Source organism: Triticum urartu, chromosome 6 (assembly GCF_003073215.2).
Source record: "Triticum urartu cultivar G1812 chromosome 6, Tu2.1, whole genome shotgun sequence".
In the NCBI taxonomy this organism is placed as follows: domain Eukaryota; kingdom Viridiplantae; phylum Streptophyta; class Magnoliopsida; order Poales; family Poaceae; genus Triticum; species Triticum urartu.
In genome coordinates, this window is record NC_053027.1 from 95085313 (window position 1) to 95156858 (window position 71546).

At 46.7% G+C, this 71546-nt stretch overlaps 3 protein-coding genes across 3 annotated transcripts; all 3 read left to right on the forward strand.

Moving 5' to 3' along the window:
* The first annotated feature begins 3352 nt into the window (after positions 1-3352).
* On the forward strand, positions 3353-15610 carry LOC125515690 (probable helicase MAGATAMA 3). Its single transcript, XM_048681207.1, has 7 exons — positions 3353-3629; positions 7108-7275; positions 12168-12716; positions 12800-14131; positions 14236-14563; positions 14651-14906; positions 15009-15610. The coding sequence occupies exons 1-7, from the start codon at positions 3369-3371 to the stop codon at positions 15214-15216; spliced, it is 3102 nt and encodes a 1033-aa protein (XP_048537164.1). The 5' UTR covers positions 3353-3368; the 3' UTR covers positions 15217-15610.
* A 1080-nt stretch (positions 15611-16690) lies between these two features.
* LOC125515693 lies at positions 16691-21271 on the forward strand. Its single transcript, XM_048681210.1, has 11 exons — positions 16691-17125; positions 17541-17627; positions 17744-17863; positions 17951-18145; positions 18240-18443; positions 18529-19016; positions 19573-19672; positions 19867-19926; positions 20013-20105; positions 20186-20305; positions 20545-21271. The coding sequence occupies exons 1-11, from the start codon at positions 16937-16939 to the stop codon at positions 20893-20895; spliced, it is 2007 nt and encodes a 668-aa protein (XP_048537167.1). The 5' UTR covers positions 16691-16936; the 3' UTR covers positions 20896-21271.
* A 3251-nt stretch (positions 21272-24522) lies between these two features.
* Positions 24523-28718, forward strand: LOC125515263 (DNA (cytosine-5)-methyltransferase DRM2-like). The gene is made up of 3 exons (XM_048680704.1): positions 24523-25526; positions 27465-28484; positions 28545-28718. Exons 1-3 carry the CDS (start codon positions 24999-25001, stop codon positions 28716-28718), a joined length of 1722 nt encoding a protein of 573 aa, XP_048536661.1. The 5' UTR covers positions 24523-24998.
* Positions 28719-71546: the final 42828 nt, after the last annotated feature.

Sequence of the window (71546 nt, forward strand, 5' to 3'; positions counted from 1 at the left end):
GGGATTAGATGCTGCTGTGCGCCTGATCTCGTATTAGTTCTGGTGCAAGTATTTTTTTTGGCTTCTTACATCTCGTTTGATCCGAAGATTCTCCTTCTACATTTGTTCGTTTTTCTGCGACTGTTGCTCCTGCCGTTCATTGTTGTTTTGTAAATACCGTGAAAGATCGGGCTGTGACTCGCACAATTTAGCATCTCGCTAGTTTGTGCTTCATCAAGAGAGAGAAAGGCGATTGAACTCACCAAGCAGTTCATCGCACCAGCTCAAGAACACCTCTCGCGAAGCTGTTCTTCTCTTGTACTGTTCCTCATCAGCCCTTGAGGCAATCCACCACACCACACACTGGAGTAGGGTATTACACCACAACGGTGGCCCGAACCAGTATAAACCTTGTGTCCCTTATGTTGTTCGTTGTTTTCAGCTCAAATCACGCGAGGGGATTGGACGCAGATCGGTAGGGGAGAGATCTCCGCGTGCACCCCAGTGTTCGAACCTCAAGGGTCTGTCGGAACCCAAAATCCGACAGTGATGCATAGCAATGAGAGGGGAGAGTGTTGTCCACGTACCCTCGTAGACCGAAAGCGGAAGCGTTAGCAGAACGCGGTTGATGTAGTCGTACGTCTTCACGACCCGACTGATCAAGTACCGAACGTACGGCACCTCCGAGTTCAGCACACGTTCAGCCCGATGACGTCCCTCGAACTCCGATCCAGCCGAGTGTTGAGGGAGAGTTTCATCAGCACGACGGCGTGGTGACGATGTTGATGTTCTACCGACGTAGGGCTTCGCCTAAGCACCGCTACAGTATTATCGAGGTGGACTATAGTGGAGGGGGCACCGCACACGGCTAAGAGATCAATGATCTAATGTTGTGTCTCTAGGGTGCCCCCTGCCCCTGTATATAAAGGAGCAAGGGGGGTGCGGCCGGCCAGGGCATAGGCGCGTCAGGAGGAGTCCTACTTTCCTAGTTGGATTAGGACTTGGGAGGGGGGAAGAAGGAAAGAGGGGGGCCGGCCCCCTTGCCCTAAACCAATTCGGTTTGGGCCTTGGGGGGGTGCGTCCCACACTTCCTTAGCTTCCCTCCTTTTCCACTAAGGCCCATGTAGGCCCATTAAGTCCCCGGGGGGGGGGGTCTGGTAACCTCTCGGTACTCCGGTAAAATTCCGATTTCATCCGGAACACTTCCGATATTCAAACATAGGCTTCCAATATATCAATATTCATGTCTCGACCATTTCAAGACTCCTCGTCATGTCCGTGATCACATCCGGGACTCCGAACAAACTTCGGTACATCAAAATATATAAACTCATAATGAAACTGTCATCGTAACGTTAAGCGTGCGGACCCTACGGGTTCGAGAACAATGTAGACATGACCGAAACATGTCTCCGGTCAATAACCAATAGCGGAACCTGGATGCTCATATTGGCTCCCACATATTCTATGAAGATCTTTTATCGGTCAGACCGCATAACAACATACTTTGTTCCCTTTGTCATTGGTATATTACTTGCCCGAGATTCGATCGTCGGTATCTCAATACCTAGTTCAATCTCGTTATCGGCAAGTTTCTTTACTCGTTCCGTATTACATTATCCCGCAACTAACTCATTAGTTGCAATGCTTGCAAGGCTTAAGTGATGTGCATTACCGAGAGGGCCCAGAGATACCTCTCCGACAATCGGAGTGACAAATCCTAATCTCGAAATACGCCAACCCAACAAGTACCTTCAGAGACACCTGTAGAGCATCTTTATAATCACCCATTTACGTTATGACGTTTGGTAGCACACAAAGTGTTCCTCCGGTAAACGGGAGTTGCATAATCTCATAGTCATAGAAACATGTATAAGTCATGAAGAAAGCAATAGCAACAAACTAAACGATCAAGTGCTATGCTAACGGAATGGGTCAAGTCAATCACATCATTCTCCTAATGATGTGATCCCGTTAATCAAATGACAACTCATGTCTATGGTTAGGAAACTTAACTATCTTTGATCAACGAGCTAGTCAAGTAGAGGCATACTAGTGACACTCTGTTTGTCTATGTATTCACACATGTATTATATTTTCGGTTAATACAATTCTAACATGAATAATAAACATTTATCATGATATAAGAAAATAAATAATAACTTTATTATTGCCTCTAGGGCATATTTCCTTTACAATGATCATTATTACACGTCTCAAACTAAAAGTATGTGGTTAAAAGTTTACTCTCAATACTTTGCAAGCGAATCTAGACACATATATGTAGATATATACCTACACACACAATGGTATATATAGCATTAAGGACCCATGTCCTCAACTTCACCCTAGGGCCTTCCAAAACATAGAGCCAGTCCGTGGGAGGGCATATCTTTTCCACGACATTAATTAGTCTTATAACAAAATAGAAAGAAGAAAACACCATCTCGGCATCGCAGCAACAATCCCAACATACGGAGTAAACTTCCCGGAAGAGGCGGTAAAGAAACAAGATGGAACCAAAGCGTAGCCTACCAAATAAGAAGAGTGCACTAATGGATGTGTATCCTTAAAGCAGTGCTTTGCTTTTTCTTTCTCTCCATTATGTAAGATTTAGGCAGCACTTATTTACATCCTTAACCTCGGGAAAAACAATGGACGGATTAGTGCTACCAACCAGCACACTTGGCGTGTGACAGACTAAACTCTTTTCCAACCCCTCACTACTACCAGGAAACAGAGAATCAGGACCGACCGTACGCAAGGAGCTGTTATGGTACCCACATGGACGCGGAGTTTCTGCACCCGAGCTCAAATGAGCCCGGGTGAACAGTAAAATCAAAACTAAATCAAAAAAATCCAAAAAAATCCAAATTTTTTTTGGGAGAAACATCGACAAAAGTTTTAAGTGCTTGCAAAAATTCATCATGAAATCACATTTCTAGAAGGCGTGGCAAAAAAAACAAAATCAATACTCTGAAAAAGCTACTTTCAACAGCATTTTGGAGCACTGAATTTGTTTTTTTGCCACGCCTTACAGGAATGTGATTTCATGATGAATTTTTGCAAGCACTTAGAACTTTTGTCAATGTTTCTTTCAAAAAAAAATGGAATTTTTTGAATTTGTTTCGATTTTTTTTTCGATTTTACTGTTCACCAAGCTCAAATGAGCTCGGGAGCAGAAAGGCACTTTCGTACCCACATGCCATATTTTCCCCATTTTTAACAAAGCTTGTGGCCCGCCCCTTTTGACTAAGCTAACCGAAAGCCGACTCCTTTGGACTCATCACTACCACTTGGCGCAACATCTCCCCGTCCATTTAGGCTGCAGTCCCAGTTCAAGCAAGGCACAACACTGAACCATACAGACAGACCAAGGTCCAGCGAAGATGGGCAACTTCCTCGCGCGCTTCAGCGAAGATGAGACCCCCGGCACGCTCCCAAAAGATGAGACACCAGCAGCCGGCCACGGCCAGCCGCCGGGCCGGCCGGGCACCAGCCTGGTCGGTCAGCTCCACGTCTTTGACGGACCGCCGCCCCGCGTCGATGGCGGTCGGCCTACCCTGGCCAACGCCGGCAGCGCTGCCGGTGCCGCCTTTGCGCCCGGTCGCATCACCGCCTCAGGCTCCGGCTTTGCCTCCCCCTCCACGGTACATTACGCCGGCCATAACGTTTGGCATGTGTTTGTTGTTCTGTTAAACGGGCAAAGTATTGCATTTCTATTATTTCTTCCGGTTTTGAAATGTATACTTGACGTGGTAGATGAGATTGTTGTCAAACTTTTCAAACACTTTAGAAGTATTCTGTGAAGCATCCCTGTAAAAAAAATAGAACACTAAACATAAGTGCAGCCCCTTCTTTACAATCCTACAAATCGAAGGAGTTCTTACAGAAAACGAGCATCACCCCCGGCCTTTGCATCATTACAATGCACACAACCATTACAAATCAAAGGAGTTCGTTTTATATGTTTGCCAGCTATTTGTTATTATCCCAATAAAAAAGCTATTTGTTATTATCATTCATGTGTTTTTGGATTTCTTTTTTGTTATTCCTATGTTTTTCAGAATATTTATCTATTACATTATCAAAATAAGATGCAAACAAACCACCATGTTCGGCCATATAGGTTAATATATTTATAACTTTGATAATATAATTTAATGGTTGGAATTTAAAATATAATGCATCTAAAATATGTTCCTTCGACACACAAGGAAACCTCTCAGAAATCAAACTACAACCATACACAACCTAGTGGCTAGGTGCAAGTCGTATACCATCGGTCATGGCCACGGCAACACAGATTTAACACATACTACCATGAAGACTCATTCATTGAAGGATCCAATGAACTTTGTGATCATCACCCTTGCATCATGATTTGTTGTCTTTTTTTAGAATACGCACGAGTGTGCGTAGTATGCATTAAAGAGAGAAGGATGAAAGCACCCAAGGTCCGCGTACAACAATTATGTTACAAACATGCCGATGACATCTCCACCATCCCGCAACACAAGTGGACTACCCACTATTGACCCACCTAAAGATCGCTCCACACACCGTATTGTACTCATCCCAAAGGAGACTACCCCGCTGTCATGAACATCCCAACAGTTCTACCTTGGTTAAGACATTCCTTACCGATGGTGTCGCCCCATCAAAGATGATCGCATTGCGATGTTTTCACAGCTCCCACATGACAAGTTTCAAAAAGGATTTGGCGTCTCTGGCCTCACCATGAATGATCATGTTGCAATGCCACGCCAAGCACACACAATCCATACCATAACATGTGCCAATCTGTCACTACAAATGCACCTTCAACTTCCGAATGACCATTACACGAGAAGTTGCAAGACTTACACACTAGCCAAAAGCCACTCCGCAATTACCATTGGTGCTTCCCAATGGTCATGGTGTGGGTCTAGATTATAACAACATACACGAATTAGACTGTCTATAGAAATCTGAGATATTCTACAATAGTGTTTGTCTTTATTGTGGCAGATAAAGAATAAAAATATTTTTGTTTATCCAAATTAAAATCCACAAAAAGTTTCAATATAATAAGACAACCAGATGATATTTGGAGTTAATATACTATATATTAAAAGTGCATGATGGCATAAAAGCTATTGTATAACTACATACATAAAACTTTGTATGTACTATTACCTTGTCAGGTACAAAATAAACATATGGACATTGTTATGGTGTGTTTGAAAATGACAAAACAATCATTAGTTCACCGATTAATGATCTTTCCCCCATGTTATTTTCTCTCTAGCATAGAGCATAACTTTTATTTTCTATTGCATACTATGAATATTCATGAAAACATAAATTTGTTGTGCAAAGTTGTTTTGACATGTTAAATCTGAGTCCCTCACATTTGTGAGAGACCTAATGTTGGCTTCAATTAAAATCAACAGTTGGATTTATTAATATGTAATATTCAACATAAATTGAAATGCAAGCATATCTTTAAATAGTGATTGGATTTCAGTTAGATAAATATGTTGATGAGGTGAATCATGAAACGACGACAATTAGTTAGAAATCATAATTTTGAGAGGATCTACCATACAATTTGATGAATATTGTAAGATGTAGTAAAGCAAGGCTTGTGGTGACAGACACCTAGAGGCAGTATTTTTATAGTTTGAGCACTTCAATTAGGATGCAATAGAAAACAATTCATTTAGAGTCTCATTTAGGTCTTACGAGGGGTTAGTAACATGCCTGCCCATGTCAAGTTCACATGGCTCCAAGAACAAAATCTTAAGAGACGCTAGCGTAATTCAATTCAGTAGGATGTAGCAATCTGTTTGGTTTAGTAAAGAAGGGAATCACCGGTTATGGGTAAAGAGAAGACCAATGAAGTTTACTTTGTCTCCCTATCTGAAATTTTCATTTTCTAAAATATATCTTGTTCGGATAAGAAATCTCACTTCATACGAATTAGCTATATTAAACATATCATATTACAACAATTTAAGAAGCATATAGTTTTGTTTTGTATGTTACATTCTTGATAATGAAAAATGAATTAAAACTTTATTTTCATACAAAATCCATGTGATATCCACAAATAACTAATTAGAAACAATTCTATTTTAAAATATAGTATTGGGTGAATAAATAATGCCTTTATATCTGAAATGAGAATAACATGTATAAAGAAATTAGTCATTCCATATTTTTGTAGGAACCCCTTGTGAAGTACTTAATAACTAAATTGCCATAAACTATATAGAGAAAATTCTTCAAATTTGTTATGTTTAAAAAAAAGTATTTTCATATATAAAATCATAATAAGGAAAAAAATACACGAACTCCATATACTATCCATAAAATAGCTGAAATTTTGAAATGCATGCTATCTTTTATGAAAGTTATACGATAACTTAATGGTTAAAGTTAAGCCCTAGAGACATGTCAAAATTTTAAAAATATATAGTATATATATACACTAATGTATAGTACATCTGGTAATGCATATGCGTGGGTCACTTAGCTAGTTCTATAAATTCAATATGACTCACAAAGCAAAAACAATACTTGCATGACAACAATTTTGAAGGAAAGTTATGGGGTACTCTCACTTATTTAGCCTATTGCCCATCATGGTTGTTAGTAGCTTACAATTGATACCAAGAGATAATTGGAACCTCCGTCAAACCATAGGATAGAAAACATATGAAACGATATGACATGTACCTCAAATAATCCTATATGAATATAACATATTAATACAGAAGATGTGTTGTTTGGTTTATAGATAGTAAAAAATGCTTTTTGTTTGTTTTGTTTTTGAGTTAGTTTTGAATGAACTAGTCACTAGCTCATATTCACCCATACTTACATGCGTGCATCTCCTTCTTGAATATCAAAGTCAAGGATGATGCCTTGATCATCCATCTGATGGAACAAAAATATATTGAATGTTAACCTTCAAAAAAAATCTTGTCCCCCCCCCCCCAAAAAAACAACAACATTGTATAAAATTTAAATGGTTGTAAACCAAAAAAACTGAGTTGTGTGGGAGGGCCTCACTATGTAATCCTATCCTATATTTAGTTTTTTTACCAAGAATATAGGCTCATCATGTTTTCCTTTCTCCAGGCAGCTCTTACAGTCGACGAGAAGAAAATGCAGGATGTGGCAGATTTCTGGTCTAGGATGAAGAAAGGCAAGCATAAACTGGACAGTTGGGATCTTACCTATCTAGAATGCAAAATCTTCTCTTGGTCTTTGGAGGATGTCCTCAACAAGGACCTTCTCAAGGAAAAGGTTGGGAATTCTCAACCATTACCTCAGACAAGATATTTTATTCTACTTACAAATTCTTTTTGACACTTTCAAAATAGATTGCATTCTAGAGTTGCCCTAAGTCAAACTTTATCATCTTTGACCAAATTCATAGGAAAAAATAACAATAACTATGAAACCAGTAGGTATGCTTTAAAATGTATTTCATGGTGGATATAATGATACTAAATTGTTGCCTTGGATGTTGGTAATTTTCCAATAAGTTTGGTCAAAATTTTAAAAGATTGAGTTAGGACAACTCTAGAATACAACCCTGTTTGGAATGGAGGGGGTATATGATTTTTTTTATGGAGGGAGGGGGTACATGATTTACAATAAGGCAAACACGTATTGACAGCCTTGTCAGGTTTATGATGGAGGTTTTTTTTTGTGGGGATTATGATGGAGTTGCTATGTATAGTAAAACAATATATATTTTCTCGCATAATAAAAATGTGGTTATAAAATTTGTTTTTCATGGAATAAAAGCAACTACAATCCATGATTTCTTTGGGTTATGGCAATTAGCACCAAGATCGTATTCTACATATAGTAGTGAAAATGAAAACCAGGCCTGCCATATATATGTCTGAAAAATTGTTTAAAATGTTTTTTTGCGAAAAAGGACCCAATCTACTATGAAAGTCCATTGGGAGTATAAAGCACCTCCAACATAATAAAAAATACATTGAGTTTTTGGGACCATGATGTCTACTACACAACTTATTCTTGTAGACTTGTGTTGGGCCTCCAAGCACGGAGTTTTGTAGGATAGTAGAAATTTTCCCTCAATTGGATGACCTAAGGTTTACCAATCTGCGGAAGGCGTAGGATGAAGATGGTCTCTCTCAAACAACCCTGCAATCAAATACAAGAAATATCTTGTGTCTCCAACACACCAAATATAATGGTAAATTTTATAGGTGCACTAGTTCGGCGAAGAGATGGTGATACAAATTGTATAGGGTTCATATTTTCACTAGTGCAATCTATCAACAGTGCTAACATAATTGAATCATATAACAATGCCTCAACGTGCGACAAAGAATCACTCCAAAGATCTTATCTAGCGGAGGACAAAAAATGAAATTGTTTGTAGGATACGGAACCAACTCAAAGTTATCTTTTCCGATCAATCTATTGAGTCATCCCTATAAGTGTCACGAACAACCCTATAGTTCGTACTAAAATAACACCATATGATACACATCAACCAATTCTAATGTCACCTATATACTCCAATATCACTACAAGTATCCATGAGTCAATTGTACGATACGCATCAAACAACTTCAGATTCATAATATTCAATCCAACACAAACAACTTCAAAGAGTGCCCCAAGATTTCTACGGGAGAAATTAGGACGAAAACATGCATCAACCCCTATGCATAGATTACCCCAATGTCACCTCGGGAATCCACGAGTTGAGTGCCAAAACATACATCAAGTGAATCAATATAATACCCCATTGTCACCAGGGTATTCATATGCAAGACATACATCAAGTGTTCTCAAATCCATAAAAGTATTCAATATGATAATGGTGAAACCTCAAAGGTGAAAACTCAATTCATCACAACAAGATAGAGAGGGGAAAAACACCATATGATCGAATTATATTAACAAAGCCCATGGTTACATCAAGATCGTTCCAGATCAAGAACATATGAGAGAGATCAAACACATAGCTACTGGTACATACCCTCAGCCCCGAGGGTGAACTACTCCCTCATCATCATGGTGGCCGCCGGGATGATGAAGATGGCCTCCGGTGATGATTTTCCCCTCCGGTAGGGTGCCGAAATAGGGTCCCAATTGAGTTTTCGTCGATACACAGGCTTGCGACGGCGGAATTTCTCATCTAGGGTTCTTTCTAGGGGTTTGGGTATTTATAGGAATTTTTGGCGTCGGTCTCACGTCAAGGGGGTCCACACGGGAGTGACAATCTCGTGGGGCGCGCTCCCCAGGCTTGTCGTGCCCTCGTGTCTCTTCTGGCCCAACTCTAGTGCTCCGTGGGTCTCTTCTGGTCCATAAAAAATAAACGTAAATTTTCAGCCCATTTCGAGAATTTTTATTTCTGCACAAAAAACAACACCATGGTAGTTCTGCTGAAAACAGCGCCAGTCCGAGTTAGTTCTAATCAAATCATACCAAAACCGGGTAAAATTGTTGTAAACATGGCATACATACTTCATAATTTATAGATACGTTAGAGACATATCAGACCACTGAACGACCACTTCTATCGTCAGAAGGAGCCACTCGCGGGCATTGTCGTAAACCCCCCCTACGACTTCACCTTATTGAGGACAGGCAGAAAGTCTTCATGCACGTGCACTTAAGGACCAGTGGCCCTGAAACCTCATTCGTCACTATTGAACCCTTGAATATATCTGAAGCACCTGGCGCCAAATCTCGCTACACGATGAGGAACCCTAACCTCATCATCCCAAGGAGATGGCAGAAATCTATGCTGAAACTTTGTCGACTATTACCATACGGACAAGCTCAAGGGGGGACGGAGGCAGAAAGACATACTCAAAGAAGAAGCGTTGTCATCCCCCCAAGAGCCGCACTTGTGAGGACTGAAAAATCCTAACATAAACCTCTAACCGGAACGCACGCACCAGGATTCCCCTCCTTGCCACCAACCACCAGGGCCGCCTATAGAGGGGAGGCAAATCTACAATCTTCGCTCTATCTGCCAAGTAATAGGGAAGAAAACACTATGTACAACTATAACTATGTTTTACTTGATATGAACAATTTGCCTGATTTTTAAAAGACATCTTATCTGCTAAGTAATTGTTTGGAAACCGTTTTGGACAACAATGAACAATATTTCACTCTTATATGGAAGTTTGATTTTCAACCTAGACGCCGCTCAAACTCACAAAAAACACAAGCTTAAGGTTTAACTCTTTTTTAGGGATCATGTTCTGACCTTTATAAAGTCATGATAAATAAAAATCATAGCATTGACATATTTGGATGGCTATAAGCCACGATAATGTGTTGTGGTGGCAAGGCACTAGGGAGCCCGTTCTTTCAAACAGTAATTACAGTACATACATAAAAAATCTTAAAATAAGTGTACGTGTGCAGATACATGTCTACTATGTGTGTATAAAATTTCTTCAGCATTTATTTACATTTACACACACACAAAAATAGACACACAGTTCAAAATGGACTTATATTTTGGCCGAATTTTTGTCTTTTTTGTTTAGCCTACAAATAATTTTATTATTTACTAAAACTTTACAAATGCCCAGAGATATATCTTGACAGTCTTTTAAAAAAATACATTTTTTTTTACAAAATATCGGGCTGCAAGAAGCCCATGAGCTGAACCTTCGCATGTGACAAAGGCATCACTGATAAGATGTGACAAGCGTATCCATTAGTTTCTCCATCCCCTACCACAGCAGTGAACAGAACCATGGAAAGAGGATCCTTTTGACACAACCTTTTTTTGTCTCAAAATATGGATCAATATCATCATTAAATTTATTTCCAAGCCACATTGGTAACAAAGCTTTATCTAATGGGTAGGTTGTGCCAGCCGCCACGCTCCACGTTCGTAAAGTGATGATTTTTCGCTAATCGTGACACGAATGTGATGGTTTTATGCATTTTACTCCTTTCTCGCTCACATGTCGATTTGGTAAGTGGATTGGTTCACAGGCCATGGGGGAGCTTCACTAGGGCATTTTTTTTTCTTGAGGAATCACTAGGGCAAACCTGGGCCGTCGTCCCCAGCAAAAAGGAAACAAAGTTACCCACAACACGGCAGCCCATAACTAATACGGCCCACTAGGGCAAACCTGGACTGAGAGGGGAGCAGCCAAAAAAAAGAGATGGGAGCAGCCAAAAAAAAAGCAGCGACCGACCAGCTCTGTTCTCGCGCGGACTTGGCGTTGGCGAGCGGCGTGGGTGGGCGGGGGCAGATGCGTTCCGGCGTGGGGGGTGGCGGGCCACCGGCCGCGGGCGCCCGTAATCCAGACCGTCGGACGGCCAGAGGCATCAACGCCTCGTCGCGGCCGCGCTCAGGCATCAGGCGACGCCGGCGCCGCGCGCGGTGAGCCAGTGAGCAGCAAGAGCAGTCTACCACTCTACCCTCCCTCTCCCCGTTTCTAATCTTATCCAATTCAGTTCCAGTTTCCCACTGCATCTTAATTTGTTGGGGAAATTTCTAATTAGGGCAGAGATTTTGCGCTGAATAGGTTTGTGGTTTACAGCCTATAGAGTATAGAACCGAACCCAGCGATGCTTATGGGGAACACTATTGATCCATTTTACAGAAGAAATAGAGGTGATTGTGAGAGAAGCTAATGAACCAGCATTGACTGAATGCCCAGCCTCCTCAAAAGCATGCGTAATAAAGCTATTTGTTGCTCCAGTATGGACATCAAAGTCATGAACATGATAATGCAACAAAACCATGCGTGGACTTATTGAATCAGCAAGGCAATTTGGGACTTGTCGTAGCAGTGGGCAACAAGAGGGATACAGAACGAAACCAGCCGAGGATGAAAGTCCCAGCTGCAGGCTTGCCGCTGTTAAAGTGGCTTGCATCACAATCTTGTTCTTTTAGTGTAGTCGTATGATTTGGTATCCGAAAAAAGTTGCAGCTTCGTGCCTCCTGAGGTTTCTTTCAATCTCCGCCGCTGTTCACAGGCGGTTCTTTCTAGCACGCATTGTGACTTGTTTGTTATCTTTAATTTTTAATAACTGTTAGTACAAGAATAAGAAATGTTGCAGCTTCTTTTTCAATCACATTTTAACAGCATAACGACAGGTATATGAAAAATGAGTCAATATTCATGCAATAATAAATTAATAATGGTTGAACCACTCGGTCGTTCCAGGTGAAGAAAATACCCAAGACATTCTCATCGCTGGAGCATTACTTGGATTCGTTTGCTGAGCCATTGGTCGAGGAAGTCCACGCGGACTTCCTCTCTTCGTTCGAGGGTTACCACCAAGCACCATTCCTTCAGGTAACCAGGGTTCAGAAGCTCGACCATGGCGAGAAGTCCTCGGCCTTCTTCTTCTGTTTTCTAGCTGCCAGGAGAACATCGTACACTCCCGTCAAGGACGACATCGTCGCCATCTCCTCCTCGAGGAAGGGCAAGCACCCGTCATCCTACGTCTTGGGTTCGGTCTGCAAGAGCTGGGAAGACGACGAGGATTTCCCAGCTGACTGCTTCATCGTCAGGCTGTCGACGGCTGTTCCGCCCGTGGAGGTCGACGCCGGAACAAACAGACCCGTGGCGCCGTTGTTTGTCTCATTTCTCATGAACACCAAGACGTACAATCGCATTTGGACGTGCCTTCAGCTGGGGAAGACGAGCGGTCGGAAGAGAGTGAGCGATGCCGGTCTCGTGGATGCCATCTGGAGATACAGCGCCTCGAAGGTAGACTCTTCTTATGCAGCGTGCTATATATCATTCTTTGTCACTGGCTTAATTACTTGTAAATTTCACTTTTCCACATGAAGGCAGTGGAAAATGACTCCGGGTCCCAGTCATCTCATCGGTCAGCTGCCGCCGCCGACCTTGGGCTCGACAGGTTCAGGCTTAACGGGTCGCAGCTGAACGCAGTAGAGGACTCCGTTGCAGCAATGGGGAGCCCTTCTCCTTCCCTGAAGCTGATATGGGGGCCTCCAGGGACCGGCAAAACCAAGACCATCAGCACCATACTCTGGGCGATGCTGCTCAGGGGGCACCGGACGCTTACTTGTGCTCCGACCAACACCGCGGTGCTGGAGGTCGCGTCTCGAGTTGTCCAGCTTGTCCGGGAGTTCTCGAATGGCGGCAGCGGCGGCTGCTTCCTCAGTGACATCGTTCTGCTGGGAAACAATGAGAAGATGAAGGTAGATGCCAGCCACAAGCTCTCTGCGGTGTTCCTTGACTGTCGTGTCGAGCGGCTTTCCCAATGCTTCTCGCCAAATGGAGGCTGGGCCCACTGCTTGCGTTCGCTGATGGGTTTTCTTGTGGAGCCTGTGAGCAAATACCAGCTGTACACCGACAAAATTACCAAGGACCGTGAGGAGGAGGAGGAGAAGAAGAGGAACATCTCATCAAATGTACTAGATAAGAAGAACAAAAATGTTGCAAGATGCAATAAAGGGAATGGCCATGAAAAGGATAGATGCAATAATGAAGGAGACGTGCAAGTGTTTATTACCCTGTCATTCAAGGATTTTGTGAGAGCCACTCACAAGGAACTCGCTCACAACTTGTGCCACTGCATCGAGACATTGCAGAATGATTTCCCAAGGGACCCTACGCCGGCGCCGAATTTCTGGTGCATGTCCGATGTGGTAGAAGCAACAAGAGTTCTCGGTGCGCTGCTAGACGCCGGTGCCGGCGACAGACACGAGGCATGGGTGAGCGATGTCGGCGATGCCTGCAACCCGTGCTCTGTGAGCAGCGATCCTCCATGCGAGGAATGCAGATTCAGGAAAGCGAGGTCACTCTGTCTCGAACAACTGGAGTATCTGCGCAACAATCTGAAGCTCCCCGGCTACTACGACAAGCGACCGATTGAAACCTACCTGCTGAAGAGAGCCAAGAGTATCCTGTGCACTGTTTCCACTTCTTTCAGGCTGTATAACGTACTGCCCACGGATAACCACAAACCTGTTGGCGGGCAAGGACAACAGCAACGCAAAGAACCCGAGATCTTCCCACCTCTGGAGCTGTTGGTCGTCGACGAGGCCGCGCAGCTCAAGGAGTGCGAGGCCATGATCCCGCTGCAGCTGCCTTGTATAAGGCATGCTGTTTTCATCGGGGATGAGCGCCAGCTACCTGCTCTCGTCAAGAGCAAAGTATGATCTCTGAAGCCAGTTCACTCACTAGTTAGTACTGTAGTTACTAGTACTAGAGTAGACTTGACTAATAAGACCCTTTGCTTGCGAAATGGTCGTTGCAGATATCCGAGAATGCGGATTTCGGAAGAAGCATCTTCGAGAGGCTGATCTCGCTAGGCTGCCGCAAGCACCTTCTCGACACCCAGTACAGGATGCATCCGGAGATAAGCAGGTTCCCTGTCTGGAGGTTTTATGACGGCAAGGTAGGTGACGGCCCCAACGTCGTCTCCAAGAGCCACTGGCGCCGCCTCTTGAGAGGCAACATGTTTGGGCCCTACTCGTTCATCAACGTGCGTGGGGGGCGCGAGAGCAGTGAGGAGCATAGCCGGAGCCCCAAAAACACCATCGAGATCGCCGTCGTCTCGCTGATAGTGGAGAGACTGTTCCGAGGTCTGTCATATGTACAAGCGGACATACAATGCTGGCCTTTGTTTGTGGCATAACTTTTTCTCTTTATTTCTTTATGCCTCATCACAGAGTCGTCTTCTTCGGGAACAAGGCTATCCGTTGGCATCCTGTCGCCGTACAACGCTCAGGTGAGAGCGTTCCAGGAGAAGCTGGAGAAACCATACGGTTGCCGCGATGGTTTCTCTCTCAAGATAAAGTCGGTGGACGGGTTCCAGGGCGGGGAGGAAGATGTCATCATCATATCCACGGTGAGGAGCAACGAGGATGGCGCCGTCGGGTTCCTCAGGGACGCAAAGCGTACCAATGTGGCTCTCACCAGGGCCAAGTAAGCCAAACATTTAATTACCTTGTGGTCATGTGTTGTTATGTAGTACCATGAGTCTATGACTGCCTTGGATGAACTGTGTGGTTTTGTTTTGGTCCGCAGGCATTGCTTGTGGGTGATTGGCAACGCGACGACTCTGTCGAAGAACAGGTCTGTCTGGCAGGACATTGTGTATGATTCTCAGAGACGACGGCGCTTTTTCCATGCTAGCAGTGACAAAGGTCTGCTAGACGCAATACAGGCGGCAACTACTGAGCTTGATGCCGCCGATAATCTGCACAAGATGGAGTCCTTGCAGTGCGCGGCATGATCCAGAGGTACATACTGTGGAATAAGTTCTCTGAAGCATGTTGTCGGCCTACGGTCGCAGGAGGCTGAAAGCTTCTGGCTTCCAAAGTTGGGTGGCAAAAAGGAGTAGAAGTAGAAACTAAGCTTGTGGTACTAACTTCTTCTGATTACAAAGACCCAGGAAGGATCGTTGTTCGATCGTGAGATAATTTGAAGTTTGGAAAGCGGACATCATATATCTTCGATGCGGGCGGCTCAAAGTTGAAACCGTGCCTGAGGAAGAACGGTTTAACCGTTGTAAACGATCACTTCTATTCGTTGTGAATGAACGGCCATGCCTGCCTGCAAACTTGTATATATAGCTCTCGTGGAAAAGATACCGTGATTGTTTGCTTTGGCCTTTGGGCAAAGCATCAGCATCGGGCTAAAGCCGGGGATGCCTTTGGGTGAAAGGTGTCAAGGTTGGCCACGCGTGGGTCTTCAAAAGCTTTGTGTTTAGTCTATGTTTGGTGCAGGTTTGGTCGTCGTGGGTTTTGGAAGAGCGTCAAGATGCATGCAAAAGATGGGACCATAGTTGGCAGACTTTGAACGAGCTTTGCCAAGGATGGATCTCTGTCGCTCTCGTGTGGTTCATTTTCTTGGATCTGATGTGCTTTAGTTCATTTTTATTTATCAGTAAAGCCAGATCGTCTTCTGATGAACACTTTGTTGGTCTTGCTCTAATCCACTTTGGTGCCATTCCTTCGGTGTAAAAAGCCTATGCAGCAAGATTTTTTTTTTGTTGCTAATATTGTAGCAAGAATTTTCGAGCCAATCACTGGTTCATGACACTAATGACATGAACAGCATAATGGATTCCTCGAACACATATAAGGTAATCTAAAACCATAAATAAACAACATGAGAGCGGTAAAAATGTAGGAAACGTGCTCCCTCTGTCCCATAATATAAGAGCGTTTTTGACAATGCAGAATGCAGTGTAACGGAGGGAGTAGTTTTTTGGATTGTTTTGAAGACGCGAGTTGTACCATCATTGCTACGGGCCAAGTAATAGTAGGAGGCAAAGGCAACTGTTATTGTCAAATGGTTCCAAACAGCGCAGCAAGCAAACACAGAAGAGACAGCGCAAGAGGCCACCCGTTGCAATCAGACCGCCCAAACACAACAGCAGCACAAGCACAGCAAGCAAGTCCAAAATTCAAAATAACGTGGCAGCACGGTGAAACACCTCATTTTTACAGATCAATTGACCATGCAATTTGTGTTCAGCATCAGTCACGGTGAGTCGGTGACCACGGGCCAGCATGATGACCAAGAAGTTGACCGGCGGCAACCAAGAACCAACCAACGGCACAGCAGGGCACGCGCCCGCCCGCACCGCAGGCCATCATGGTCAGAATCGTCACACCGTCGTCACCTTTCAGCGTACTACTAGTGCCCTCCCACTCGCCCCCCACTCCGCCAAAAGTCCACCCTTTCCCTCCCTCCCTCCCTCGGTCCCTCCCACGCCCGCCGCCCCGCCCCGCGCCCACGCGCGCACGCCCAAACGCCCGCCCGCCCGCCATAAAGCAGGCCTCCCGGGCCTCGCCGCGCGCCCAACGCACCCAACGCCTCCCCCCGTCCCCCACGCCCACGCCGACGCAATGCACCCCGTCGAGCAGGCGCGCCGCGGTGCGACCGCCGTTGCCGCGTAGGGTCTGGTCAGGTGGCGGCAGGACTGGCCGACCGGAGGCCCGCCCCCCATGCCGTGCGCGCGGGCCGAGGACGCGCTCCCCTCCGCCGCCGCCGACATGGTCTCCGCCGCCCTGATCCAGAAGGCGGCCGGCGGCGGCGCCCGGAGGCCCGCCGAGCCAGGCCGCGCGCTGCAGCGCACGCCGCACGTGTCCGCGGGGGACGTCGACGCGCCGGCGCCGGCGGCCAGCTGCTCCGGGGTGAGTTCCTGCTCCGTACTGTCAAGTCACGACCCACAGAAATCATGCTCCTATTATTTCTAAATTTAAATGTCCGGATTATTGAGCCATAGCGTGGTTGGGAAAAGCCTAGATTCTTGGTGGAGAAAGGCGAGATTTTAGCACCTAACGCCGCGAACCAGATCAAATCGCTGTCCCTTTGCGGGTGCCGTCGCGCCGAGGGCGCCGTACAGGGGGACAACGTCCTTGTCCCGGATGGAGTCCCTCCCCTCGTCTGTCCCCACTCCCAACTAAATCACCACCGCAGGCTGTGCGGTCAACCGGCAATCTTGTTGCTTAGTGCTCACTTGACCTCTGTCTCCAAGATTGGATGGATCAATAAAGTAGTTTAATAGCATTATCTTGACTGAATTGCTTTGGTCTGTTCTTGTTGTAGGATGATGGCAAGGGCAACCGCGGCGGGAGGAGAGAGGAGAGCCGCAGGGGCAGGACGCGGAGCTACCGCTCGGAGCTCGAGCAGGAAGTGTGTGATTACTCTTCTTGTCGCTGGTTATATGTCGTTTTTCGACGGTTCGATGTAATGTTATGTCGGTGCCTGGATTCGGTGTTTGTTCTTATCCGGTAAGTCGAACCGTGCAGGTCAAGAAACTGCAGAGGCAGCTCGAGAAAGAGATCGAGTTGCACGTGGCGCTGGCAGAGGCCGTCACGCAGAATGCGCCGCCGCCTGCATTGAATTCTTCTGCCAAGATCCCACCTGAGGTGCAGGAGCTATTTATACTACACTGTCATTTACTAGAAAGTCAATGTGCATTCACTAATCTTGTTTTAACCTTCCATCATGTGTAGACACAGGAGCTACTAGTTAACATTGCCTCCCTGGAGGGTGCCGTTTCGAACCTCGAAAAGGAGTTAAATGATCTGTATTACCAGCTTTGTCATGAAAGGAATGAACGGCTACTTGCCCAAAATAACCCAGGAGGCTTGCCATCTGCGTCCTCAGATGACCGCTCGCTGTCAACTTGCACGTGTACATGGGAAGAAGTAAGTATTATTATCTGACAAAATATCTCCTTGGGGTGCATTATTCCTGATACAGGAGTGTTGTTGACGGTTTCTTGATTATATTTCTCATCAGCACATATCATCATTGAGGGATTTGAAGTTTGGAGGATCCGAGTCAATGAGATCAATGCAACAAGATTTACTCACAGAACTTGATTATGACCAGGATCTTGGAGAAGAATCCGAAGATAGACAAATGGTTTCCCTAAATAGGCTGCTCGAGAAACACCGAGATGTCTCTTTAAATGGACTGTTGGAAAAGCACCGGGACGAAGAGGTCCTTTTCATGTTTATGCATAACAGCCTATTCGTGTATTTGTCATAGATATTAGTATATTGAAGCTTAATTTATGTTTCTGCAGATGCAAGGGTCATGCTCGGTGGAAAATCAAGGCAAAGAAGATGAAAAGATCGATGATTTATCATTTGAACAGTCCATTCAAAAATTAACTAGCATGAAAGCAGGAAATCTTTGGAACTATCCAAATCAGCTATCAGAGGAGATGGTGCGCTGCATGAGAAACATTTTCCTGCGTTTATCTGAATCCTCCAAGATATCTGGGAAGGCATCTTCTGATTGTTCATCTTCCTCAGCGGAGCGTCTATCTGGTTCTACACTGGCATCCTTCTCAGATTCATCCATATTACCCTCAATGCTACGGAGCTCTTCGGTTGACTCCTATCACAATGATGAGATGATGAATAAAGCCAGAAACTTTGACCCGTATAAAGTTAATGGAAAGGGAACCCGAAGAGACATCGGAAACTACTGTTCAGCAGCTGAAGTATCTTGGATGTCGGTTGGAAAGGAGCAACTTGAATATGCATCTGAAGCTCTAAAAAAGTTCAGGTTTGCTGCTGCAACCTCGGCCAAAGCTAACAATAATCCTACTGTAGATATTTTGCGTACTTACATATCACTACTTATTTATGAAACAATGGATTTTAGTTCATATATGTGGAACTGTTAGCATCGGATCAACATTTCTAATTGCGTTGCCCTAATTGAATCTACAAATAACTGAACTGAGGGAAGGATAGGATACTCCATGTAATCTTTAGTTGCTGGAAACAATCAAACTAAGTAATTTTTTCTTTGAATTGGGCTGCTTGCCATCATTTTTAGCACCACAAGATATCCTTGTCAGCATGTGATTTGCTTATATCTGAATGTGTTAGCTAACAAACTTTTGCATCCGCATTTCTTTGATTGATCCTCCATCTATAACACAGTACATACATCTTAAAAAAAGAATCGCGATGCATGAAAACATCTTTTTCGTGTCAAATTTTCCCAATTGGTGTTATTTCTGCCTATAAGCCCATTATTCTGGAGCAACTTTTAGTTCTTACTATTTATTATGAATGTATTTAGTAATTCGTGTATCATTCTCATTGGTTTGCAGATTTCTCGTGGAGCAGCTATCAAAAGTTAACCCTGATTGTTTGAACTCTGACGAGCGGCTAGCCTTTTGGATTAACTTGTATAATGCGCTAATAATGCATGTAAGTACAAGTTGTTACTTACGAGGCTGTTTTTACGGGCATGGATTGTATTTCAAAAGAAAAATAAGTCCACTCAGTTCTGCTGTATTTCCATTCCACATCTTTCTTCATAAATAGCCTTAATTTTCTTTTAACTTTCTATCACTTGCTTATTGAACCTCGTGCACTAACAATTCTGTATTGGCATCTACCAGTCATACCTCGCATATGGAGTTCCCCGGAATGACATCAAGCTTTTCTCTCTGATGCAAAAGGTTTGTCGAGTCTCTGTTCCCAGTCGAACAAATACATGTCATCTTTCTTCAGTGAGGCAGTCGGTTAAAGTGAGTTGGTGATGCAGGCCTGTTACACAGTTGGTGGGCAGTCGTTCAGTGCAGCTGAAATAGAGTTTGTGATACTAAAGATGAAGACTCCGGTGCACCGGCCCCAACTTGTATAACTCTTTTCTTAATCCATTTTGTTTTGCCCCTAGTTTTATTATAACCTCTTATTGTTTTCCCTGCCTGTCTGTAGTCTTTGATGTTGGCTCTTCAGAAGTTCAAAATTTCTGAGGGGCACAAGAAGTATTCGATCGATAAAGCTGAGCCCCTTCTGCTGTTTGGTCTCAGTTGTGGAATGTTCTCTTCACCAGCTGTAAGTACATGAAGAGACTGTCATAATTTCCTGGAAATACACGTCTATACACGTATATTGTTACGCAATGCTTGTTTATTCAAACCTTGCTCACACGCCTTTTTAACGTACTATCTAGGATATTTGAACATGTACACTGTCACAACCAATTATAAGAATCATAAAGTATAATCTATCTTTCCCTCTGTGTGTGTATTATAATATTCATGTTATTGAGGTGATGATCTGCTGTCATACAGGTAAGAATCTTCACGGCAGCAAACGTCAGGAACGAGCTTCTGGAGTCATTGAGAGACTACATCCAAGCTTCCGTCGGCATAAGTGACCGAGGGAAACTACTGATCCCAAAGCTACTGCAGAGCTATGCCAAGGGGGCCGTTGAAGACTCCCTGTTCACGGACTGGATCTGCCATCACCTCTCACCTGAACAAGTAGCAGCCATCCGAGAGTATTCCTCTCAGAGGAGGCAGCGGCTTCTCGGGGCACGCAGTTTCACCGTGGTCGCGTTCGACTCGAAATTCCGGTACCTGTTCTTGCCTGACAGCAGTGGCTCCCAGAAGCCACAACACAGAACAGGCTCCCTAGGCTGATCCTGCCAGCTGGTATGTTTGGGCCACAGAATTCATTCTTTGCAGACCGGAAAATGTGATGGCTAGTTGTATATGGTGTACATTTTTTGGGAGGAAATTATACAACACAGCAGAGCTCAGAAACCACTTCGGTGAAGATATTTCATTTGCGAAGTTGGATTATCTCTACCAAGATCGCGGCGAAAGGAAGATGTTTTGGATCTCATGGTGTTTGGCGCTGCGTTTCATACCGGGGATACCGTTTTGGTCTTTCTTTTCTCAAATATATACTTTTTCTCTTTTGTAAAGTTGTTTTTGTCTGGGTTGATTGGTTTGTAAGTTGTGTACTAATAAACTGGGTGGTGCCATATATTGTGAGAGGGTTATCTTTTTTGCACTGAAATGTGGCCATAGCTGGAATGAGATTATTGTGGATGCGCCGATATTTAGATTCATGCAGAGCGTAAACAACATTACATAAATCATGTTTAGAGATTTACAATGTCAACAACTTGTGAACTGTATGTTGATTTGAAACTTAAATATAGTGGATGTACTTTTTAGAACAAATATATACATGTGGTTTACATATATCCAATACAAATATTTAAGTAAGAATGTGTAAAATTGTTTGAACAATTATCTGAATCTCTCGCTGTCATTCCAGCCTGATGCTGGTGGTAACTCCTATATCCATGGACGCAAAGCTAAAGAACAACCTGAACCATTACATGTGCTGTCAAGGTTAATTTGTATAAATGGATTTCCTCTTGCAAGATGAGCAACGACAAATGGCTCCATACTATAATTATGTAGACTCAGAAGTGCAAGTTCTTTTTTAATGGTGAAAGTGCAAGGTGACTTCTTCATTAGCCTTGCATTCCAGCAGCTCCCTCTCTTCTTATTCTTCCTGAGCAGCTCCCTCCCTTCTTAGTCCGCCTCCAGACGGCTTAATAGCGCCGTGAATGCCCTGAGTTTCACATCTTCATCTGGATCATCGATGGCTCTAAAGAACATAAATACACCAGCAAAGGAATCATCAGTCCACAAGCAACCAGCGACGGCATGTTACTACTGTCACAAGAATATGATTCCATTACACTCTACAGAAATCTCAGCTTCCAGCTGCAAAAGATATATAAATAAGAGTACAATGCATTCTATGTGTACAGAAATATAAACAGTTCTCACTTCCCTGTGTACATAAATATAAAGAGCAAAGCCCACCACAATACAAGTTTGATTTACAAATAGCTAGCAAACAGAGACCAAAAGACAGAACAAGCAGTAATGGATCCTAGAATGAGAGAAGTGCATATTTCAACCCTAAACTTTTGCCCTAGTCTAATTTACAACCCCGAACTCCAATACCGTCTAAATTACAACTCCCAACTCTCAAAACCGGCTAGGATTCAACCCTCCCCATCATCTATTTCTATTCTTCTCACATCATATTCCAACATAGGCATATTTCACTTCTATCCAATACAAATACAATATGCCTACATATCTCAAAAGAAAATCCAAAGCCAACTAGGTTCCCCAAAGTATAAATATAACCCTTGCATGTTTTGTACCCTCCATTTTGGCTTATCTTGGGGTGGTTCTCTATGTGAGGACCTGGAGTTTTTCCATAGCTTCGAAACGAGCCCAAGATCATCAAAATCAGAGTCCGGATGTAAAAGTTATGCATGTTTCAGTTTTGGGGTTCCTGCTGTTTTTTTATTAGCCGGACATCCGGGACTTGGCCGGATGTCCGGGCTTCCGGGTCGCCCCGGTTGTCCGGGATCCTCCCGGAAATCCGGCCGTAGATGTCCAGAACCGTGTTGAAATGCTGGTTGTGTCCTCCGAATGTCCGACAACTTGGGCCAGATGTCCGGGCTTTTGCCAAATGTCCGGCCCCTGTACTCTGGCCTCTGTTTTTCACATGCGTGTGTGTGCATTTCTCAGCCGTCGGATGTCCGGCCCAACACAGCCACTTACTCACAAACGGCTAGTTTTCTATGCTTGCTATATATACCCCTGTACCAATCCGGTAGAGGGTTGAGCAACACATTCATATGAACCCTAGAACACAAAAAGGCTCTGTCTCACTTCTCCTACACCAAATCTTAGATCCCGAAGAGATTCGTGAGAGTTCTTGAGAGATTTTCCAATCAAGTGATAGATCCACTCCCTCTCCCTCTCTTGACCAAAGGAATTCGTGATTTGAGCATGTCTTGAGCATTTCCCCTTTGTTCTTGTTACTCTTGGAGGTTGGAGACTCCTAGGCGGTAGGAGTGCTCCGGTGAAGAATCAACTTGTGATTTGTCCCCCGAAAAGTTTGTGAAGGTTTGGAGGCCACCTCAAGGTCTACCACTAGTGGATGAGAATCGCCTTCGTGGTGATATCTCAAGGAGAATAGGGTGAGCCTGCGTGGCGTTGGTGTGCCTTCGTGGTAACATCCACCTCTCTAACGGTGACTAGCTTCCCTCCAAGGAAGTGAACATCGGGATACATCCTTGTCTTCGTGACTTTGGTTATCCCTAACCCTAACTCCTTACTTGTGGTTTACTTTGGTCACTTGACCGTGCATTCACTATATCTTGTTGTCCTCATTATATTGTGTTGGCCATTCCCTTGAAGAGATTATTTAGGCCTACACTGTATATTCACAATTCATACTTTCTACTATTGTTATATCTTATGCTTAGTGTGAATTGCTAGCTTGTAACATTTATTTCCATATCTTGTGACATAACTTGTGTAAGCTTGTAGTGCTTACTTGAGTTTGCTTGTATCATTCAATTCCATATATTGTGATACAATTTGTGTAAGCTTGTACTGCTTACTTGTGGTTGTGTGTATTATTCATTTCCGTATCTCGTGATATACATTGAGTAAGTTTGTGTGACTTACTTGTGCTTACTCATATCCTCGTTGTTCTCATCTTGTTTATCCTAAGTTGTTGGTGCACTTAGTGAGCCTAGTATATTTAGGATTTGTGCTTGAAAAGTATTTGCTTAGTTTATTCCCGCATTAGGATATAGCCAAATCCGTAAAAGATTTTAAAATGCCTATTCACCCCCCTCTAGGCGACATCGTGGTCCTTTCAGGTGCCCGTGTCTGGCGGTGGCATCGATGGCGCGGTGCGGGGAGGCGGCGGCGCCAACGGTGGCGCCAGGGCTGGCGTCTCTCCTCCAATGCCCATCGCAGGAATACGCCAGTCTGAGGGCCCAATTCTACCCACCAGAGCCTGTCTGTAGGATCGACCTCCATTGTAAGCGTCGGACTGCGACGGACCGCCGCCGCACGAGTCCCGAACACCCCTGGTCCAAGGCAGAACCTGCCAGCATCCTCCACCGGAGAAGTCGCCTGAATCGTCCGGCAATCCACTTTGGCCGCCGCTGTCCGAGCTAGATCCAAGATCCTCGTTGTGCAGATCAGATCAATGGCACCTCCGTTCGAGCGCTCCTGCATGTGGCCGACACACTCAAGAACCAACGTATGTTACATTGCTGCTCGGATTGCATGGGTTCATGCCAAGAGAGAAAGAGAAGAGGAGAGATAGATGAAGATGACACCTAGGCCTAAGTTGTCATAGAGAGAAACGAGCAATCCCGGCCGGGATTATGCTTACAAACAGGTTCAGGATTGGTTTAGGGTGGAAAACGACAGGGATCCTAAAGGATAGGGTACAAACTTAAGGGATTCGGAGATGAGGGTTCATTTGCGACGAGCTCTACAACCTCAAGGTTTAAATCAGACCTCACTCATATATAAAGTTGCAAATTTATATGTAAAGTTCAAAAATCATTGTGGGCACTTTGACCCGCGCTGACCATAGTCACTATTTTTCAAAAAAACCCATGGAAAATCATCTCTTCTAATTTTAGGCCCTTGCTCTGTCTTCCCCGTGCCCCACCGCCGCCCTCTGCCCGCGTCTCTCCAACCTCGCGCCGCCCCGCCGCAACCTCCCACCTCACCGCGACCCCACTCCTTCCACCTCCCCGATCTCGCGCCGCGACTTTGCTCCAGCCGCCGGAGAGCTGCGGAACGGGCCCTAACACAGTTCCTCCAGCCGCTCCCAGTCCCGTGCTCTGCCCCACCTTGCTCCAGCCGCCGGGGCGCCGCAGGACAGGGAGATGAGGCGACCGCTCCGCCGCCTCCCCTCCTTGCTCGTCCGCGGCCTCCGTCGCCATCTTCCTCTCCGCCCGCATCTTCTTCCTCGCCGGCGGCCACAGTGCCCATCTTCCGCCCTTCCCGGAGCTTCTTTCTCGCCGGCGGCTACCTTCCCGTCTCCCCCCTCGGCTGCATCTTCCTCCTCGCCAGCGGCCACCGTCGCCGTCCCCCTCCGCACCCGTATCGCGGCCGTGTTTGCCAAGCATCCCTGCCGCATCCCGTATTCTTTCGTTTCTTGTATTAAATCACAAAACAAGAGATACTCAGGGATACGTGTATTCCCCACGCGTCCTGGCGCATCGCCCTGTCGTGTGCGCGCCGCGCAGGGGCATGGCGACGCTTTCGAGTTTGGTGGGTCACTGCTCTACCTCTGGCTGCGCCCCCGGAGTACTGAAGATGACCGCGACAGCGACGATCTTGATTCCGAGGATTGGGATGGCAACAATGATGCTGGTGGGAGAGGGTCCAACTCTGATCGGTCTGATGATGAGGTAGATGATTCTGTATCCCCAGATTGATAATTTAGTATGATTGTATGTATGATGATATATGTGAAATATTTGCCTTGTTGATCTGTTCAAGTAGTCGTTGGTATGTGTGACAGCCAACATGATATCTGAGACAGAGACGTTCGCTGTCACTCTCAAGAAATAAGTTTTGGATTTTTTTGGTCTGTTATTCAGCCAGTATTGTCCCACTAACTCAAAATCAGCACCAAAAGAGTTGACAAATCTCAGTAATATGGAGTCTGTTTGCTATACAATCAGCTAATTAGTGCAATCATGCAATCGATAGCTTGAGCCACTCTGATGTGCAATCGTGCAATCGAATTAAATTAAGAAAAAATTCCTTATTTAACACTATCTTAAAATCTGCTTCCTTATTTGACATTGGAAATGTTTTTTTCCCTATTTGACACAAGTTCTAAATTTTATTTTTTATATGACATTTTCGTCCATTTGAGCCTAAATGACACCTGAAAAGACTATTTTGTCCCTCATGTGGTATGTGTGTGGGGGGCAATAGCGCTTACGCAGCATCAGTGCGAGGGCAGGAGCACACACGCAGCAACACATACACATGCACCAACACACAACGCACGCGCACACACACACACGCAACAACACGCGCGCGCGTGCACACACACACGCAGCAACACACATGCACGCGCACACACACGCAGCAACACACACTTCACGCAGCACACACACACACACACGCAGCAGCAGCAGCACACACGCAGGCAGCACATAGGCACACAACCGCACACACACACACACACACACGCACGTACACACGCAGTAGCAAACACACGCAGCAGCACACCTGCAACAGCAGCACACACGCAGGCAGCACATAGGCATGCAACAGCGCACACACACACACGCACGCACGTACACACGCAGCAGCAAACACACACGCAACAGCAAACATGCACACACACACATGCAGCAGCACACACATGTGCGCGTGTACCCACACACGCAACAGCACACGCGCGCACGCACACACATACCACATGAAGGGCAAAATCGTCTTTTCAGGTGTCATTTAGGCTCAAAATGGACGGAAGTGTCGTATAGGGAATAAAATTTAGGACTAGTGTCAAATAGGGAAGAAAAAATTTTCCAGTGTCAAATAAGGAACCAGATTTTAAGACAGTGTCAAATAAAGAATTTTCTCTTAAATTAACCTGAAGATAAAGCAAATATGGCTATCACCAGATGCAGTAATGCCTCTCTCTTGAAATTGTTCATTAGACGAGCATGATTTGATTGAGAAGGCACCTTATGTTAATTTTTTTTACTCTTAGGTATGGATGCCCCTCTCTCTGTATTAGTTGACTCTGACCTATGCATCACAGTCAGCAGGAGATTGTCATCTTAGAAATTCATCTGCCCACAAGGTGCCATGTGGTTTTACTCTAAATGTGAATAAAGAACTGTTTTCTCTTTTAATCTACAAACCTTATGCTGCTCAGAATTCTCCCCTTTTTGGCCCCATCTGTCAGTCAACACCCATCTTCTTCACCACAGATATTTTCGGCTGGAAGTTAGCACCCAGCAAACAAAGGAAGGTCCATTAGAGAACCATTTACGCTTGCATGCTACACAATACCGGAAAAAAACAAGGATTGTTACCACAAGAAATCTTTAGACAAATAAATGACCTTTAACTCGTAGCCCTGGGAACACATTTGTGCGACGAAGATGCGCATCTCCTTCTAGTTCGATGCAAGCAGTGGCCGAGGCAGGGGGTGGCCAGCCAGGGCCCGGGCCCTCCCCAACATCCTAATTTCCTTTGTATTATGCATATGAAGAGTGACATTTTTTTACTGTTGCCAGCAACCGGCTCTCCCCAACATCAGATTATACGCATTCCTGCCTCCGCCACTGGATGCAAGGACACTGATTTGTGTAATTTTGCAGGCTACGGACAGCTTCATTGATTCCTTTGGACAGAGAAAGAAAGCGAGACTCGTGGAAGAGAGCAATAAGAAGAGGAAACTATATGGAGGTGAAGCACAAGGAAATCGACCTCCTTTTGATGGTAGCCAGGACGACCCAATGCCCCTTCCAAATCCAATGGTCGGGTTTAATCTGCCTAGTGACAGGCTACGGTCAGTTAAGAGAAGGCTTTCAGAGCAAGCTGTTGGACCCCCCTTCTTTTATTATGAGAATGTGGCCTTAGCCCCAAGAGGAGTATGGAGAACTATTTCAAGAACCTTGTATGACATCGAACCAGAATTTGTGGATTCCAAGTACCTTTGTGCAGCTGCCAGGAAACGAGGTTATATACACAATCTACCAATTGATAACAGGTCACCTCTCCTTCCCCTCCCCCCAAAGAATATATTTAAGGAGTTCCCTGATTATGAGAAGTGGTGGCCTTCCTGGGACCCAAGAAGGCAGCTAAACTGCCTGTTGACGAGCGTGGCAAGTGCAAAGCTGACAGAACGGATCGAGTATGCTCTTGCAAGCTCAGGCAGTCTGCCATCTCTAAGTGTTCAGAAGTATGTCGCCGACGAATGCAGGAAATGGAATCTTGTGTGGATTGGAAAGAACAAGGTTGCGCCTTTGGAGCCTCATGAGATGGAGTATCTACTTGGTTTCCCAAGAGACCACACGAGGGGAGTCTCCAAGATGGAGAGGTACAAAGCTCTTGGCAACTCATTTCAAGTGGATGCAGTTGCTTATCACTTGTCAGTGTTGAGGGACATGTTTCGTGATGGTATAAATGTGTTGTCCTTATTCACCGGTATTGGAGGAGGAGAAGTAGCTCTGCACAAGCTTGGGGTCCACATGAAGACAGTGGTTTCTGTTGAGATTTCTGAAGTGAACAGGAGGATTTTCAGAGGTTGGTGGAATCGGAGTCAAACGGGTGGCAGTCTGATTGAGATTCCAAACGTGGAGACTCTCACTAATGATACCATCAAGTCATTACTAGACGTGGAGACTCTCACTAATGATACCATCAAGTCATTAACTAACTAAAACCTCTCAAAAAAGTCATTAACTAAAAGATTGGGGGGATTTGACTTGATAATTGGAGGCAGCCCATGCAACAATCTTACCGGCAGCAACCGTCACCACCGCGATGGTTTACAGGGCGAGCAATCTGCTCTGTTCTACGAGTACTCAAGAATACTGAATGCTGTCAAGTTCGTTATGGCGAGGATGTAGCCTATCCGTTGTAGTGGCTGTTTGTTCATTTAGTGTTTATCCCTAGAAACTGAATGTTCAAGTTTATACAGAGCTGATGTGGAGGAGGTTTATCTGGGAGTCACATCTAGAATATGATTTATTGTTGCTAACTAATTTAGAACATGTTCTTTTTTATTGAAAGAAAGTCTACAGTAGTCCCCCTTAAACTGTTACCGGAGTCTAATTTCAATTGCCAACTGTTTACTTGACATCGCCAACTGAAAAAAGGTACTACTGAATCAACAATGCGTGTGAGTTTGGGATGATGAATGCCTACATAAAGATGTGATTTGATTGTTTAAGTGATGACAGATTGCCGTATTTTAAGTGATGAGTACTTTATAGTGATGATACACCTGCATTGTTACTCTTGTTATGTAAATCTGCAGTTCTGTACATAAGTTACCTATATGACAACATTTTGAGGTTCTTAGTGTGTTGCCTGTGAGCTCTATCATTACCTTGGCTTCTTTGAAGTATCTTTAAATGGATTTCGTTTCGGTAATGTTCCCTGGCGAACATTCACTAGGAACAGGTGGCATCTCGAATGTTTTAATGGCATTTTTAGTTGTGTGTGGGATGGCAGTTTCTTCAGACCGACATGGCATTTTCTGTAAAGATGGTATCATTAGTGAGAGTCTCCACGTCTGGAATCTCAATCAGACTGCCACCCGTTTGACTCTGATTCCACCAACCTCTGAAAATCCTCCTGTTCACTTCAGAAATCTCAACAGAAACCACTGTCTTCATGTGGACCCCAAGCTTGTGCAGAGCTACTTCTCCTCCTCCAATACCGGTGAATAAGGACAACACATTTATACCATCAAGAAACATGTCCCTCAACACTGACAAGTGATAAGCAACTGCATCCACTTGAAATGAGTTGCCAAGAGCTTTGTACCTCTCCATCTTGGAGACTCCCCTCGTGTGGTCTCTTGGGAAACCAAGTAGATACTCCATATCATGAGGCTCCAAAGGCGCAACCTTGTTCTTTCCAATCCACACAAGTGTAACACCCCGGATGTAATTTATCCAATATGTACTCCAACTCTTGCCGTTTCCGGCGTTAAGTTATTTTATTTTCTCGGGTTCGGGTTTTTGTCTCCGTGTGTTGTTGTCGTTGTCATGCATCTCATATCATGTCATCATGTGCATTACATTTGCATACGTGTTCATCTCATGCATTCGAGCATTTTCCCCGTTGTCCGTTTTGCATTCCGGCGCTTCGTTCTCCTCCGGTGGTCATTTCTACCTTTCTTTCATATGTGGGGATTAAACATTTCTGGATTGGACCGAGACTTGCCAAGCGGCCTTGGTTTACTACCGGTAGACCGCCTGTCAAGTTTCGTACCATTTGGACTTCCTTTGATACTCCAACGGTTAACCGAGGTACCGAAAAGGCCTCGTGTGTGTTGCAGCCCAACACCCCTTCATTTTGGCCCAAAACCCACCAAAACCCTCTCATCATCTAGAGCGTTCAATCACGATCGCGTGGCCGAAAACCGCAACTCATTTGGACACTCCTAGCTCCCTCTACCTCTATATAAAGACACCACCAAAAATCTCCTTCTCCTTCCCCCGAAAACCTAGATCCAAATCATCATCGCCGTCCGCCGGACAACCCCCCCCCCCCCCCCCCCCCCCCCCCCCGACGACGGACGTGTCCGGTCCGCCCCGCCGCCGCCACGTGGCGCGCTGCCATTCGTCCGCCCGGGCGCCCACATCGCCGCCGACCCCGCGGGCCCGCTAGCCCGTGCGGGGCCCTCCCGGGCCCATCGACCAGCGCCGCCCCGCGCCTCCTCTTCTCCGACGCCGTCCGCCGCGTACGCCGTCGCCGGCCGGACCTCGCCCCGGCCGCCGGAGCCGGTCGCCAGCGCCGCCCCGCGCCTCTCGCCGCCATCGCCGGCCGGAGCACCGCCCTCGCCGGATCGGGACGAGAGGGGGCCGGATCCGCCCCTTCCCAGCCTTCCCCTCGACTTCCCTCGCCGGAGCCGCCGTCACCTCGCCGGAGTTCTGCCTCGGTTCGCGCGCCGGCGTGAAACCCTAGATCTGAGAAGGGTTGACCTCATATTTCTTCCTAAGTCCCTAATTATTTTGGCAATGTTCATCATGTTGTATCTCCTCATCCGTAGATCCGTTTTGGACATATAGCATATCAAAATGTTCGTCTCAGAGAGCACATCCACTACTGGAATCAGCTACTTTGCCATCTGCCAGCTCTTTGCCGTCGGCTAGCAGACGGCAAAGAAGCTCTTTGCCATCAGCTACCGAAAAGCGGACGGCAAAGAAATGGCAGATGGTAAAACAGGCCTTTGCCATCAGCCGGCTCTTTGCCGTCAGCCAGCTGACGGCAAAGAAACTTTGCCGTCCGCTGGCTGACGGCAAAGAGAGAGGTGGCCCCCACCCCCCGCCCGTTTAGAAAAAACTTAACGCCCCACCTCTTTGCCGTTCGCTAGCAGACGACAAAGGGAGATAATGGCGGACGGCAAAGATAGGCGGACGGCAAAGAAGGGCCTACCTAACGGCCCCATCCCCTTGCCTGTTACTCGATCTGTTCTCTCCATCTCTCCTCCTCGACGCCCCGCACCCACCGCCGCCCCCGCGCCGCCCCCGCTCCCGCCCCCGCCCCGCCCCCCGCCCCAGCCGCCGCGCCCCCCACCCGCCGCCCCCACCGCCGCCCCGGCCGCCCCCCGCCACTGCTCCCGCCGCCCGGCGCCCCCCCGCCCGCCCCCGCGCCGCCCCCCGCCCTGCTCCCGCCGCCCGGCCGCCCCCACCCGCCGCACGGCGCCGCCCCCGCCACTGCTCCCGCCGCCCGGCGCCCCCCTGTCACCGCCCCCGCCGACCGTCCCATTGCTCCGGTGAGGGACTACTTTTTTTCTTCTATTTTTTCATTTTTTGCTATTTAATTGTTAGTGCTAGATTGTGTTAGTGTTAGTGTTAGAAAGGACTTAGAAGAAGTAGAAGTAGTAGAAGAAGTAGAAGAAGTAGAAGAAGAAGAAAAGAAGTAGAAGAAGAAAGGAAGAAAAGAAAAGAAGTAGAAAAAAGATGAAAAAAGAAGAAGAAGAAAAGAAGTAGAAGAAGAAGTAGAAGAAGAAGAAGAAGACCCCGACACGGCACCCCGACACCCCGGCACGACAGCCCGACCCCGACCCCCGACCACCGACACCCCGACTGCGACACGCCACCCCCGACACCCGGGCCCGACACCCCGACCCCGACCCCTGACCCCCGACCCTGACCCGACCCCCGACACCCCGACCCCGACACGCCACCCCGACACCCCGGCCTGACACCCCGACCCCAACCCCCGACACCCCGACCCCGACCCCCGACACCCCGACCCCGACACGCCACCCCGACACCCCGACCCCGATCCCCGACACCCTGACACCACACCCCGACCCCGACACGACACCCCGACACCCGACCCCGACCCCCGACCCCGACACCTGACCCCGACACCCCACCCCGACACACACCCACACCCCGACCACACCACACCCCAACCGACCCCGACCCCACACCCCGACCCCGACACGACACCCCGACCCCCGACCCCGAAACAGCACCCCGACCCCGACAGGACACCCCGACCCCGACACCTCCCGAAAAAGGTGTTCTTTGGCCTTCCAGAGGCCGACGGGGTCATATATTTGTGAATTATTAGTTAGGTCATATATTCTTCGATTTTGTTATGAAAAACATCATATATAATTGTGTTGACCGGGTAGTTTTAAATGTGCAGTTGTTTCATCGCTGCGAGGTTTGGTGTTCGACGACCTCGCCGTGCGTCTGACGAGCTCTGCCCCTTCATTCGTGGGTGAGCACAAATGACATGTCCTCCTCCCCCATTAATTATTTGCTCTATTCCGATGAAACTTGATAGCTAGCTATATATGTGTCTTGAATCATCAGTATGCGTAACCAATATGTGTCTCCCGTTCGAAAGCGTCATAGTTATAAATATGCATGCATTTGCATATTTATAACCTTGATTCTTTCGAATTGTCCAACGCTATCCATGGACAGCCCGAGTATGTGTAGATTGGGTTCGTTTTCCCATATGCTTTGCTTCGGATCCGACGCATAAATTTCATCAGTGCCTCCCCTGTTGTTCTCCGGGTACACATCCTCTCTGTTTATTGCAGAGACGTGTATCAGGAGAACAGCGGGGAGGTGCTGCCGAAATTTTGCATCGGATCCGGAGCATAGCATGGGAAAATGAACCCAATCTACACATACACGGGTGGGATTAGGACCTATCATTACCTATTAGAGTGTAGGTTGCATGGACGTAATAAAATTGACAAAGTAGATCAACTGATGAATATATACATGGTGAATTACATATATAATTGTTGTGTGTCCAGTAGCTCTGAAAGTCAAGATGAGTGACCGTGCGTGGATGTATACCGGTCACACTGGTCAGAACAAATGGAGCGCTGAATGGTTCACAAAAACCAAGGGGTTTGTGAAAGCCGCATTTGCAAATGGCCAAAAGAAAACCTGGTGCCCCTATTTCCGGTGCGGCAATTGGGAAAAGAAGACAGAGGCTGAAATGGGCAAACACCTGCAGAAGAGTGGTTTTACGCCCGATTATACGGTGTGGACATTTCATGGTGAGTCTGCCCAACGTGACTGAGCTGAGGTGGATCGTTGTCGCACCGACGAGCATGGTACCGGGATGGAAAACATGGTGCAAGACTATGATGATGCTCGGGATTCGGACGAGGAGATGGAGGAATCTGCAAAGGCCTTCAATGAAATGTTGGAGTCTTCAAAACGTCCGCTCCACGAGCACACTGAGCTTTGTCAGTTGGATGCCATCTCACAAGTAATGGCTCTGAAGGCTCAGTTCAACTTGGGCAGAGAATGCTATGACGCAATTATGACAGTATTTGGACGCTTTCTACCCAAAGGCCATGTAATGCCTCCAAACCTGTACCGGTCAGACAAAATCCTCCGTGCACTGAAGATGCCCTATGAGAAGATACATGCCTGTGAGAAAGGATGTGCCTTATTTAGGCTTGACTATGCGGACTTGAACTATTGTCCCATTTGCAAGTCTTCCAGGTATATTGTGGTAGACAACGGTATGGGTGAGAAGACACAGACCAAAATCCCCGTTGGTGTTCTTCGGTATATGCCAATCGTACCAAGACTTCAACGTCTTTTCATGGTCGAAGAGACGGCCAGACAGATGACATGGCACAAAACAGGCAAAAGAACCGAACTAGATGCAGATGGGAATCTGATGATGGTACACACATCGGATGGTGTTGCGTGGAAAAAGTTTGATGAATTACATGCTGACAAAGCGGCAGATCCGAGGCATCCTCGAGTCGGCATCAGCACGGATGGGTTCAGTGTGTTTGGTATGACGGCAGCCCAATACAGTTGTTGGCCCGTGTTTGTCTTTCCACTCAATCTCCCCCCCCCCCGGACAGATTATGCAAAGAAAGAACATTTTCCTGACATTGATAATTCCAGGACCCAACTATCCGGGGAAAAATTATGAATGTGTACATGCAGCCGCTTAAGGACGAATTGCAAGAAGCCTGGGATAATGGGTTCAAGACATACGACGCCTTTAGCAAACGGAACTTCATAATGCGTGTCTGGTACATGTACTCGACGCATGACTTGCCGGCGTATGCGCTATTCGTTGGCTAGTGTGTGCATGGAAGGTTCCCGTGCCCCACATGCAAGGGAGCTCTTGAGTTTCGTTGGCTTCAGGCCGGTCGCAAGTTTTCTTGCTTCGACATGCATAGACAGTTCCTGGATCCTCGCCATAAGTTCAGGAAAGACAAGAAGAACTTCATCAGGGGTAGAGTTGTCAAAAACTCTGCACCACCTGCATTGACAGGTCAACAGACTCTGCACCACCTGCATTCATCAGGGGGAGATGGACTTATCCGTTGTCCTAGCACTCTCCCGGAGATCAAGGCGCGCCAGTCGAGCTCCGCTCCTGAGATAAGGCCTCATGAACGGCCAGTCCAACTCGCCTTCAAGGTTAGTTATATGTACTCATCTATCTTTCTCCATTACATTTTGTGCGCTTCCATCAATGATTACAAATGGTCATGTGAGTGGTGTTGCAGGCTGCTATATAGAGTGAGAGAGATAGAAAGGAGAAACTTCTGGCGGAGGCGGCGAAGAGGCAGCGGGAGTTGGAGGAGAGGACGACAAAGATGTTGGAGGAGGAGAGGGCACGGAATGACATGCAGGCAAGGGCCATGTACGAGCTCCTTGTGGTAAGTTTCTTCTGCAGATTACTTGCTAGTCTTAACATTTGAGTCTCATTACTAACTAGTATGACTCTGTTGTGAAAACCAAATGTGCAGTCTGTGTGCGAGAAGTCCGGTCAGACCGCTCCGCCGATGCCAGTGATTGCTCCTGGGAGCACGGTGAGTTTAATTTGAATGGACATTACTTGCTAGTCTTAACATTTGAGTGTCATAATGCTAACGAGACATTGGAAATGATCTTTGGTGCAGCTTAACTCCAGAAACGCATCGCATGATCCTTCTCCAGCTACCGGCGCGAGCCAGCCCGCTCCTTCTCCAGCTACCGGCGCGAGCCAGCCCGCTCCTACATCTCCGTGATCACGGTAAGTTTCTCTAGTGTTTTGCTTAACAAATGCATAAAGACCTAGACTTAGCTTTATTTCCTCCAATATGCTTACCATAATGACCTAGAGTTAGCTTCTTTTCCTCCAAAATGACTTAATAAGCTTACTGACCTCATAAACCATCCATTCTACCTAAGTTAGCTCTAAAATGACTCATTTTACCTTAGTTAGCTTACAAGTGATCCAATTTATCCAAGTTAGCTCTAAAATGACCCATTTTACGTAGATTAGCTCCTAAACCATCCATTTTACCTAAGTTAGCTCTAAAACGATATGTACTTAGCTTACTTATGTCAAAAATTGCATAATTAACTTAGTTAGCTCATAAACGATCCATTTTACCTAAGTTAGCTCTAAAATGACTCATTTTACCTTAGTTAGCTTATAAGTGATCCAATTTATCCAAGTTAGCTCTAAAATGACCCATTTTACGTAGATTAGCTCCTAAAGGATCCATTTTACCTACATTAGCTTTAAAATGACCCATTTCACCTAGGTTAGCTCCAAAATGACCCATTTCACCTAGGTTAGCTCCAAAATGACCCATCTTACCTAGGTTAGCTTATAAATGATCCAGTTTATCCAAGTTAGCTCTAAAATGACCCAATTTACCTAGAGTAGCTCCTAAACGATCCATTTCACCTAAGTTAGCTAAAAACGATCCATTTCACCTAAATTAGCTCTTAAATGATCCATTTCACCTAAGTTAGCTCAAAAACGATCCATTTCACCTTAGTTAGCTCAAAAACGTGGCATTTCACCTTTGTTAGCTCATAAACGACCCATTTCAACTAAGTTACCTCAAAAACGATCCATTTCACCTTAGTTAGCTCAAAAACGATCCATTTCACCTTAGTTAGCTCAAAAACTATCCATTTCACCTTAGTTAGCTAAAAAACGATGCCCTTCACCTTAGTTAGCTCATAAACGTCCCATTTCAACTAAGTTAGCTCATAAATGATCCATTTCAACTAAGTTAGCTCATAAACAACCCATTTCAACTTAGTTAGCTCATAAATGATCCATTCCACCTAAGTTAGCTCATAAATGATCCATTCCACCTAAGTTAGGTCATAAATGACATATACTTCTTGTTCTAGTCTTCTTCTTGTTCTATTCACCTATTTCTAACTTTCTTATTTACCATTTTGCAGATTTCACTCACTTCATGGAAGCTAGCTTGCTATGATGGAGTGCTTGCTTTTTCTTTGCTAAAACTTTGCATTGTATCTAGCTTGCTATGATAGAACTTGCTATGTTGATGAAACTTTGCTATGTAATATGTATATGGAACAATGTGTATGGATGGAACTTGATGGAACTTTCTATGTTGATGAAACTTTGCTATGTCATATGTATATGGAATTATGTGCTGGATATGTGATATGTTTGCTGTTAAATATATGTATATATGTCATATATATTTGCTGTGAAAATTGTTGGATTAAGAAAAAACAGAAAAAAGAGACAATATGCAGGCTCTTTGCCGTCTGCCACTGACGGCAAAGGGCTCTTTGCCGTCTGCCACCGACGGCAAAGGGCTCTTTGCCGTCCGCTGCTGACGGCAAAGAGGCCACGTGGCAGGCAACTGTGCTTCCTGGGAGGCTGACCAATTTGGTCAATTTGCCTACAGTGGCTGACGGCAAAGGCTTTACCGTCGGCGGCAGACGACAAAGATTAAAAACTTTGCCTACAGTGGCGGACGGCAAAGGCCTGCCGTGTAGTGACGTCGGCTGACATCACTCGGCGGACGGCAAAGGCCTTCCGAAGTTTGCCGTCAGCGGCGGACGGCAAAGGCCTGCCGTTAACCACCTAACGGAGTAACAGCGCATTTATTGTCGTCTGCACTCTTTGCCGTCCGCTGCTGATGGCAAAGGCTCCTTTGCCGTCAGCCGCCCGAAGCAGACGGCAAAGTACCTCTTTGCCGAACCTTACTTTGCCGTCACCTTTTGCCGTCCATGGCGGACGGCAAAGACCTTTGCTGTCAGCCATCCATGCCTTTGCCGTCTGCCGTGGCAGACGGCAAAGTAGCTGATTCCTGTAGTGATCATTTCATATCATTGCATCATTTTTATTTGAGTTCATCTTGATGCCCGAAATGCTGTTAGAAGAATGCTATTTGAGATAATTGTCAGATCTGCTGCTCTAATTAGATATATTTGTCATTTTTGCCATGATTATTGTGTGCATGATATGCCCCTGAGCTCTTCATGAGTTTTGTTATATGTTTTTCCATCTATCCAGAGGCGCAACCCATGTATTTTTGTGATGTGTGTGGTGACTAGCACAAGCTTGCAAAGTGGAGCATTCGTTAATGCTGATTTCAGGGACTTAGCATTTCCACTAAGTCCTTGATCTGTTTATCTCATTATGCCATATGTTCATGTTGATTCCTAGTGATCTGTGCCTCTTTTGAGGATGAGCAGTAAGGATGTTTTGTTAATCTTGTAGTGCTCTATCCATCCATGTCTTTGTTTGAAATTATGGAGCATCCTAGCTTGAGTCAATCGAGCTCTACTTTTGTCATTTCGTGAATCTGGGCAGATTGTCTACTTGTTAGCAATTTTGCCGAGGATGTTGTAGTTGATTCGTGCATGCTATGTTATTGTTCTTGCCATGTCTAGCTTGTATTTTGTGTATTCTTGATGGGTGTATGCTTAGATTGTCATGATTTGCTCTGTAGTGAGTGCATCGAGCTCGTAAACATGCGTACTTGATATCTGTTTCAGCATGCTCCAGTTTTCACTAAGTCTGAGAACTGATTATGTTTTTGCCATGTTCACATGCTTGCAAATGTATTTTTCGATCCCTTTTGGCTCAAGGTCACTAAGGGAATTTTGTTAAGCTCTTTTAGTAGCTCCATGCCATGCTTTACTTTTCCATGTTCAGGTCCTGTAGCATATAGTTTTCATGCTTCAAAGTGTGCTATCTGATCTGAAATTCCAGACAAGTGTTAATTTCACGAAGTCTGAAATCTGTTTACCAAATGCATTTTTGCCATGCTTGTTTGAACCTGTTAATGGATGAATTGGCCGTAGCTCAGTGCTAGTCTTTTGTTAAGCATCATGAATGGATCTCTGCCATGTATTTTGATGCCATGTTTGGGTGCTGTAGCATGTTCATCTTGTTGCATTTAGATGGCTACTTGCTGTAAATCGCAGAACGTGGTCATATCTGAATTGCTTGCCATTTCCAAACCGTAACTCCGATTCCGGCGTTCTTTATATCGTTTTCAAGCGATTTCATCTCACCTTTCCAGTGGCACACTTGGATTTTCAAGTTGAGGCCAGGTTCATGCATTCCTTGTCAAATCTTGCATATGCATCCCATATCGCATCCCGCATAGCATACCATCTTTGCATCATGTTGTTTGAGTTTGCACGTGGTTGATTGTGTCCTTGTTGCTTGTTTGTCTTGTTTGGGTAGAGCCGGGAGACGGTTCGCTAACGAGGAGCCCGTTGAGTTTGCTTTCGAGGATCCAGTCAACTCTGACAACTTTACAGGCAAGATGATCATACCCTCGAAATCACTACTATCTTTGCTTTGCTAGATGCTCGCTCTTTTGCTATGCCTATGCTACGATGCCTATCACTTGCTTATTGTAACACCCCGGATGTAACTTTCCCAATTTGTACTCCAACTCTTGCCGTTTCCGGCGTTAAGTTATTTTATTTTCTCGGGTTCGGGTCTTTGTCTCCGTGTGTTGTTATCGTTGTCATGCATCTCATATCATGTCATCATGTGCATTGCATTTGCATACGTGTTCGTCTCTTGCATTCAAGCATTTTCCTCGTTGTCCGTTTTGCATTCCGGCACTTCGTTCTCCTCCGGTGGTCGTTTCTACCTTTCTTTCGTGTGTGGGGATTAAACATTTCCAGATTGGACCGAGACTTGCCAAGCGGCCTTGGTTTACTATCGGTAGACCGCCTGTCAAGTTTCGTGCCATTTGGACTTCGTTTGATACTCCAACGGTTAACCGAGGGACCGAAAAGGCCTCGTGTGTGCTGCAGCCCAACACCCCTCCAATCTGGCCCAAAACCCACCTAAGCCTTCTCCATCATCTAGAGCGTTCGATCACGATCGCGTGGCCGAAAACCGCACCTCATTTGGACTCTCCTAGCTCCCTCTATGGCTATAAATAGAACCCCCCCGAAATTCGGATCTCCTTCTTCCCCCGAAACCCTAAAATCGCCCCGCCACCGACGGACATGTCCGCCGCCTAAATCGGACGCGTCCGCCGCCGCGCCCCAGCCAACTGCTGCCTGCCACGTGTCTCGCCGCCGTCCTCCCGCGCCGCGGCCCGCGAGCCCAGCCGGGGCCCTCGAGGGCCCGAATCCGCTCCCCGCCGCCCGCGCCTCGCCGCCGCCATAGCCGGTCGCCGCGCTCGCCGGCCCCGCCGCCTCCGCCCGCCGGCGCCACCACCAGCCGCCCCGACCATGCTCGCCGGCCCCGCCGCCTCGCCCGCCGCGCCGCCTTGCCACGCCGCCCCGCCCGCCGCCTCGGCCACCACCGTGCCCGACCATCTCCCCCTCCTCCGGCGACCTCCTCCGGCACCGTCCCCGCCGCCGGTGAACAGTGCGCCGCCGCCTCGGTTTGCGTGCCACCGAAACCCTAGATCCGGAGGTGTTTTTTTTCTTCTAAGTCCCAAAATTCCAGATCCAAGTGCTCATGTTCATAGCCTCATAAGTTTGCATCCATAGCTCCGATTCATGCATATAACATATCAAATTGTTCGTCTCAGAGAGTACATCATTTCATCTCATTGCATCATTTTCATTTGAGTTCATCTTGATGCCCAAAATGCTGTTAGAAGAGGACTACTTGAGATAATTGTCAGATCTGCTGCTCCATTTAGACATTTGTCATTTTTGCCATGATTATTGTGTGCATGATATACCCTGATGCTCTACATATATTTTGTTAAGGGTTTTGTCATCTTTCCAGAGGTGCAACCCATGTATTTTTGTTATGTGTGTGGTGACTAGTGCAAGCTTGCCAAGTGAGGCACTTGTTAATTCTGTTTTCAGGGACTTAGCAATTCCACTAAGTCCTTGTCCTGTTTAGCTCATGTTGTCATATGTTCATGTTGTTTCCTAGTGATCCGTGCCTCTTTTGAGGATGATCAGTAAGGATGTTTTATTAATCTTGTAGTTCTCTATCCATCCATGTCTTTGTTTGCAATTATGGAGCAACCTAGCTTGAGTCAATCGAGCTCTACTTTTGCTACTTTGTGAATCTGGGCAGATTGTCAACTTGTTTGCAATTTTGCCGATTATGTTATAGTTGATCCGTGCATGCTATGCTATTGTTCTTGCCATGTCTAGCTTGCATTTTGTGTATTCGTGATGGATGTATGATTAGCTTATCATGACTTGCTCCGTAGTGAGTGCATCGAGCTCGTAAACATGCCTACTTGAGTTATGTTTCAGCATGTGCCAGTTTTCACTAAGTCTGAAAACTGATGATGCTTTTGCTATGTTCACGGGCTTGTTAGTATATTTTCTGATCCCTTTTGGCTCAAGGTCACTAAGGGACTTTTGTTAAGCTATTTGAGTAGCTCCATGCCATGTCTTAATTTGCCATGTTCATGTCCGGTAGCATGTAGTTTTGTTGCTCCGAAGAGTGCTACCTGATCTGAAATTTCAGACAAGTGTTAATTTCACTAAGTCTGAGATCTGTTTACCGTATGCAGTTTTGCCATGCTTGTTTGAACCTGTTAATGGATGAATTGGCCGTAGCTCAGTGCTAGACTTTTGTTAAGCATCTTGAATGCATCCGTGCCATGTATTTTGTTGTCATGTTTGGGTGCTGTAGCATGTTCATCTCATTGCATTTAGTTGGCTACTTGCTGTAAATCGCAGACCGGTGTCATATTTGAATCGCTTGCCATTTCCAAACCGTAACTCCGATTCCGGCGTTCTTTATATCGTTTTCAAGCGATTTCATCTCATATTTCCGGTGGCACACTTGTATTCCCAATTTGAGGCCAGGTTCATGCATTTCCTGTCACATCTTGCATATGCACCCCGCATCGCATTCCGCATAGCATACCATCATTGCATCATATTGTTTGATCCTTGCACGTAGTTGATTGTGTCCTTGTTGCTTGTTTTTCTTGTTTGGGTAGAGCCGGGAGACGAGTTCACTAACGAGGAGCCCGTTGAGTTTGCTTTCAAGGATCCAGTCAACTCTGACAGCTTTGCAGGCAAGATGATCATACCCTCGATATCACTACTATCTTTGCTATGCTAGTTTGCTCTCTCTTTTGCTATGCCAATGCTACGATGCCTACCATTTGCTTTCAAGCCTCCCAAATAGCCATGTCAAACCTCTAACCCACCATGTCCTAGCAAACCGTTGATTGGCTATGTTACCGCTTTGCTCAGCCCCTCTTATAGCGTTGCTAGTTGCAGGTGAAGATTGAAGGCCGTTCCTTGTTGGAACATTTATTTACTTGTTGGGATATCATTATATTATCTTGTTATCTTAATGCATCTATATACTTGGTAAAGGGTGGAAGGCTTGGCCTCTCGCCTAGTGTTTTGTTCCACTCTTGCCGCCCTAGTTTCCGTCATATCGGTGTTATGTTTCCGGATTTTTGCGTTCCTTACGCGGTTGGGTTATAATGGGAACCCCTTGATAGTTCGCCTTGATTAAAGCTTTTCCTGCAATGCCCAACCTTGGTTTTACCATTTGCCACCTAGCCTCTTTTTCCCTTGGGTTTTCGGAGCCCGAGGGTCATCTTATTTAAACCCTCCCGGGCCAGTGCTCCTCTGAGTGTTGGTCCGAACTGAGCTGCCTGCGAGGCCACCTCGGGGTAACTTGAGGGTTCGTTTTACTCGTAGCTAGTCTCATCTGAGTGTGCGCTGAGAATGGGATATGTGCAGCTCCTATCGGGATTCGTCGGCACATTCGGGCGGTGTTGCTGGTCTTGTTTTAACTTGTCTAAGTGTCTTGAAGAACCGAGATACCGAGTCTGATCGGAACGTCTCGGGAGGAGGTCTATTCCTTCGTTGACCGTGAGAGCTTGTCATGGGCTAAGTTGGGACTCCCCTGCAGGGATTTGAACTTTCGAAAGCCGTGCCCGCGGTTATGGGCAGATGGGAATTTGTTAATGTCCGGTTGTAGATAACTTGAACCTTAATTTAATTAAAATGAATCAACCGTGTGAGTTACCGTGATGGCATCTTCTCGGCGGAGTTCGGGAAGTGGACACGGTGCTGGAGTAATGTTTGCGTAGGTTGTCCTCTAGTTTCTCGCTCGCGCTTTGCCTCCTCTTCTCGCTCTACTTTGCGAATAAGTTAGCTACCATATATGCTAGTCGCTTGCTGCAGCTCCACATATATTATACCTTGCTTTACCTATAAGCTTAAATAGTCTTGATCGCGAGGGTGCGAGATTGCTGAGTCCCTGTGGCTCACAGATTACTATTACACCAGATGCAGGGCCTGATGATTCCGCTCCAGGTGACGCGCTCGAGCTCAAGTGGGAGTTCGACGAGGACTCTCAACGTTACTATGTGTCTTTCCCTGATGATCAGTAGTGGTGCCTAGTTGGGGTTTGATTGGGACCGTTGTCGCATGTTGGGTTTTTCTTCTAATTTGGCGCCGTAGTCGGGCCATGAGTGTTTGGATGATGTAATGTTATTTATGTACCTTGATTGACGTGGCGAGTGTAAGCCAACTATGTTATCCCTTTTTATTATCTATATTACATGGGATGTTTGTGATGATTGCCTGACTTGCGACATATGCCTTCAATGCGATTATGCCTCTAAGTCATGCCTCGACACATGGGAGATATAGTCGCATCGAGGGTGTTACAAGTTGGTAATCAGAGCCTTCCCCGACCTTAGGAGCCCCATTGCTTGATCGTTTTTAGTAGCCGAGTTGTGTCTAGAAAAATGTTTTGAGTCATTTAGGAATTATATATCGGAGAGTTTAGGAATTCTTTTTACTTCCCAGTCTCCTCATCGCTCTGGTTAGGCATCCTGACGTAGAGTTTTGACTCTTCTCTTCTCAAATTTCACTAAAAAAATTTAGGATCACGCGGGTATCTTGGAATCGTTCCGATGGTTTTATGATGAGAACATTGTCTTGGTGCCTCCTGCCAGGGGTTTTGTGGAAGTGTCCAGGGGAGTTGAGCTCTAAGGTGTTGTCGTCATAATTTTATCGTTGCAATTCTGGAATACCTGAGTTTAGTACGCCGACATCGAAAATCTCTTTTATGCAGTTCGTTGGTGAGATAACCTCGACGCCACCCAGTACTAGGGCGGGAGTTCGGGAGTATCGCCATAACTTGTATAACGGATGCTTTTCGAAGGTTGAGGTAGATGGTTTCCGAAGTTTTTCTTGGTTATGTGTTGAAGGATGGATACAGCTGGATGTAGGATTTGCTAGATTAGGGTGAGATATTATGCTTCCCCTGTATCCCCAACACCTGATTGCATAACCGGAAAGGTTCGGGAGTTTCATAGGTGGGAATTCTTGTAGCTCTAGTTCTTCTTCCACGGATATTGGTTTGAGATTGGGATTTCTTACCGATTATTCGTTCTTGATCCGTACCTTGTTGATTTATTTCTCTACCTAAATTCTAAGTGGCTTCTCAATTTATGGATATGTGACCATTTCAAGAGGAATGAATTCGTTCATTTTGTTCAGATGTGAAGACTATATGTTGCAATTTTCATTCCGTTGGATTCAGCTTCATTTTATCTGTCTATGTGCTAACGGTGGTCAACCTCTTCAGGATGACTCCCGCTAAGAGCACCAGTCAGAATCAGAATCAAGATCCACCACCACCTCCACCTCCTCCGGAGGCATGGCAAGCTGTGATGGCCGCAACCAATGCAAACACACAGTTGATCATGCAAATTCTCCAAGAGCGCAATCAAGGCAACCAAGGGAATCAAGGCAACAATCAGAATCACTTTGCTACACTCAACCAGTTCCTTGCTAATGGGCCAAAGACTTTCAGCAATTGTGTTGAGGCAACCGATGCTGACAATTGGCTTGTGGATCTGTGCAAGCATTTCGAGTGCAGTAATGTCAGGCCTGAGGACTTTGTCAAGTTCGCTTCCTTCCAACTCAAAGATCAAGCTGCAGAATGGTTCCAGCAGTACAAGGATTCCCGAGGTGGACGTGTTATCACTTGGGATGAATTCCGTCAAGATTTCCGAGCTCATCATATCCCTCAGAGCGTGGTTGAAAGTAAGCGTGAGGAATTCCGCAACCTGAAGCAAGGCTCTTTGTCTGTCTATGACTACAACAAGTTGTTCTAGAAGCTCGCCCGCTTTACTAAGCAGGACGTACCTGATGAGAAGAGCATGATATACCAGTTCAGGGGTGGTCTCAGAGAAGAAATTCAGCTAGCTCTTGTTCTCTTCGAGCCCTTGAGGTACGATGAGTTCTACAACATGGCACTGAAGCAAGAGGCCACTCAGTTGAGGTGTGATGCTTCCAAGAAGCGAGTCAGAGATGTTACTCCTTCTTCCTCTACTCAAGTGGCCAAGCAGCAGAAGTATTGGCTTCCTCCTCCTCCGTTCCGTCAGCCGTATCAGCAGAAGAGCAAAGGTGGCAGTGGTTCTTCCCACCCACCCAACCCTGTTTTTCAGAACAAGACTTCGTCTCAAGCTCCAAGATCAAGTGCTCCGTATCACCGTCCGCTTTCAGAGGTCACGTGCAACAAGTGCCAACAGAAGGGTCACTATGCCAACAAGTGTTTCAACCAGAGGCGTCTTCCTCCTCCTCCTCCGGTGAGATCGGCAAGTATAGCTGTGGTCAAGCATAACCCCAAGCACGCCAAGGTCAATTTGATGAATGCAGCTCAGGCAGAGGATTCGTCAGATGTCATCATGGGTAACCTTCCTGTTAATGATATTCCTGAAAAAGTACTTTTTGACTCTGGTGCATCGCATTCCTTCATGTCATTCCCATTTGCATCGGAGAACAATTTTAGTACTAAGGCTTTACCTAGAGCTATGCAAGTCGTCTCTCCGGCTAAGCGTCTGAGTTCTAGTATGATGATTCCGGATATTTCTATCATGATGGGTGATTTCAAGTTTCTGGCATCTCCAATGGTTCTTGGTAACTCGGATATTGATCTTATTCTCGGAATGGATTAGCTTTCTAAGCACAAGGCTTAGCTTGATTGTGCAGCCAGGCAGATTCAATTGACTCATTCGTCTGAGGATGTAATTGTCTTTGCCGCTTGGGATAATACCATCCGTCTGTTTTCTCTCAATGAGAAGGGTGAACTCGATGCTATCTCGCAAATTCCAGTCGTTTGCGAATATCAAGATGTCTTTCCAGAAGAGCTTCCAGGAATGCCTCTGCACCGGCCAGTTGAATTCGTTATTGATCTTGAGCCCGGCACGGAACCTGTGTGCAAGCGTCCTTACAAGCTCGGACCTGAAGAGTTGAAGCAGCTGAAGAAGCAACTCAATATTCAAGAAAGAATGGGTCTCATCCGGCCTAGTTCTTCTCCGTGGGGTTGTGGTGTTCTTTTTGTGAAGAAGAAGGATGGAACGGACCGACTCTGTGTTGATTACCGTCCATTGAACAAAAAGACCATCAAGAACAAATACCCACTTCCCAACATCAATGAGCTGTTCGAACAACTCAAAGGTGCCCAAGTATTCTCCAAGCTTGATCTCCGTATGGGTTATCATCAGATTCGAATCCGTGAGCAAGATATTCCCAAGACGGCTTTCAGGACAAGCTATGGTTCTTATGAATACACTGTCATGTCTTTTGGTCTCGTCAACGCTCCTCCGGCGTTCTCTCGCATGATGAACTTCATCTTCAACGCCTACACCAATGACTTCGTTTTGGTCTATCTCGACGACATTCTGGTTTTCTTGAAGAACAAGGAAGATCATGCCAAACACTTGCGTTTGGTACTCGATAAGCTCAGAGAACATCAGTTCTACGCCAAGTTCTCCAAGTGTGAATTTTGGCTCGATGAGGTTCTTTATCTTGGTCATATCATCTCTGCCAAGGGCATTGCTGTGAATCCTGAGAAGGTGTCTGCAATTGTGAATTGGGAACCTCCTCAGAACGTGAAGCAACTCCGCAGTTTCCTCGGTCTCGCAAGCTATTGCCGAAGATTCGTTGAAAACTTCTCTAAGATCGCGAAGCCTCTCTCAAATCTCCTCCAGAAGCACGTCAAGTACGTTTGGTCTCCGGAGTGTGACATTGCTTTCAACACTTTGAAAGAGAAATTGATCACTACTCCAGTTCTGACTCCGCCTGATGAATCCAAACCGTACGAGGTCTTTTGTGATGCTTCTCTCCAAGGTCTTGGCGCAGTGTTGATGCAAGAGAAGAAAGTTGTTGCTTATACCTCTCGCCAGTTGAAGCCTAATGAGAAGAACTACCCCACTCATGATCTTGAGTTGGCGGCAGTTGTGCATGCTCTTTTGACTTGGAGACATCTCTTATTGGGAAGAAAAGTGGACATTTTCACTTATCACAAGAGTCTCAAGTACATCTTCACTCAGCCTAATCTCAACCTCAGGCAACTCGATGGGTTTAAATGATTCAAGAGTACAATCCAAGTATCGAGTATACTCCAGGCAAGGTCAATGTGATTGCTGACGCATTGAGCAGGAAGGCTTATTGCAACAGTCTGATTCTCAAGCCTTATCAACCCGAGCTTTGTGAAGCTTTCCGCAAACTTAATCTGCAAGTTGTTCCTCAAGGTTTCCTCGCAAACCTTCAAGTCTCCCCTACCTTGGAAGACCAGATTCGCCAAGCCCAGCTTCTTGATGCTATGGTGAAAAAGGTGAAGATTGGGATTGCCAAGAGTCAACCCAAGTACAAGTGCTACCGCCTTGATGACAAGGATACTCTCTTCTTCGAGGACCGTATTGTTGTGCCCAAAGGTGAACTTCGTAAAGTGATCATGAACGAGGCTCACAATTCTCTCCTCTCCATCCACCCTGGGAGCACGAAGATGTATCAGGACCTTAAGCAGGCTTATTGGTGGACTCGAATGAAGCGCAAGATTGCTCAATTCGTGAATGAGTGTGATGTCTGCAGAAGAGTGAAGGCAGAACACCAAAGACCAGCTGGTCTCCTCCAACCTCTTGCCATTCCAGAATGGAAGTTTGACCACATTGAGATGGACTTCGTGACTGGGTTTCCAAAGTCCAAGCGTGGCAATGATGCTATATTCGTTGTCATCGACAAACTCACCAAAGTGGCTCACTTTCTGCCTATCAAAGAGTCGATCACTACAGCTCAATTGGCGGAACTCTATACCTCTCGGATTGTCTCTCTGCACGGTATTCCTCAAGTGATCTCTTCATATGGTGGCAGCATCTTTACCTCCAAGTTTTGGGATTCTTTTCAGAAGGCCATGGGCACCAACATCCGCTTCAGCACTGCTTTCCATCCTCAAACTAGCGGTCAAGTCGAGCGTGTCAACCAGATTCTTGAAGATATGCTCAGGGCTTGTGTGATCTCCTTCGGCATGAAGTGAGAGGATTGTCTTCCTTATATTGAATTCTCCTACAACAACAGTTTTCAAGCAAGTTCGGGCAAGGCCCCATTTGAAATTCTGTATGGCAGGAAGTGCTGTACCCCTCTCAACTGGTCTGAAACCGGTGAACGTCAGCTTTTGGGTAATGACTTAATCACAGAGGCAGAGGAAATGTGCAAAGTCATTCGTGATAACCTCAAAGCAGCCCAATCCCGCCAGAAGAGCTACTATGATAGTAAGCACCGTGATTTGGCTTTCGAGATCGGAGATCATGTTTACTTCCGCGTCTCTCCTATGAAAGGTACTCGTCGCTTCGGTATTAAAGGGAAGCTTGCCCCTAGATACGTGGGACCTTTCAAGATTGTCAGCAAGAGAGGCGATCTCGCCTATCAACTCGAGCTTCCTTCAAACTTTGCAAATGTTCATGATGTGTTCCATGTCTCTCAGCTCCGAAAGTGCTTCAAGACTCCTGACCGCACCGTCAACTTCGAGGACATTGAGCTCCAAGAAGATCTCTCCTATCGTGAGCACCCAGTTGCTATTCTTGAAGAGACTAAACGCAAGACTCGCAACAAGTCAATCAAATTCCTCAAAGTCAAGTGGTCACACCATTCCAACCGTGAAGCTACCTGGGAACACGAGGATCACCTCCGTTCTGAGTACCCGGCGTTCTTTCAGTCCTAGATCTCGGGACGAGATCCTTTCGTAGTGGTGGAGTGTTGTAACACCCCGGATGTAACTTTCCCAATTTGTACTCCAACTCTTGCCGTTTCCGGCGTTAAGTTATTTTATTTTCTCGGGTTCGGGTCTTTGTCTCCGTGTGTTGTTATCGTTGTCATGCATCTCATATCATGTCATCATGTGCATTGCATTTGCATACGTGTTCATCTCTTGCATTGGAGCATTTTCCCCATTGTCCGTTTTGCATTCCAGCGCTTCGTTCTCCTCCGGTGGTCGTTTCTACCTTTATTTCATGTGTGGGGATTAAACATTTCCGGATTGGACCGAGACTTGCCAAGCGGCCTTGGTTTACTACCGGTAGACCGCCTGTCAAGTTTCGTGCCATTTGGACTTCGTTTGATACTCCAACGGTTAACCGAGGGACCGAAAAGGCCTCGTGTGTGTTGCAGCCCAACACCCCTCCAATTTGGCCCAAAACCCACCTAAGCTTTTTCCATCATCTAGAGCGTTCGATCATGACCGCGTGGCCGAAAACCGCACCTCATTTGGACTCTCCTAGCTCCCTCTATGGCTATAAATAGAACCCCCCCGAAATTCGGATCTCCTTCTTCCCCCGAAACCCTAAAATCGCCCCGCCACCGACGGACATGTCCGCCGCCTAAATCGGACGCGTCCGCCGCCACACCCCAGCCAACCGCCGCCTGCCACGTGTCTCGCCGCCGTCCTCCCGCGCCGCGGCCCGCGAGCCCAGCCGGGGCCCCCGAGGGCCCGAAGCCGCTCCCTGCCGCCCGCGCCTCACTGGCGCCATAGCCGGTCGCCACGCTTGCCGGCCCCGCCGCTTCCGCCCGCCGGCGCCACCACCAGCCGCCCCGACCGCGCTTGCCGGCCCCGCCGCCTCCGCCGCCTCGCCCGCCGCGTCGCCTCGCCGCGCCGCCTCGCCCGCCGTCCGCCGCCTCGGCCACCACCGCTCCCGGCCGTCTCCCCCTCCTCCGGCGACCTCCTCCGGCACCGTCCCCGCTGCCGGTGAACAGTGCGCCGCCGCCTCGGTTTGCGTGCCACCGAAACCCTAGATCCGGAGGTGTTTTTTTCTTCTAAGTCCCAAAATTCCAGATCCAAGTGCTCATGTTCATAGCCTCGTAACTTTGCATCCATAGCTCCGATTCATGCATATAGCATATCAAATTGTTCGCCTCAGAGATTACATCATTTCATCTCATTGCAACATTTTCATTTGAGTTCATCTTGATGCCCGAAATGCTGTTAGAAGAGGGATACTTGAGATAATTGTCAGATCTGCTGCTCCATTTAGACATTTGTCATTTTTGCCATGATTATTGTGTGCATGATATACCCTGATGCTCTACATATGTTTTGTTAAGGGTTTTGTCATCTTTCCAGAGGTGCAACCCATGTATTTTTGTGATGTGTGTGGTGACTAGTGCAAGCTTGCCAAGTAAGTCACTTGGTAATTCTGTTTTCAGGGACTTAGCAATTCCACTAAGTCCTTGTCCTGTTTAGCTCATGTTGTCATATGTTCATGTTGTTTCCTAGTGATCCGTGCCTCTTTTGAGGATGATAGTAAGGATGTTTTATTAATCTTGGAGTGCTATATCCATCCATGTCTTTGTTTGCAATTATGGAGCACCCTAGCTTGAGTCAATCGAGCTCTACTTTTGCTACTTTGTGAATCTGGGCAGATTGTCAACTTGTTTGCAATTTTGCCGATGATGTTATAGTTGATCCGTGCATGCTATGCTATTGTTCTTGCCATGTCTAGCTTGCATTTTGTGTATTCGTGATGGATGCATGCTTAGCGTATCATGACTTGCTCCGTAGTGAGTGCATCGAGCTCGTAAACATGCCTACTTGAGTTATGTTTCAGCATGTGTCAGTTTTCACTAAGTCTGAAAACTGATGATGCTTTTGCTATGTTCACGTGCTTGTTAGTATATTTTCTGATCCCTTTTGGCTCAAGGTCGCTAAGGGACTTTTGTTAAGCTATTTGAGTAGCTCCATTCCATGTCTTACTTTGCCATGTTCAGGTCCTGTAGCATGTAGTTTTGTTGCTCCGAAGAGTGCTACCTGATCTGAAATTTTAGACAAGTGTTAATTTCACTAAATCTGAGATATGTTTACCATATGCAGTTTTGCCATGCTTGTTTGAACCTGTTAATGGATGAATTGGCCGTAGCTCAGTGCTAGACTTTTGTTAAGCATATTGAATGCATCCCTGCCATGTATTTTTTTGTCATGTTTGGGTGCTGTAGCATGTTCATCTCATTGCATTTAGTTGGCTACTTGCTGTAAATCGCAGACCGGTGTCATATTTGAATCGCTTGCCATGTCCAAACCGTAACTCCGGTTCCGGCGTTCTTTATATCGTTTTCAAGCGATTTCATCTCATCTTTCCAGTGGCACACTTGGATTCCCAAGTTGAGGCCAGGTTCATGCATTTCCTGTCACATCTTGCATATGCATCCCGCATCGCATCCGGCATAGCATACCATCATTGCATCATATTGTTTGATCCTTGCACGTGGTTGATTGTGTCCTTGTTGCTTGTTTGTCTTATTTGGGTAGAGCCGGGAGACGAGTTCACTAATGAGGAGCCCGTTGAGTTTGCTTTCGAGGATCCAGTCAACTCTGGCAGCTTTGCAGGCAAGATGATCATACCCTCGATATCACTACTATCTTTGCTATGCTAGTTTGCTCGCTCTTTTGCTATGCCAATGCTACGATGCCTACCATTTGCTTTTAAGCCTCCCAAATTGCCATGTCATACCTCTAACCCACCATGTCCTAGCAAACCGTTGATTGGCTATGTTACCGCTTTGCTCAGCCCCTCTTATAGCGTTGCTAGTTGCAGGTGAAGATTGAAGGCCATTCCTTATTGGAACATTTATTTACTTGTTGGGATATCATTATATTATCTTGTTATCTTAATGCATCTATATACTTGGTAAAGGGTGGAAGGCTTGGCCTCTTGCCTAGTGTTTTGTTCCACTCTTGCCGCCCTAGTTTCCGTCATATCGGTGTTATGTTCCCGGATTTTTGCGTTCCTTACGCGGTTGGGTTATAATGGGAACCCCTTGATAGTTCGCCTTGATTAAAGCTTTTCCAGCAATGCCCAACCTTGGTTTTACCATTTGCCACCTAGCCTCTTTTTCCCTTGGGTTTCCCGAGCCCGAGGGTCATCTTATTTAAACCCCCCCGGGCCAGTGCTCCTCTGAGTGTTGGTCCGAACTGAGCTGCCTGCGGGGCCACCTCGGGGTAACTTGAGGGTTCATTTTACTCGTAGCTAGTCTCATCTGAGTGTGCCCTGAGAACGAGATATGTGCAGCTCCTATCGGGATTTGTCGGCACATTCGGGCGGTGTTGTTGGTCTTGTTTTAACCTGTCGAAGTGTCTTGAAGAACCGAGATACCGAGTCTGATCGGAACATCTCGGGAGGAGGTCTATTCCTTCGTTGACCGTGAGAGATTGTCATGGGCTAAGTTGGGACTCCCCTGCAGGGATTTGAACTTTCGAAAGCCGTGCCCGCGGTTATGGGCAGATGGGAATTTGTTAATGTCTGGTTGTAGATAACTTGAGCCTTAATTTAATTAAAATGAATCAACTGTGTGAGTTACCGTGATGGCCTCTTCTCGGCAGAGTCCGGGAAGTGGACACGGTGCTGGAGTAATGTTTGCACAGGTTGTCCTCTAGTTTCTCGCTCGCGCTTTGCCTCCTCTTCTCGCTCTCCTTTGCGAATAAGTTAGCTACCATATATGCTAGTCGCTTGCTGCAGCTCCACATATATTTACCTTGCTTTACCTATAAGCTTAAATAGTCTTGATCGCAAGGGTGCGAGATTGCTGAGTCCCTGTGGCTCACAGATTACTATTACACCAGATGCAGGGCCTGATGATTCCTCTCCAGGTGACGCGCTCGAGCTCAAGTGGGAGTTCGACGAGGACTCTCAACGTTACTATGTGTCTTTCCCTGATGATCAGTAGTGGTGCCTAGTTGGGGTTTGATTGGGACCGTTGTCGCATGTTGGGTTTTTCTTCTAATTTGGCGCCGTAGTCGGGCCATGAGTGTTTGGATGATGTAATGTTATTTATGTACCTTGATTGACGTGGCGAGTGTAAGCCAACTATGTTATCCCTTTTTATTATCTATATTACATGGGATGTTTGTGATGATTGCCTGACTTGCGACATATGCCTTCAATGCGATTATGCCTCTAAGTCGTGCCTCGACATGTGGGAGATATAGTCGCATCGAGGGTGTTACACTTATTATGCCTCCCAAATTGCCATGTCAAACCTCTAACCCACCATGTCCTAGCAAACCGTTGATTGGCTATGTTACCGCTTTGCTTAGCCCCTCTTATAGCGTTGCTAGTTGCAGATGAAGATTGGAGACCGTTACTTGTTGGAACATTATTTACTTAATGGGTATCATTATATTGCCTTGTTATCTTAATGCATCTATATACTTGGTAAAGGGTGGAAGGCTCGGCCTCTCGCCTAGTGTTTTGTTCCACTCTTGCCGCCCTAGTTTCCGTCATATCGGTGTTATGTTCCCGGATTTTGCGTTCCTTACGCGGTTGGGTTATAATGGGAACCCCTTGATAGTTCGCCTTGATTAAAGCTTTTCCATCAATGCCCAACCTTGGTTTTACCATTTGCCACCTAGCCTCTTTTTCCCTTGGGTTTCCAGAGCCTGAGGGTCATCTTATTTAAACCCCCCCGGGCCAGTGCTCCTCTGAGTGTTGGTCCGAACTGAGCTGCCTGCGGGGCCACCTCGGGGTAACTTGAGGGTTGGTTTTACTCGTAGCTAGTCTCATCTGAGTGTGCCCTGAGAATGAGATATGTGCAGCTCCTATCGGGATTTGTCGGCACATTCGGGCGGTGTTGCTGGTCTTGTTTTAACCTGTCGAAGTGTCTTGAAGAACCGAGATACCGAGTCTGATCGGAACGTCTCGGGAGGAGGTCTATTCCTTCGTTGACCGTGAGAGCTTGTCATGGGCTAAGTTGGGACTCCCCTGCAGGGACTTGAACTTTCGAAAGCCGTGCCCGCGGTTATGGGCAGATGGGAATTTGTTAATGTCCGGTTGTAGATAACTTGAACCTTAACTTAATTAAAATGAATCAACAGTGTGAGTTACCGTGATGGTCTCTTCTCGGCGGAGTCCGGGAAGTGAACACGGTGTTGGAGTGATGCTTGCCGCAGGATGCCCTCTTGTTACTCGCTCGCGCTTTGCCTCCTCTTCTCGCTCTCTTTTGCAAACAGGATAGCCACCATATATGCTAGTCGCTTGCTGCAGCTCCACATATATTATACCTTGCCTTACCTATTAAGCTTAAATAGTCTTGACCGCGAGGGTGCGAGATTGCTGAGTCCCTGTGGCTCATAGATTACTTCCAAACCAGATGCAGGGCCAGATGACTCCGTTCCAGATGACGCGCTTGAGCTCAAGTGGGAGTTCGACGAGGACTCACGCTGATACTACGTGTCTTTCCCTGATGATCAGTAGTGGTGCCCAGTTGGGGTGATCGGGACCGTGTCACATGTTGGGTTATCTTTTATTTTGGCGCCGTAGTCGGGCCATGAGTGTTTGAATGTTGTAATGCTATTTATGTACTTTGATTGACGTGGCGAGTGTAAGCCAACTATGTATCTCCCCTTTTATTATCTATATTACATGGGATGTTGTGAAGATTGCCTAACTTGCGACATTGCTTTCAATGCGGTTATGCCTCTAAGTCATGCCTCGACACGTGGGAGATATAGCCGCATCGAGGGCGTTACAAGTTGGTATCAGAGCCGACCCTCGCGGTTACACGGATGATTGCGGACAGGTGCGTGGTCATGTTGTTCATGATGTTTGTGACCCGTCATGGCACACGACATGGCACATGTACTGGACTGGAAGCACAGACGTATGTGCCTAGAGGGAACGTTCCTGTGGCCCGACGAGGACGTTGGTTCCTCTGAGTGGGGGTGTATGTGATGGCCTGGCTTATTAGGGATGATAGACTACTCATATCAATAAGGAATTACTTCTTTTCCGGTAGCCCATTCGGACAGAACTCCAAAGTTAAGCGTGCTCAGCTTGTAGTAGTGTCAGGATGGGTGACCGACCGGGAAGTTGCTCCCGGGTGCGCATGAGTGAGGACAAAGTGCGCAAAAAAGACTAGTATTGATCTGTGGGGTCAGTCTAGATCCCGCCAGGAGTAACGACCACCGGCGGGTGTGTCCGGGGCATTACAAGGAGTTCCATTTCCTGCATTCGTCGGCGACATACTTCTGAACACTTAGAGATGGCAGACTGCCTGAGCTTGCAAGAGCATACTCGATCCGTTCTGTCAGCTTTGCACTTTCCACGCTCGTCAGCAGGCAGTTTAGCTGCCTTCTTGGGTCCCAGGAAGGCCACCACTTCTCATAATCAGGGAATGCCTTAAATATATTCTTTGGGGGGGAAGGAGAGGTGACCTGTTATCAATTGGTAGATTGTGTATATAACCTCGTTTCCTGGCAGCTGCACAAAGGTACTTGGAATCCACAAATTCTGGTTCGATGTCATACAAGGTTCTTGAAATAGTTCTCCATACTCCTCTTGGGGCTAAGGCCAAATTCTCATAATAAAAGAAGGGGGGTCCAACAGCTTGCTCTGAAAGCCTTCTCTTAACTGACCATAGCCTGTCACTAGGCAGATTAAACTCGACCATTGGATTTGCAAGGGGCATTGGGTCGTCCTGGCTACCATCAAAAGGAGGTTGATTTCCTTGTGCTTCACCTCCATATAGTTTCCTCTTCTTATTGCTCTCTTCCATGAGTCTCGCTTTCTTTCTCTGTCCAAAGGAATCAATGAAACTGTCCGTAGCCTGCAAAATTACACAAATCTGTGTCCTTGCATCCAGTGGCGGAGGCAGGAATGCGTATAATCTGATGTTGGGGAGGGCCGGCTGCAGGAAACAGTAAAAAAATGTCACTGTTCATATGCATAATACAAAGGAAATTAGGATGTTGGGGAGGGCCCGGGCCCTGGCTGGCCACCCTGCCTCCGCCACTGCTTGCATCGAACTAGAAGGAGATGCATATCTTCGTCGCGCAAATGTGTTCCCAGGGCTACGAGTTAAAGGTCATTTATTTGTCTAAAGATTTCTTGTGGTAACAGTCCTTGTTTTTTCCGGTATTGTGTAGCATGCAAGCGTAAATGGTTCTCTAATGGACCTTCCTTTTTTTGCTCGGTGCTAACTTCCAGCCGAAAATATCTGTGTGGTGAAGAAGATGGGTGTTGACTGACAGATGGGGCCAAAAAGGGGAGAATTCTGAGCAGCATAAGGTTTGTAGATTAAAAGAGAAAACATTTCTTTATTCACATTTAGAGTAAAACCACATGGCACCTTGTGGGCAGATGAATTTCTAAGATGACAATCTCCTGCTGACTGTGATGCATAGGTCAGAGTCAACTAATACAGAGAGAGGGGCATCCATACCTAAGAGTAAACAAAAATTAACATAAGGTGCCTTCTCAATCAAATCATGCTCGTCTAATGAACAATTTCAAGAGAGAGGCATTACTACATCTGGTGATAGCCATATTTGCTTTATCTTTAGGTTATTTAATTCGATTGCATGATTGCACATCAGAGTGGCTCAAGCTATCGACTGCATGATTGCAGTAATTAGCTGATTGTATAGCAAACAGACTCCATATTACTAAGATATGTCAACTCTTTTGGTGCTAATTTTGAGTTAGTGGGACAATACTGGCTGAATAACAGACCAAAAAAATCCAAAACTTATTTCTTGAGAGTGACAGCGAACGTCTCTGTCTCAGATATCATGTTGGCTGTCACACATACCAACGACTACTTGAACAGATCAACAAGGCAAATATTTCACATATATCATCATACATACAATCATACTAAATTATCAATCTGGGGATACAGAATCATCTACCTCATCATCAGACCGATCAGAGTTGGACCCTCTCCCACCAGCATCATTGTTGCCATCCCAATCCTCGAAATCAAGATCGTCGCTATCGCGGTCATCTTTAGTACTCCGGGGGCGCAGCCAGAGGTAGAGCAGTGACCCACCAAACTCGAAAGCGTCGCCATGCCCCTGCGCGGCGCGCACACGACAGGGCGATGCGCCAGGACGCGTGGGGATACGCGTATCCCTGAGTATCTCTTGTTTTGTGATTTAGGACATGTTTGTTATAAGTCATATGACTTTTTTAAGTCCCAACTTATAAGTCATAAGTCCCTACCTATTTGTTTACATCGACTTATAAGTCCCGAGTCCCTACCTGTTTGTTTAGAGGGACTTATAAGTTGATAAAACACTTGTTCACATAACCCTTGTTCATACAAACGAATTACAGAATAGTGACAACCGAAATAACACTTGTTCATACAAACGATTAACATTTGTTCATAAGAACCAAAATAAGAGAGAGTACATAACAACCGAGATAAAAGAAATTACATAAGAGAACAACACTTGTTCTGTGACGCCCCCAATTTGACCGTACACGTTTGAACAACACTTGTTCTGTGACGCCCCCAATTTGACCATACACTAATCATACACGCAAACGTGTACGACCAAGATCAGGGACTCACAGGAAGATATCACAACACGACTCTACAAATAAAAATAAGTCATACAAGCATCATATTACAAGCCAGGGGTGTCGTGGTTTTGTCACGGCAGTTGTCCTAGAGAAAGGACTTAGTCGTGGAGCCATCGCTACGGGTTAGCTTGAAGGGGTTAAAGCGGACACAAGGACGCAAGAGAGTTTATACTAGTTCGGCCCCTTCAATGAAGGTAAAAGCCTACCTCTAGTTATGATGGAATTGATGGGTGTTTCGATGACTAGGGAGCAAATAAGCTTCGCCTATGTCTCGAGTTGTCGTCTGTCCTTGAACCGCCGCCGGGTCGTCCCCTTATATACATGGGTGACGCCTGCCGGTTCAGAGAGTCCCAACACCGGTTCATACTCGTATCCGGGTTGGTCTCTCCTTGTTCCTAACTTATATTACAAGTATATGCACAAAGCTGATGTACGGCTACAGGTTGTAAACCGACTACGGGCCCTGGGCCTTTATCTGCCTCTTTGGGCTTTAACACCTTTGAACTACTGATGGAGTTAACCCGGCCCAGGTAGGCCGGTTTATGCCCAGTAGTAATATCCCCAACATTAGGCCCAGATTGATTTGAACTGGTTCATGTCAATCCTTAGCAACAATCTTCGTCTTCAACATCTTCTTGTAGTTGTTGAACCGCCGTGACGTCATCTTCTCTGTTTGCTGTAAACCGGCGTGACATCATCTGTCATAAAGAAAACATCCATGATATCTTCTTGTTTAATAGATTTGCAATGACCGAGGTGACCGCCCTACTTCCAAAATCTGCGGTCCCTCGATTCCCGCGCCTGACACATGTCCTTTGCCTTATAAATAGGCCCGAAGGGTCATTTCTTTTCTTCCCTTCGTGCCCTTCCTCTTCGTCTTCCTCGCGTCGCCAGTCTCAGAGCTCCGCCGCTGCCATCGTCTTCTGCATCACCCTTGGCCGCTGCATCAACTTGAACGCGCCAGAAAGCCGCAGCGACCTTCCGCGTTTTCCTCAGCTCTGGTAGGTCTTCTGTTCTTCTCAACATAGATCTGATCTAGGGCTTCGTGTTCTTGCGGTGTTCCTCACTTGTTCATACTCATGTACTAGCTCCTGGATGCATATGTAAACCCTTGCTTTGTGTAGCGGTAACTTTCAGTATCCGCCGCTAGTTTCCTGCCCAAAACCATAGATCTCACATATACTTCTGCTCATTGATTCAATACTGTTCTGCTTTGATCTTTGACTATTTTTCTTATTTTCTGAACTTGCTTCAGATCCAATGCCGTAATAAGATCTTGTGAAACCTATTTCTGCATACTTAACCATCCGTAATCTCAATTGCTTCAATGTTTAGGTCAGGCGGTTTAACTTTATAGAAAATTTTCCAAACCGGTATATGCCATTAGTCCCCTTGTTGAACCGCCAGATGTTGGTTGCTTCATGAAACTCCGGTTTAGATAGATCTGCTTCCGGTTTAACATTGCATATATCAATATACTTTGTAGATTTCATCATGGCCAAGCAAGTGTATGAGTGCAATTGGGTCCCTTCTCGCGTCACAGAGGATCAACTTGACGATTTAGTCCTGATTGGCGCCTTGGGCAGCAAAGACACCGTCCATTGGAGGGCTCCTGGCAAAGAATGCCCCCACACACCTCGAGAAGGAGAGGTTGTTGTTTTCGTAGACCACTTAGCCCGGGGTTTTAAACCGCCCGGTTCTAAATTCTACCGGGATGTTCTAGCTGATTTCCACCTCCATCCGCAAGACACTGGCCCCAACTCTGTTACAAATATGTGCCACTTCCAAGTGCTCTGTGAGGTGTTCTTTCAAGAGGAGCCCACAGTGGAATTGTTCAGAGACCTTTTCCATTTAAACCGCCATACTGAGTTTACTGATGGCTCTAACACGGAGTTGGGTGGCGTCGCGATTCAGAAAAGAAAAGAGGTCACATACCCTCACGCCAAGCTGCACAGCCACCCCAAAGAGTGGAATCAGACATGGTTCTACTACAAAGACACCTCCCCTGCTGGTGAGAATCCCTTGCCTGGCTTTCGTCCGGAGCGGCTCAGCAATACACACCCTTTTCCTCAAAGATTGACTGCCCATGAGAGAAGCAAATATGCTCCACAAAGCTCAGAGCCTTTATGGACAACGGTTTAATAGGGGTTGATCTCGCTCGCTGTTGGATATCATGGAGCATACTGCCCCTTAGTCAGCACTCTGATTTGATGTGCGAGTATACTGACAGTGTTGATGACCCACTGCGACATTCAAAAATCCAGCTCTCCGATGAAGAAATCACAGAGGTTGTGAATAAGATGTTGAATGAACTGGAACATGTCTGCGCTAGAACCGGCCTGCTTCCCTTCTGTGCTACCAACAAACCGCCAGCTGTAAGACTTTGATTTTTCTCTTTGCTGAATCTGTTATTGATATGTCTGGTCATTGTTTTTAATATCAGTGTCTGCATAACCAGGGCGATGATCCGTTTTGGAGGAAAAAGCTGCGCAGGAGAAACCAGAGAAAACAGATAAACCGATGAGAGCAACCCGGCAAAAAACTAAAGCCGTGAAGAAGACTGCCCACCGGAAAAGAACCACCGCATCTTCTAATCCGGCCCCTGATGACGAGGTGGATAATCCGGACTTTGAGGTAGAGCTTGACTCACTTGGTTTATTTTTCATGCGTCTTATTGATGATGATATTTGTCAGGATGATGCCGAAGCCAGCCATGCGGATGTTGCAGAGGTAATTATTCTCTCTTTCGATTCAGAAACTTTGCCTTCACAAAAAATCCGTCAGGCAAACCGGAAAGTTAACTTTTCTCATCCTCTTGCTTATTTGGATCCTAAACTTCTTATGAAGACTCAACAACACGAAGCTCACCGCACCACCCGGCACAGCGGCCAGGTAGTTACCTCCGCCGGTTTACCGAACAGTCCGGTTCGGAAACGTCATTCCGAGGTCTCTAATTTGCTTGTCAGTGCTTGTCCTAAAGCGGGCTGCTTTCGTCAACCTCTTAATCCGTCTGACTCCGATTATCAGGTTATTTCCCACTCATCTTCTGGCGAGTCGTCGGCTACTCAGCTCCCACCGCTCAAAACGGTGCTTGGGTAAGCTATATTTATTGTGATGTTTGTAGTATATTGCCTTAGAACATGTGTTGTATTTAATTTTGTTATTCTTCTCAGGGCCAAATCTAGGCCGAGCAAGAAGGCCCGCCTGGATAAAGCGGCCGAAGAAGATGTCATTCTTGAGCCAGGCACCACACCCAATCTTGAAGCGGCTATTCCTGAGGATATTCCCAATGATCCACCGCAGCCAGATGATGATCTTACTGCTGAGGAAATACCTACTGATACCTCAGGTCCTATCCATCAGCCCAGAGGTTCCCTCCGGGTTGAAAGCTCCACCGGTCCTGCAAAACCTACTGACAAGCCAACAGCTCCAGTGCAAACCGGCGGTACCAATGATGATGAAGTTGTCATTACTGGCACTGGCCATACTGAGCCAAGCAATCCTGTCGCTTTATCCAAACATTCTGCCAAGGAAGAAGTAGCTGCTTTTGGCAAAGGCAAGTGTTATGCTGATCTGACGGCTTACGCTGCTCTGAACGCCCAAGATATCCATTCCGGCTATCTAAACCGGATGTATACCAGCCGTGACTATGAAGCCGGTCTGGTTAACATGATGAAGGATAAATATGAGGTAACTTCCATATGCTCCTTCCTGCTTGTATGCTTTCATTCTTGCTTACTCTCCTAGCCCCTAAGGGCCGATTTGAAATATTCTTTCAAACCGGGACTTAATAATATGAATCTTGATGCTTTGAAATTTGCTGATGTAGTCCCCAAGGGCCGGTTCAACTTAGCGTAGTTAAACCAGTACTTTAAGTAATTGAAACTGCCGCATCAGAATACATATGATCAAATAGCCATTAGCCCCCAAGTGCCAAGTTGAATACTTGTATTGATCTTGGGACTTTGTAAACAATCGAAAGATGAAGGGGTAAATCAGAGGCCGCTTTAGATCAAATATGCATTAGCCCCCAAGTACTAAGCGCATAACCTGTTATGTGGTTGGTACTTGAATCCTTCTACCAGTTTGCTGAAGCATATATCTGTATGCATGCAGGCGGAGCTGAGGACGAAAGAGAACCAAGTCATCGATCTTCAAGAAGCCCTGAAAACCCAACAAGCTAAAACCTCCAAAGCAAAAGAGGAATTGACCAGTGCTTTAAGCGCCATGGAACAACTTAAGGAAAACTTCAAAAAGAAACGGGCGGACTGGGCCACTGAGAAATCCACTTTGATCAAACGAGCAGAGGATGTTGAGGCTGCACTAAAACCAGTGGCAGATGAACTGACCAGCATAAAGCGGCACGTGCATGCCATGACTGCTGCTATCTTTGGTAAGCCAATTTCCCTACTGAATTGGCTCTGCCTTCTGACAAAGTCGCCGGCTTACTAACCCTTTATGGTATTTCAGGGACACGCATTGGTCACTTGGGGTCAGATGTACGGAAGAAGCTAAAAGCCGCCTATACATTGGTTGAACAATTGTATACCGGTGCCCAGCGGATCATCTGTACCGCCTCTCATAACAAACCGGCGCCTACTTTGATTCAAGATACTCTGATGAAACTATCGGTGCTTCCTGCCCGGATTGAAGAGCTAAAGAAATCTGCTGCTCGAACCGGCGCAATCAATGCTTTAATCCGGGCAAAAGCCTGGGTGCCAGACTTTGATCCTGTTGAAGCGGCTCAGGGCTATCCCAGCTTGAAGGAAGACGGATCAGAATTCGGTGAAGCGGATCTGCGAGCGATAAACCGGGAGGTGCGTCCACTAGCTTGTCAGTTGGCTGAGGAAGCAGACTTGTCTCATTATCAAGCGCAATATGACAGTCAGAACAAGCGAATAGCTGCACCAATCCATGAATCGGAAAATCTGATTCCTCCAATCCATAAGCATACTTACGCTCCCGATATTGACCCGTCCTTGCTGATCCACGATGAAGCTGTTTTTCAAGCATTAATGGGAATCGACTGGACAACCGTGGATTTCCAGCCACTGGGTAGGGATACGGAGGCTGAAGCGGCGCAGGACGACCCACCACCATCAGGCCAGGCTGGTGACCAAGCTTGAACCGGACGTCGGTTTAAAACTGCCTCTTCTTCGCGAAAAACAATTATATTACTATGGGCACCATGTTGCCTTGTAATAGGCTAGCTGATACCTTTGATGTTTGATATGCCTTCGTGCATAATTTGCTCTTCCTGTGGCAATGAACTTTCCAAAACATTTTCTGCCGTCATTGAGCGTGAAGTTGGCTTGGCCAATCTTGAAGCAGAGTTTTGCAAACACATACTGTTTGGAGGAGATAACAGCTCCTGTATATATATATATATATATATATATATATATATATATATATATATATATATATATATATATATGACGCTGGTTTACCATGTAAACCGTGCCGGGTTATGATAAACACCGTGTTACTCCATAAGAGGATGTTAACAACAAGGATCAAACCGGATAAATAGTCTCCGGATTGACGTGAACTGTGTTCCGTCAATTGATTGGTTAAAAAACTTTGTCGGTTTAAAGAACACAATAAAAAGCAAAAAAACCCCTTCAAAGAAAAGTATGAAGCAAAAGCAACGACAAAAACGTTTGCCAAAAAAGATTTATTTAAGCTGATCAAATGGCGTAACCATGGCCAAACACGACCAAGCTCCCGTTAGGTGTAACTATGGTTCTAGTTAGCCAGGTCCCCAAGTGATTCTTGTGGCATTTATGCCGACCAAATGGCGTGGTCATGGTTCGGGTTCGACCAAGCCCCCAAGTGATTCTGTGGCCTTAGGCCGATCAAGAGGCATGACTGGTTCAGACATGACCAAGTCCCCAAGTGATCTGGTGGCTTTCGCCTATCAAGAGGCATGGTATTGGTTCGGACACGACCAATCCTCCAAGTGATATAACACGATGCTTTTAGCAAAGCGAACTCAAGGGGTAAACCGGAGGCCGTTTTAGAGCAACTCCGTGTAACCTCACATGATGTAAAAGAACAGATACCCCGCTTTAGCTGAGGTTCCGGTTTATTATACTTAATCATAATATATACATTGTATGTACATAAGTATAGCCAATGGCTCAGGTATAGTAAGGCCGAAGATGAGCTATATTCCACGGCCTGTTAGTCTCTTCCTCTGATGTACGTGAGTCCTTATGCTCTCGAATATCGATCAGATAGTACGACCCGTTGCGCAGATTCTTGCTAACCACGAAAGGCCCCTCCCAAGGCGGGGATAGCTTATGCATATCAGTCTGATCTTGGATAAGCCGAAGCACCAAATCTCCTTCCTGGAAGGCTCTGGTTCTGACTCGGCGACTGTGATAACGACAAAGATCCTGCTGGTAAATCGCCGACCGAGCCGCTGCGATGTCACGCTCTTCATCCAACCGGTCCAAAGCATCTTGCCGTGCTGTCTCGTTGTCTGCTTCAACATAAGCCGTGACACGAGGTGAGTCATGACGGACATCGCTGGGGAGAACCGCCTCCGCTCCATAAACCATGAAGAACGGTGTGTATCCTGTTGATCTGTTGGGTGTTGTATTGATGCTCCATAACACAGATGGTAATTCTTCTACCCAACAACCCGGCGTTCTCTGCAAAGGAACCATGAGCCGAGGCTTGATGCCTCGCAAGATCTCTTGATTAGCTCTTTCTGCTTGACCATTGGACTGTGGATGTGCCATTGATGAAACGTCGAGCCGGATGTGCTCCCGTTCGCAGAACTCCTTCATAGCACCTTTGGATAAATTGGTACCATTATCTGTGATAATATTGTGCGGAAAGCCAAACCGGAAAATCACCTTTTTGATGAACTGAACCGGCCGTGGCCGCATCACACTTGCTAACAGGTTCTGCCTCCACCCACTTTGTAAACTTGTCCACCGCCACCAGGAGGTGGGTCTTCTTATCTTTGGACCTTTTGAAAGGCCCAACCATATCCAGCCCCCAAGTCGCAAATGGCCAAGTAATTGGAATCATCCTCAATTCTTGAGCCGGTACATGAGCACGTCTTGAAAACCTTTGGCAACCATCACATCGTCTGACCAGATCCTTTGCATCAGCATGAGCAGTTAACCAATAGAAACCATGGCGAAATGCTTTAGCCACCAGAGACTTTGAACCGGCGTGGTGACCACAATCTCCTTCGTGGATCTCCCGCAAAATTTCACGGCCTTCTTCAGAAGACACGCAACGTTGAAAAGCTCCTAATACACTGCAATGATGCAACTCACCATTGATGACAGCCATGGACTTGGATCGCTGGATTATCTGCTGGGCCAGAATCTCATCTTCTGGCAACTCGCCCCGGTTCTTGTACGCCAGATAAGGAAGCGTCCAATCCGGAATAACATGAAGAATTGCCACCAATTGAGCCTCCGGATCAGGAATGGCCAAATCCTCTTCACCAGGGATCTTCACCGACGGGTTGTGCAGCACATCCAGAAAAACATTGGGTGGGACCGGTTTGCGCTGAGAGCCCAGCCGGCTTAAAGCGTCCGCCGCTTCATTTTTCCGCCGGTCCATGTGGTCCACCTGATAGCCTCTGAAATAACCTGCAATAATATCCACCTCACGACGATATGCTGCCATGAGTGGGTCCTTGGAGTCCCAAGTGCCAGACACTTGCTGATCCACAAGGTCCGAATCACCGAAGCACTTAACTCGACTTAGATTCATCTCCTTAGCCATCCGAAGACCATGGAGCAAGGCTTCATACTCAGCTGCATTGTTAGTACAAGGGAACATTAAACGGAGAACATAACAAAAATTATCACCTCGTGGGGAAGTTAATACGACTCCAGCCCTCGAGCCTTCCAACTGCCTGGATCCGTCAAAATGGATGGTCCAATACGTATGATCCGGCTTTTCTTCAGGTGCTTGCATTTCCTTCCAATCATTGATGAAATCAACAAGTGCTTGAGACTTAATCGCTATCCGAGGCACATATTTCAAACCGTACGGCCCCGGCTCTATAGCCCACTTTGCAATCCGGCCAGTTGCTTCCCGGTTCTGGATGATATCTCCCAAAGGAGCAGAACTGACCACCGTAATTGGGTGCCCTTAGAAGTATTGCTTAAGCTTCCGGCTTGCCATAAAAACTCCGTACACCATCTTCTGCCAATGCGAATACCTTTGCTTGGACTCAATGAGTACCTCGCTGATATAATAGACCGGACGCTGAACCGGATGCTCCTTACCTGCCTCCTTTCGTTCCACCACAATAGCCACGCTGACCGCTCGAGCATTAGCAGCAACATATATCAGTAACGGCTCCTTGTCAATGGGAGCGGCGAGCACAGGCGGATTGGCCAATTGCCGCTTTAAGTCCTCAAATGCTTCATCAGCAGCAGAACTCCAGATGAACTGATGCGTCTTCTTCAACATCTGATACAAAGGGATCGCCTTCTCACCAAGGCGGCTGATAAACTGGCTTAACGCGGCAATCCGGCCTGCCAAGCGTTGAACATCATTGATACACTTCGGTTTAGCTAGGGAGGTGATGGTTGTGATCTTCTCCGGATTAGCCTCAATTCCCCTGTTGGACACCAGAAAACCCAATAACTTGCCCGCCGGTACACCAAAGACACACTTGTCCGGATTAAGCATCATCTTGTACGTCCTTAGGTTATCAAAGGTTTCCTTCAAATCATCAACCAGAGTCTCCTTCTCCCTGGATTTAACCACGATATCATCCACGTAAGCATCTACATTACGGCCAATCTGCTTGTGAAGACAGTTTTGTACACACCGTTGATAAGTTGCCTGGGCACTTTTGAGCCCAAAGGGCATAGACACATAGCAGAAGGCTCCAAAGGGAGTTATGAATGCCGTCTTCTCCTGGTCCTTAACTGCCATTTTGATCTGATGATAGCCAGAATATGCATCCAAAAAACTTAAACGCTCACAACTCGTCGTAGCATCAATGATTTGATCAATACGGGGGAGGGCAAAAGGATCTGCTGGACAAGCCTTATTAAGATCTGTGTAATCCACACACATACGATAGGTGCCATTTTTCTTAAGGACTAGCACCGGATTGGCAAGCCACTCAGGGTGAAAAACTTCAACAATAAAACCAGCTGCTAAGAGCCTGGCTACCTCTTCTCCAATCGCCTTGCGTCTTTCTTTGTTAAACCGGCGGAGGAACTGTTTCACCGGTTTGTATTTAGGATCCACATTAAGTGTGTGCTCAGCGAGTTGCCTCGGTACACCTGGCATGTCGGAGGGCTTCCATGCAAAAATGTCCCAATTCTCACGGATGAACTCGATGAGCGCGCTTTCCTATTTCGGATCCAAGTTGGCACTAATGCTGAACTGCTTGGACGAATCGCCAGGTACGAAGTCAACAAGCTTAGTTTCTGCTGCCGATTTGAACTTCAGGGCCGGATCATGCTCCATAGTTGGCTTCTTCAACGGAGTCATGTCCGCCGGATCAACATTGTCTTTATAGTACTTCAACTCCTCGGTGGCACAAACCGACTCTGCATAAGCCACATCTCCTTCCTCACATTCCAAAGCGATTTTGCGGCTTCCGTGAACCGTTATTATCCCCTTGTGACCCGGCATCTTGAGCTGCAAATACACATAACAGGGCTGAGCCATAAACTTGGCGTATGCCGGACGCCCAAACAGGGCATGATATGGACTTTGGATTTTCACCACTTCAAACGTTAATGTCTCCGACCTGGAATCATGATCATCCCCAAAGGCCACTTCAAGAGCTATCTTACCAACGGGATAGGCTGATCTGCTAGGCACTACACCGTGGAATACTGTATTGGACGATTTGAGATTCTTATCTGTAAGTCCCATATGACGGAAGGTCTCATAGTATAGGATGTTAATGCTGCTCCCTCCATCCATGAGCACCTTGGTGAACTTATAACCTCCCACCTGAGGTGCCACCACCAGAGCCAACTAACCCGGATTATCGACCTGGAGTGGGTGATCCTCTCTGCTCCATATGATTGGCTGTTCAAACCAACGTAGATAACGGGGTGTGGCCGGTTCAACAGAGTTGACTGCCCGCCTCTGAACCTTCCGGTCTCGCTTGTCCAAGCTAGTGGTAAAGACATGGTACTGCCCACTACTCAACTGCTTTGGGTTGCTTTGGTAACCTGACTGTTGCTGCTGTTGGTTGTAACCACCCTGGTTGTTCTGACTATTTTGACCATTATGCCCGCCCGGATTACCATTAAATCCTGAACCGGAACTTCCTCCATCGTAACCCGGCCCGGATCCTGAGCTGCCGCCAGATCCGTGATCATACCGGAAATTATTAGAATTCTTGAACTCCTGCATAATAAAACAATCCTTCCAAAGGTGGTTTGCTGGCTCCTCCTTCATCCCATGTTTTGGACAGGGCTGGTTTAGCAAATAGTTCAGGCGGTTTGGGTTGGGGTTGGGCACTCCACTACTATTTTTCGGCCTGCCCTTGCGCCGCTGGCCATTGTCCTGTACGTTGGTATTAGCCACAAAATCCATGTTGCCATCCGCTTTACGCTTGCCTCCTCCGCCATTGCCTACCCAGTGATGCTGCTGACCTTTGGAGCTGGTGTTCTTCTTCCCCTTCCCTGTCTTGTCATCATCAGATTCGGGATCCTTGGTACTATCAGAATCAGCATATTTTACCAAAGCGGCCATGAAGGTTCCCATGTCGGTGCAATGACGCTTCATCCGCCCCAATTTCAACTTCAGGGGCCCAAACCGGCAGTTGCCTTCTAGGGTTAATACTGCGGTGTCAGCGTTGATGCGGTCTGAGGAGTGCAACACTTGTGAAACCCAGCACACCCAATGATTCGTTGACTCTCCTTCCTCCTGGACGCATGCAGCTAAGTCCACTATCGACATAGGCTGTTTACAGGTATCTTTGAAATTGTTGATAAACCGGGCTCGTAATTGGGCCCACGAGCTGATAGAATTAGCGGGCAAGCTTTTTAGCCAAGTACGGGCCGTTCCTTCAAGCATCATGGTGAATTATTTCGCACACGCCGTGTCATCCACATCAAGCATCTCCATGGCCATCTCATAGCTCTCTACCCATGTCTCTGGTGGTTGATCCGCCGTATAATTTGGTACCTTACGTGGGCCTTTGAAATCCTTGGGCAAACGCACGTTGCGTAAAGCGGGGACGAGGCAAGGCACCCCCAAAGAACTAGAAGTAACACCAGGCTCGATCGAAATGGTTGGACGAACCGGCGTGAGCTGCCGAGCCTGATGTTGTGCGGCTAACTCGGCCTCCCTACGCGCTCGGGCCCGGTTCACCACTTCCTGAGCATCATCAGCACTACCCGTCGGTTTGTTACCACGGGGTGCTCCACGTCGTTCATTACTCGACACTGCTGGTTCATCCATATGTCTGCTATAGCTCTGGCTTGGACGGGGGGTCGAGTGGATTCGGTCGTGGCTGTACGAGTACGCCTCCTGTTGGGCCAAAGCTGTCCTCAGAAGTTCCTTGACCTGTCGCGTCTCTACTGCTTGCGGCGAGTCACCTTCAACTGGAATGGCCTCCAGTCGTGCAGCAGCGGCAACAAGATTGTCCATTGGGTTGGAGTAGTGACCCGGAGGTGTTAAAGCATCCCGAGGTATAACGGTGTTTTGACGAGGCGGGTCCATCTGACGGGGCTGAACCGGTGCACCGGTCCCAGGGGCTTCTGCCCGGTTCCCCTCCAGCGGATTACTGGCTCTTGGTCCTGGAGTGTTGAAAAGGTCTCTGGCCTCGAAAACCGGAGGTAAGCGGGACCGGTGCTTCCTCCTCATGACTTCATGCGACGCGCTCTGATCCAACATAAGCCTGTAGGCCTGTGCGTCTAAAGCGGCCCGCTCTGCGGCCATCTTGGTGTCCTCAGCCGCCAGATCCGCCTTGGCCTGGGTGATCTGTTCCTTTACCTTTGCAATCTTCGTGTTGTGAACGTCCTGATCTGGCGGATTAACTTCCGCCATAAGCACAGCCAACGCATCAAATAGCTCTGATAGAACCTGAGCCGGCGGGCGCACAGGGCCTCCTGCCCCGGCGGCCGTTACTGCTGCTGAACCGGAAACCGTTGCCGCAGCTGTCGAAGAATGAAGCGTTGCTTGTGTTCCGGCCATGAATATTCCAACCCGGTTGGGCAGATCAGCGGGGTCCGGAATACTGTCGCCATCGGAACAGCTCCCAATCCGGCCATCTTGTAGCTGATAAAGAGATTCGGTTTCTCCGGTAGAAGATTCGTCACCGGAACAAATGACAGTCGCCCCGCGAAATCCCGATCCGTCCTCATGACTTCCTCCATGGATGACTCCCATGAAGGCACGCTTCATGGCCGGTTTAACCTGGGCGGATTGCGCATGCTGAGCCGTCTCGACGAGGTCGGTGCAGATGTCCGGCTCAGGGCCCGGTTCACCGATCTTACCAATGAAAACGTGAATGCTACCAAAGGGGACCCGGTACCCGTACTCAACTGAGCCGGCCTCGGGGCCCCAGCCTACATCGTCGATGTAGAGCCTGCCGCGACGACTCTTAGTCATCCAGCCTACAGCATAGCCCTTGAGTCCTTCAAAGCGGCCCTCCAAGAACCGGAAACCATCGTGCGATAGCCCCACGGTGGGCGCCAACTGTCGTGGTTTTGTCACGGCAGTTGTCCTAGAGAAAGGACTTAGTCGTGGAGCCATCGCTACGGGTTAGCTTGAAGGGGTTAAAGCGGACACAAGGACGCAAGAGAGTTTATACTAGTTCGGCCCCTTCAATGAAGGTAAAAGCCTACCTCTAGTTGTGATGGAATTGATGGGTGTTTCGATGACTAGGGAGCAAATAAGCTTCGCCTATGTCTCGAGTTGTCGTCTGTCCTTGAACCGCCGCCGGGTCGTCCCCTTATATACATGGGTGACGCCTGCCGGTTCAGAGAGTCCCAACACCGGTTCATACTCGTATCCGGGTTGGTCTCTCCTTGTTCCTAACTTATATTACAAGTATATGCACAAAGCTGATGTACGGCTACAGGTTGTAAACCGACTACGGGCCCTGGGCCTTTATCTGCCTCTTTGGGCTTTAACACCTTTGAACTATTGATGGAGTTAACCCGGCCCAGGTAGGCCGGTTTATGCCCAGTAGTAATATCCCCAACAAGGGGCCTCGAGGGCTCGAATACAAGAGCTCGATCATAGACGAGTCAGCGGAAGCAACAATATCTGAGTACAGACATAAGTTAAACAAGTTTGCCTTAAGAAGGCTAGCACAAACTAGGATACAGACCGAAAGAGGCGCATGCCTCCTGCCTGGGATCCTCCTAAACTACTCCTGGTCGTCGTTAGCGGCCTGCACGTAGTAGTAGGCACCTCCAGAGTAGTAGGAGTCATCGTCAACAGTGGCGTCTGGCTCCTGGACTCCATCGTCTGGTCACAAAAATCAGGTATAGGAAGGGGGAAAAGAGGGAAGAAAGCAACCGTGAGTACTCATCCAAAGTACTCGCAAGCAAGGAGCTACACTATATATTTATGCATTGGTATCAAATGGAAAAGGGGTATCATATGTGGACTGAACTGCAGAATGCCGGAATAAGAGGGGGATAGCTAGTCCTGTCGAAGACTATGCTTCTGGCCACCTCCATCTTGCAGCATGTAGAAGAGAGTAGATGGTAAGTTCACCCAATATCATCGCATAGCATAATCCTACCCGGCGACCCTCTCCTCGTCGCCCTGTTAGAGAGCGATCACCGGGTTGTATCTGGCACTTGGAAGGGTGTGTTTTATTTAGTATTCGGTTCTAGTTGTCATAAGGTCAAGGTACAACTCCAAGTCGTCCTGTTACCGAAGATCACGGCTATTCGAATAGATTAACTTCCCTGCAGGGGTGCACCACATTTCCCAACACGCTCGATCCCCTTTGTCCGGACACACTTTTCTAGGTCATGCCCGGCCTCGGAAGATCAACACGTCGCAGCCCTACCTAAGCACAACAGAGAGGTCAGCACGCCGGTCTAAATCCTATGCGCGCAGGGGTCTGGGCCCATTGCACACCTGCACGTTGCGTACGCGGCCGGAGAGCAGACCTAGCAACCTCCATTACAAAGGAAGTTGCGTTACGCGGTCCAACCCGGCGCGCGCCGCTCAGTCGTTGACGTCACGAAGGCTTCGGCTGATACCACGACATCGAGTGCCCATAACTGTCCCCGCGTAGATGGTTAGTGCGTATAGGCCAGTAGCCAGACTCAGATCAAATACCAAGATCTCGTTAAGCGTGTTAAGTATCCACAAACGCCGACCAGGGCCAGGCCCACCTCTCTCCTAGGTGGTCTCAACCAGCCCTGTCGCTCCGCCACAAAGTAACAGTCGG

What these genes read in the sequence shown, in the direction of transcription:
- LOC125515690 (XM_048681207.1), top strand. Translation starts at nt 3,369, where the DNA reads ATGGGCAACTTCCTCGCGCGCTTCAGCGAAGATGAGACCCCCGGCACG. An exon ending in GGAGATACAGCGCCTCGAAG is followed by an intron (nt 12,717 to 12,799) that starts GTAGACTCTTCT and finishes TTCCACATGAAG; the next exon opens with GCAGTGGAAAATGACTCCGG. An exon ending in GTGGCTCTCACCAGGGCCAA is followed by an intron (nt 14,907 to 15,008) that starts GTAAGCCAAACA and finishes TTTGGTCCGCAG; the next exon opens with GCATTGCTTGTGGGTGATTG.
- LOC125515693 (XM_048681210.1), top strand. Translation starts at nt 16,937, where the DNA reads ATGCCGTGCGCGCGGGCCGAGGACGCGCTCCCCTCCGCCGCCGCCGAC. An exon ending in AAAAGCACCGGGACGAAGAG is followed by an intron (nt 18,444 to 18,528) that starts GTCCTTTTCATG and finishes ATGTTTCTGCAG; the next exon opens with ATGCAAGGGTCATGCTCGGT. An exon ending in GAAGCTCTAAAAAAGTTCAG is followed by an intron (nt 19,017 to 19,572) that starts GTTTGCTGCTGC and finishes ATTGGTTTGCAG; the next exon opens with ATTTCTCGTGGAGCAGCTAT.
- LOC125515263 (XM_048680704.1), top strand. Translation starts at nt 24,999, where the DNA reads ATGAGGCGACCGCTCCGCCGCCTCCCCTCCTTGCTCGTCCGCGGCCTC. An exon ending in CTGATCGGTCTGATGATGAG is followed by an intron (nt 25,527 to 27,464) that starts GTAGATGATTCT and finishes GTAATTTTGCAG; the next exon opens with GCTACGGACAGCTTCATTGA. An exon ending in CCATCAAGTCATTACTAGAC is followed by an intron (nt 28,485 to 28,544) that starts GTGGAGACTCTC and finishes CTCTCAAAAAAG; the next exon opens with TCATTAACTAAAAGATTGGG.